Below are 72,089 nucleotides of genomic sequence, written 5' to 3'. Positions count from 1 at the left end.
GGGGCACCTGGTGAGGCCTGTCCTTGAATATTGTGTACAGTATTGGACTCTTCATCTACGAAGAGATGAAGAGATGTGTTGATATCGGAGAGTGTCCAGAGGCGGTTCACAAGGGCGGTCCCGGGAATGACTGGATTATCATACGAAGGACGTTTGACGGCTCTAGGTCTGTACTCGGTGGAATTTAGAGAAAAAAATGAGCGGGGGAGCTCATTGAAACCTTGATAATGTTGAAAGTCCTAGACAGGGTAGATGTGGAAGGAATGTTTCCCAAAGTAGGGGAGTCTAGGACAGGAAGGCACAGCCTTAGGATAGACGGGCGTCTATTTACAACACAAGTACAAGGAAATTGCTTTAGCTACCACATGCCGCTGCGGAGGCCAGGTTGGGTGTTTTTTTTTTTTTTTAACGCAGAAATTGATAGGTTCCTGATTGGACAGCATCAAAAGTCGTGGCCAAAAGGCCGGGATTGGGAGGGGGTGGGGTGGTTGTGGAAGAAGTATTATCCAGACGCAATGGGCCAAATGACCCAATTTTGCTCCTATGTCTTATTGTCTTATGGTCTTAATTGTCAGTCAGAAGAAAGGCTTATGTTCAGTGACCCGTTAGTGATCTCTCCCACCTGCAAGACATTCTGGGATTTCAATGAGGCCATTGAAATGTCCTCTGAAACAGCCAGCCCTTTCCATCTGAGTCACCCCTCTGATGCAACCCACTCTTTCGAAACCCATATCAGGATCTTCCTCCCCAATCCATCTTCGCAACCATCACCCTCTCTTCCGCTTTCCACATCCACCATCTCTATGACCAACTCCCTCACCTCCTCGAACTGACTCTCACTCCCTCTTTCTCTTCGACTCTTCGCAGAGATCCACTGCCTGCGCACTGCGGCCTCCCTAGCGCTTCTCGGACGGGACGGGACCGAAAAGGTTCTCAACATCCTGCCTGGCCTTTCGGACCTGCCGCATGGGTCTCGAGTCTGCCCCCTTCGGGCCCAGCAGAGGCAGAGTCAAAGGTAGACATTTACCTCAGCCTCAGATTCTCGGGTGGTAACGGACGCTTTTGCAGGAGGGCCGGGACATTCTCCCACTTCCAGTCCGCTGGAACCGGAGCCGGTGGGCTTTCGCTCCCCCGAGAGAAAGGTGCTGATGCTCTCTTGCGAGGCGTTTCGAGTCGATAGGGTCTTGAGACCGAAGGGGCTGTGGGATAGTGGGGGTAAGTTGGAGACTTACCTCGCCTCCATGGGGCTGATCCATGGAGGAGCGGCGAAATGGTAGGTGAGAGCCCCCTAGTCCCGGCACTGGTGGATTTGTTCGTGCTTCTAGGATCAAGGATTCCATGGACTTGAGGTCAAAGGAAGGGTGGCGTCAGAGCGCGGAAATGCGGGGTTAGGCCGTTAGGTGGAGATCTTCGATGGTTTTAATTTACTATAGTTCTGAAGATCAATTTAACTATTTATGCAACAATACAGAAAAAAGACTTTGGAAAAAATATAATAAAACTTATATTTTATTGTGCTTCACTCTGAAATGAATTGACTTTATTTCTTACATCCTTCACATAAATGAGGAGTAAAAATCTTCACGTCACGTCTCTATCTAAATGTGCAATCATAGTAATTTATAATAATTTATAACGAATAAAACAGGCAATGTAATAATGTACACTCAAATTAGCGTAAGTTCATCAGTCTGTTGGTCTGGTGGAAGGAGCTGTCCCGGAGCCTGTAGGTCCTGGCTTTAATGCTGCGGTACCGATTGCCAGATGGTAACAGCTGGAATAGATTGTGGCTGGGGTGACCAGGGTACCCAATGATCCTTTGGGCCGTTTTTACACACCTGTCCTTGTAAATATCCTGAATCATGGGAATTACACAACTACAGATGCGCTGGCCTGTCCACACCGCTCTCTGCAGAGTCCTGCGATTAAGGGAGGTACAGCTCCCATACCAGTGTCGCAACCAGTCAGAATGCTCTCAATTGAGCCCCTGCAGAACGTTCTTAGGACTTCGGAGCCCATAACAAACTTCCTCAACCGTCTGAGTTGAAAGAGGAGTTCTTGTGACTTTTTCACTTCACAACTGGCGTGTACAGACCACGTGAGGTCCTCGGTGATGTGACAGTAGACGATAGGTGCAGGAGTAGGCCATTCGGCCCATCGAGCCAGCACTGCCATTCACTGTGATCATGGTTGATCATCCACAATCAGTACCCCGTTCCTGCCTTCTCCCAATATCCCTTGACTCCACTATCTTTAAGAGCTCTATCTAACTTTTTCTTGAAAGCACTCAGAGAATTGGCCTCCACTGCCTTCTGAGGCAGTGCATTCCACAGATCTGCAGCTCTCTGTGGATGCCGAGGAACTTAAAGATGTTTACCCTCTCAACCCCAGATCTATTCATGTTAATAGGTGTTAGCCCGTCTCCATTTCTCCTGTAATCCAGAACCAGCTCCTTTGTTTTTGCGGCATTGAGGGAGAGGTTGCTTACTTGATACCACTGTGTCAGAGCGATAACTGCTTCCCTGTAAGCCACTTCGTTATTTTTTTTTTTGAGATTAGGCCAATCAATGTAGTGTCGTCGGCAATTCTAATTAACAGATTAGAACTGTGGGTGGCGATATAGTCATGGGCATACAGGGAGTAAAGGAGGGGACTCAGTGCATGGCCCTGAGGGGCTTCTGTTGAAATTCAGTGGGGTGGAGCTGAGAGAGTCCACGCTAACATCCAGCTGGCGATCTGATAGGCAGGGTCAAAGACGAGATCTCTGAGCTTCCTGTCGATACTGGAGGAAATGATGGTGTTGAATGCTGAACTGTAGTCCAAGAATAGCATTCTCACATAAGCATACTTCTTCTCCAGATGTGTAAGGACGGTGTGTAGAGCAGTGGCTGTTGTGCCGTCTGTCGATCGATTGTGTCGGTAGGCAAATTATAAGGGGTCCAGCACACTCCTTTCGTAAACGTGGTACACACACTAATCTCACCGACCCGCGTCAATCACAAAGATATCTCAATGCCCCACTGTGTCCCCACAACCTCGTGTCATTCCCCATCCCATCCCATTGCGCCACTCTCTGCCCACTGACACGTGTCAGTTCCCAAAGTTATTAACAGTGTAAGTGGAATTATGATGATAGTAGGCTGGAAAATCCTGCCTAACTATAATGGTATTAGGCTGGATGTGTCCTGGAAAATGCACAACTGAAGTGTGACGGTATTTTAGGCTCCACTTACATGAGGCTCTGGATAGGTTTGCCCCATTCATGCAGGGGAAGGGTGGCAGGGTGAAAGAACCATGGTCGACAAGCGATGTGAAACATCTGGTCAAGAGGAAGAAAGAAGCTTTAGGAAGCTGACCTCAGGATTAGAAAGCAAGGATCAGACATGACTGTAGATTTACAAAGTAGCCGGGGACACACTGAAGAATGGAATTAGGATAACTAGAAACGTCTACAGAAGGTCTGCAGTAGATTTAAGGAAAACCCCTAGCCATTGTGGATGAATGTGAAAAAAAGATGACTGGAATGAGTGCAGGACCGGTCAGGGATAGAAGATGAAACAAGTCTCTGAAGTCGGGGGAAGAAGGGGAGGTCCTGAATGAAGACTTTAGTATTCACCAGTCGGAGGGACATTTGTGAGGAGAGCGTTAAAAGGGCCGATGTGGGATCGATAAGTCGTTTTGTGCGGTCGGGAGAAACGCTGAGTGACTGCGGGAAGCGGTGAGTCCTACTTCAATAATGGGCAACTTGGCTGGTGGATTCAGGACTGACGCCCAAGAAGGCAGAGGATAGTTGTGGATGGAGCGTTTTCTCTCTGTATGCTGCCAGTGGTGTCCTGAGATCTGTTTCGAAACCCCCGGGATTTGTGTGCTTTAGAAATGATGTAAGTAAGGAAGTGGAATGGTGGGTTATTTTATTTACAATGATGTAGAAGTTGGTGAAATTATGGATAGTGTAGAAGGTTGTCACAGGTTACAACAGCACAGTGACGGGACGCAGAGCAGCGCTGAGAAGTTACAGATGCAGTTCAACCCGGAAAGTTACGAAGTGATTCACTTTGTAAGAATGAATTCGAATGCAGAATTGATACTTTCTCGGGTCAACCGAGGGCCGCATGTTATTAGGAGTTCCACAATGGAAACAGAGTGATGAGACTTTCCCCAGTAAGCCGAGGGCCGCTCATCGGTGCGAGAACCACAATAGGCTGGGACCGGTGCACTGCAAGAACAGAAGGAAGTGTGGTTGAGAGGTGAGATTGAACGCATCCGCTGTTCTGCACATACTTATATTGATGATCGAAAGGCAATATACCTGAAGGAAAATCAGGAGAAAAAAATACAAACTTCGTGGTAAAAAATAGAACAGCCTGGGAACCTGCGGATAGTTCACAGATTTCACTTGTTACTTTTATTCAAAGAGCGAATGGATGGAGAAATAGTCGTAGAACTGTGGCACGTTTGAGAAAATCTTTAAAGTTAAGTAGACTGCATAGCAAGTCACGGGTATGAGGTGTTCAAGTCATTCACTAACAGAGGTCAGGGTCCTGCCAATCAATGTGTGCGCTGGAAAACATCGTTCTTCAAACTGTCCACAGCCCTCGCTAATTTCCCCAAGACACGTACCCTTTTTGATCACAGGTCTCTGGAATATCGCTGTGGATCTTTTAAAGCGTTTGGAGGAATATGTGCAGTGTATTTTATTGTAACACCTGTCAGCTGTCACTGTAATTTCCAACACTCAAAGCTCCCGAAATGACTGGAACGAACGAAAGAAAAGAATAAAAGAATGTTCCCCTTTAATAAAGAAGTGTTCTACATTTTCCCTGCCAGAAGACACTCCTTCCTTCAATTTCAGAAGCGAATGTGCTCCCTCAAATGTTACAAAATAAATCGACTTCAAGATTAAATGCCTACTTTAAAAGCAACCCAGATACATATATAAAAAAAAAATCCTATTTAAAAAACTGAAGCCGGGTAGCATGAAAGACTAACATGGAAAATTCACATTGTATTTTGTTTCAAAGTAAATAGATTGCAATATCCCCTGAGGAGTCACATTCATGACACGGGGACAGTGAGTAAACATAGATTAACGTCAGCGTTTGTGCAGTTGGTTGTCAATAATGTCCCTGACGTGATAGCCACGCTAATTGCCTCAGTAGAATTGCTCTCACGTCAATAATAGTCTGCTTAACCGATCCATCTGAGCAGCTGAAACTGCTCAGATCAGTCCATCTGAGCAGCTGAGCAGCTGAAACTGCTCAGATCAGTCCATCTGAGCAGCTGAGCAGCTGAAACTTTCCGTACAACTGAACGCTGCTTCTGACGGAATATGGGATATCCGGCGATTTACTACATCGCGGCCATTTTCTATCCTGCACTTGTAGCGGTTGGTGTCCCCGGTAAGGTGCCGGAGCTGGTTACTTTATGTACAGTGCCGTCGTTACTCTGCTGCGGAATCCGCACTGTTACTGAGCGCAGATGCTACCATCGGCTGAAACGTATTTCCCGGATGGAGAATTCAGGCATCTGATTGTTTTATTTTCATTTTCCTTACTTTGATCGAAGTGATTTTCCTTTTGTCATTTATGTCCGTGCCGATATTGGCATTGTTTCATAATTTCACCTGGCTAGGCATTCTGAAGTGATGCTGGTCTATACTTTTCTAGGTCCGAGTTTCTATCAGAGTAGATCTTATAACAACGTGGCAGCTTATTTAAATGATTGTCCAGTCTATTTTCGACACGTAGGTCTGTTCTAACATAAATCAGTAAATGATAACTTGAGCTCTGTATCTCTTGATTCCACTTTGTCATCGCTGCAAACAATCCCTTCAACTCTTTCACCTCTAATAATGGAAATGGTGTTGTTTACTGGGACGATCGTCCGTTCACCGGTACGTGAGTCCCGGAACTTGGATGCCTCGCTCTAAACTGTGGGAAGGTCGCCAATCCACTGACACTCACATCCGTCAGTGTCCTCCAGCCGGAGCTCAGCGACGGAGACCGCACACACTGGACTCCCGCTTTCCACTTCCAAACAGACCATATCCATGGGGGCATTCAGAGATTTGCTGCTGAACATAGATATATTTTGCTTTCTCATTTCTTGAGGTTAATTTATGATCCTATCTCGGGGAAAATGCGGAGTCTCCACATGCATCACCCGTTACCTGGTCGGAGTGGCCTCAGCGGATCTGATGGTGGTTGTCGTTATTGCTTTAGTGGAACAGGCAAACAATATCTACATTTATTCTAGTTATAATTCCATTTTTTTTTTCAATTTATTGCAGTTAATTTAACGGCGATTGTGATCCTATTTCGTGGAAAATGTGGACTCTCCAAATGCATCACCCGTTACCTGGTTGGAATGGCAGCAGCGGATCTGATGGTGGTTATCCTTGTTGTTTTAGTGGAACAGACGAACAATATCTACATTTATTCCAGATTCCTGCTCATCACTCCTGTATGCGCTCTGACAGTTGTAATTGGGAGGGTAGCGACGGACTGTTCTATTTGGTTTACGGTCAGTTTTACCTTCGATCGCTTCATCGCAATATGTTGCCGAAAGCTGCGGGAACGATACTGCACCGAGAGAACAGCAACGGTGGTTATCATGACCGTGGTTATTGTGAGCTGTGGAAGAAGTGTCCCGATTTACTTTGCGCTTGAACCTTACGTCATCATTGACAACACGCCGTGGCGGTGCATCGGCAGATATGAATTCGTTACTTCACCCGTGTGGAGAGGATACGAATTGCTGAACAGTATTTTAACACCATTACTACCAATCGGCTTACTCGTGGTGTTTAACGGGTTAACTGTAAGACATATCGTTGTGGCAAATAGAGTCCGCAGAAGGCTCCTGCACAGCAGCGACAATCAGAAAGATGCCGAGGTGGAAAACCGCAGAAAATCGATGATTTTGTTGTTTTCTATATCAGCTAATTTCATATTATTCTGGATGCCCTACGTAGCCTTTTCCCTGAAGTGGCAAGTGCAAAACTATTTTTACCAGGACAGATATTTGAGTTCCCCGGTATACATTCTCCAGCAATTTGGGTTCATGTTGCAGTTTCTCAGCATGTGCACCAATACTAGTATCTATACACTGACACAGAGGAAATTCAGAGAAGAGCTGAGGAATGGAATGACATATGTGTTTACATTAAATGGCCATTTGTGTAGATAACGCCCGCGTCTAATGATAATACCGCGGAGTTTTCAAATAAAGCTGTTTTACAATGAACTGCATTGGCAAATACCTCTTGAATTCAAACAATCATTGGCCTGGTAATCCGGAAAATGCAGAATTGATGGAAGTTTGCTGACTTCATACAGTTCAGGTAGGTAACAATACAAACGTTGAATGCTGCTGGCGTGATTGTTACAACGGTTGAAGTATGATCCAAACTATCACAGACATTCGACTGTCACAAGGGCAGGAATGGCTTCAGGACTTTCCGTGTTTTAGATTTTGAAAAATGGACCGGGTTGTGAAGGGATTGCGATGGCAGACCAGAGATAGTATCACAGCTGCAGAAAGGGAGGACGACGTGGAGCGTTCGTTTGTTAATAGACTGTGAGACGAACGCGGAACCATGATCAGCTCATTTGGAGTATTCTATACAGTCGCCCACCAGATTAACAAAACAAACATTCAAGAAGAACAGTGAGGAAACGATCGGGAGCGGAACTTGGACATGTTATTAGCACTGACAATTGAAACGTCCCTAATATTCTTCGGCACCTCCCCCAGGGTAAAAGTTTTTAGTATGGCATAATTTATCAGTTGTGTCCAGGATGGATTCATGTCACTATGAGGCGGGCTAGTGAACAGTCCATACGAGATCTAATAGTAGAAAAGCAAACGGATCAGGTGGCAGATCTCTCCGCGGGTCAGCATTTCAGAATGATAGAGCAGAACCCCCCGACATTTACCTTGCACAGGGACAGGACCGGAGTGCATGGACTGTGTTTAATCGGGGGTCTGCGATTTATGGTGCTACCTGGCAAGAACTTGGGAAGGACAATGGGAAATGGTGTTCTCAGGGAAATGCGAAAGAGATGTTGTTCAGGGAGCACTTACATAGGGTTCAATATAGGTTTGCCTCATTGAGGCAGGGAAATGATGATAGCTAAAGTAACCCCGGGTTACAAGAAATGTGGAGCAACCCATCAAGAGAAAAGAAAGAAAGATATTTACGGTTTAGGAAGAAAGGATCAGATAGGGCTATGGCGAGTCAGAAGGGGAGAAGAGAAGGCCTTGGCGAGTTGCTCTAACGTAAGTGAAGAACAGGAGGAGAGTGGAGATTGTGTGGGCAGATCAGAGGTGAAAGAGGAAAATTTGTGTCTGGAGTCCAAGGAGACATTGAAGCACCTCACTGAAGACCTTTGAATCGTGGCTTTATCATATCGGGTGTAGATACGTTCATATTTTGATCCCTTGAGCCCTGAATCCACATGGCCGGTGTGGAATCCGTGTCTCCCTCTGAAATCAATAATAAATGAAACATACAAAATGACACAAACTGACAACGCAGCGCGAGCAAAGTAAACATCCATACTCACACTTGTCTTCCTTCAAAACTATCACAAGCAATTGCAGAATACAGAATAAACAACTTGTGAAGCAAAAGGCCTCAGCACGTATTCTACAGAACTTAGGAGAGTAAGATGTGGGGAGCTGAGGCTCCCATACACTAACACTTCATAGAATTTTGAAAAGTCTTGCAGGCTCCGAATTTCACATCCGTTCCTGGAAATCACTTCTGGCAAGGAGACACACAATTTCTGCCACATGTATGGTGAAAAAGATGATGAATTCAATCATCCACGCAACACAAACTAAAGAAACACACGACTCCCAAAAAGTATTTCATTACCATAATCTTCCTCTTTCTCTTTCAATTGAACTCACTTATGATCCACACATTGTGGAATATTTTAAAACCACAATGCAACCATATTTTAAAAATATCACAGAAAATGGCATGCTCTTATTTGTTCAACAGTTATCAAACATCTGTAATGGCAATCAGACAATATTTAATAGAGCCTTTCGATTCCAAGACAAAGAGACACAGAAATTAATATTCAGCACAATTAAAATATGACGTCTCCACAACTCCAAACATTCAACGACTGCCAGGATTTCCCACCTCCAATTTCTGATCAGGAATGGCTGATCCCCAGCTGGGCTCCACCAGGAGCTGCTCTAAAAAGCCATCTTGTGGGCATTCTAGGAAATCACCCTCTTGGTATACAGCAACTACCTGATCTTCCCATTATATCTGCATGACTATCTCCCAGGAATACGGCAATATTGCTGTTTTGACATGCCTTTTCCCTCTCTCGTTGCAATTTGTGGAAGATATACATACTACTGATGGGGGGGTCTCTATAAAAATCCCATCAGTGTCTTTTCACTCTTGCTATTCCTCTGTTCTACCCACAGTGACTCAACACCTTCCGACTCTAATGATTTGATTTTATTTTTTTACCAACAGAACCATACAACCTTCTCTGCCTACCTGTGTGTCCTATTCAAGAAACATGCAAGTATATGGGACACAAGAGACCCTGCAGGTGCTGGGAATCTACAGCAATACACACAATGTGCTGGAGGAGATCAGCAGGTCAGGCAGTGTCTATGGTTGGGAATCAACATCTTGGGCCAAGACCCTTCATCAGAACTCTTGATACACAGGTATCTGGAATATCAACAAGCAGAGAAAATAGAAAGTAGTGTGAAAAAGCAAAAACATGTTTCAAAATTTACTTCAAGGCTTAAGAACATTTGCCAACCATATTTCCATGGTATAGCAAATACAACAAAGGCAATAAACTCTTTCACTATTCCCATATTAATATATTCCTTGGCAAAATATCTTGGTTCCATTCCAATCTGGAAACTTTACAAAAAAAAATAAGAACTGAAATGACAAATTCAGAAAAGACTATTTACACTCAAACGCACTTAGATTAACACTACCAAGGACAGAAGGAGGAAGAGCTATAACAGACATTTAAAAAAAATCACTCAACAGTCTGGTAAGATTTCTAAAGTATATATTTTCATCAAAAATACAGGATTCAGCACTCCATGCGAGTATATACAATTCTGATAAGAAATACAGACCAGAAAACTTAAATGAGAGGCCAACCCAGAAAAATGAATCATCACTATGGAAGAAAACATTAACCAGTGGAATGAGTATGACCCTCCATGGGAGACATCCCAATGATCTGAGCAGACTAGCTGGTGACAGGGAAGCATCGAGCACCTGACTGAGAGTTGGAGACCTCTTCACAGAAATAGGGGTTTCTTGGGGAAATACAGAACAAGGTAGTTAACATTTTAAAATATCAAAATTACATTAAAGACAAACAAACCAGGCAATAAATGCAGAAAATGCCAAGGGAAACCAGACACAGTCCAAAACATTCTGGGATCCTGCAGGAATTTAACTCAATCTGATTACTTATATAGGTACAATCAAGTGACAAATATCATTCACCAAAATCTTGCTTTAAAATACAAACTTATGAATGACCACCGTAACATCATAAAGGCACAATAAATTCAAGCCTTATCCAGTTTTAGAGTAAAAATCTTACAAAGTATATGATAATCAATACATAACCACTAATAGGACAATCCGTAATAACCATCCGGATATAATATTACAGGATAAACAAGCAGGAACAACTCCCTCAATAGATAAAAACATTCCCCACACACACATGTTCCTCAACCAGAGGAGCACCTCACAACAGGCAGTGATTGTGTCATCAGTCAGACAAACAAATTATTTTCTCTGTCAATCAGCTTCCAAATGTTGCTACTCTGACATATGTTGCCACGCCCTGCTGCTGATACCCTTCTCCTCATTTTACATTCTTACCCCGACCATCGTCCAGAGCCCCAAACTCTGCCCTGTGCCCGCCTCTGGTTTCTGACTCTTCTCCGTTGAACATCCAACTGATGGTTTTCCATTCTGTTTTCAGTCTTTAGAGGACAGTGGTGTTTTCTAACAACCCTTTAGAAGCAGAAAAAATGACCCATAATGTGAAAAAGAGTCATGATTAAGGAGGTTAACTCCCAATGTCATTCTCCCTCAGCCCAGAGATTGGAGGGGCAAAGAATATCTCAGACAGAACTGCAGTCAGCTCGACTTCTTCAGTCTGCAGAGAATTCAGAGGAAACCTCTTAATTCACAGAGTGGTGACTGTTTGGAAGCCATCACCACAGGGAGAGCGAGAGGGGAACAACAGGGGAGGATTTAAAAGGACTGTCATGGAACTGAATCACTGGCAGGGTCGAGATGGCCTGAGTTGACTCTCTACTGTACACTAGTTGTGTTGTAAATTCACTAAGTACTGGAGACAGAGTTTAAAATAGAACTGAATTATTTGTCTAGGATCCAGAATATTAAACTCCAGTCCCATTAAAGGTGAATGTGCAGCAGAAGAAACTCCTCCCATACCCAGTGACCAGGGTGCAGAACTGGGTGTGGTGAGCAGCAGCAATAATTGCAGAGTTCAGCACCGACAGTCACTACTGAAATTGCATTGAGAAACAATGATGGACAAATACCAGCATGCAGCTTATTGAAACTTTCTCTCCAGTGTGAACCCGGTAGTGTGACACAAGTGTAACATGCTGTAGGTTTCACTGCTAACATAATAGCCTCTCTGTAATATTTCACTGCTGAGGTAATGGTTTCTCTGCAGCAGCAATGTTTGGGTTACGACTAGAGATAACAGGGTTTTGGAGTGTGGGTGATCCAACAAGAGAAACGTTCTTTCTTGTGCATCTGGAAGAGAGATTTTCGTGGTCTTTTGCCAGGGAGAGATGAGAAGACGCGAATGGAGAGAGTGGGCCCTTTTTCTTATTTCTTCACGAACCATATAGTCAAAGTAAGAATTATAAAGCGCAATCCTTTAATCACAGATTGTGTACTGTTTGTTATTTCAGGGTACTGATTTGTAACAGGGGACACATCGTGCAGTATCCACCCAAATGAGATTTCTCAAGTTTTGCTGGGCTGGGGGGCTATCACTCCCTATATTATACTGCTAGCCAAAACAAGAGTTACATAAGGTCAGATGACTGAGTGAATCACTTCCCACATTCACAGCAGATGAATGGCCTCTCCCCAATGTGAACTCGCTCATGTAACTTCAGTTGAGATGAATGAGTGAATCCCTTCCCACAGACTGAGCAGGTGAACAGTCATCTCCCTGTGTGGGTTGACTGGTGTTTCTGTAGGCGATATGATGAAGTGAATCCCTTCTCACAAACTGAGCACGTGAATGGCCACTCTCCGGTGTGAACTGACTAGTGTCTCAGTAGGTGATATGACGAAGTGAATCCCTTTCCACAGTCTGAGCAGGCAAATGGCCTCTCTCCATTGTGAACTCTCTGATGTACCTTCAGTTGGGATGACAAAATGAAGCCCTTCCCACAGTCTGAGCACGTATAAGGCCTCTCCCCAGTGTGAACTTGCTGATGTATCTTCAGTAGAGATGACTGAGTGAATCCCCTCCCACAGTTTGAGCAGGTGAATGGCCCTTTCCCTGTGTGGGCTGACTGGTGTCTTAGTAGATGAGATGACCGATTGAATCCCTTCCCACAGTCTGAGCAGGTGAACCGCCACTTCCCAGTGTGAACTGACTGGTGTCTCTGTAGGGAGGATGATTCAGTGAATCCTTTCCCACACTCTGAGCAGGTGAATGACCACGCCCCAGTGTGAACTCACTGATGTACCTTCAGTTGAGATGACTGAGTGAATCCCTTCCCACAGTCTGAGCAGGTGAATGGCCACTCTCCAGTGTGAACTGACTGGTGTCTCAGTAGATGAGATGACTGAGTGAATCCCTTCCCACAGTCTGAGCAGGTGAACGGCCACTCCCCAGTGCGAACTCGCTGGTGAGCCATTAGGTCAGATGACTGAGTGAATCCTTCCCCACAATTTCAGCAGATGACCAGTCTCTGCCCAGTGTGAACTGACTGGTGTGTCCACAGGTGGGAAGACGGACTGAATCCCTTCTCACACACAGAACAGGTGAATGGCCTTGTCCCAGTGTGAACTTGCTGATGTACCTTCATGAATTGACCTTGAATCCCCACAGTCTGAAAAGGTGAATGGCCTCTCCCCTGTGTAAACCGACAGGCATGCCAGTTAGTCAGATGATTGAGTGAATCCCTCACCACAATCTGAGCAGGAAGGAAGATCGAGTGAATCCCTTGCTCCACTTCTTAAATATCTGTACAGATACAGCAAAACTGGTGTGTTGTGTTCAAGATTCCTGTAGATATATTCCTTGTCGTTTTTAACCTGAAAAAAGATTTATAAAATCCATCAATGAGTGGAGGACAACACTTAAGAAGAGATCACTCGAGTTGTCAAGGTGTGATCTGGCATCACACTGTTACAGTGAAGTTCAACACAAGTTGGAGAGAGAAATCATCTTCTAACTGGGCACAGTACTGGTATCTGGAATGACCATTAAACTCTCTGAAGCACTTCCTGTCTCTATAAGAATTGGGCATTTCTGCATCTCCAATCTGTGACTTGGCTCAGTTTAACACTCTCCATTGGTATTATTCCCTGTTCCCACTGAGCTGCATGGGTGCCTGGCCCCACCGTAACTGAAACGCTCTCAGACAAATCACCTTTGTTGACGTGCAGCTGGGATTTTCTATTATCTACTGTCAATGTGAAGTGCCACAGTTTTAAAGCCATGTAAACATTTCCTGCCCCGGTGAATGGCTGGTCCGCACAGCTGTTAAAAGGAATTACATTGATATTAGTATTATTTCATGTCACAGAGTCATAGAAAAGTACAACATAGAAACAGGCCCTTTGGGCCTTCTAGTTTGTGCTGAACTATTTAGACTGCCTACACCCACACCCATACCATCCAGGTACCTATACAAACCTCCTAAATGCTGAAATTGAGCTTGCATGCAACAGTTGGACTGTCTGCTCATTCCACACCTGGATGACCATCTGTGTGAAGAAGTTTCCCCCCATTTTCCCCTTAATGTTTCACCTTTCACCCTTAACCCATGACCCTGGTTGTAGTCCCAACCAATCTCAGTGGAAAAAGCCAGCTTGCATTTACTCCATCTATAACTCTCATAATTTTTTCACACCTCCATCAAATCTCCCCTCAATCTCTACATTCCAAGGAATAAAGCCCAGACCCATTCAATCTCTCCTTATAACCCAAGACCTCCAGACCTGGCAAAATCCTTGTGAATTTTCTCTGAACTCTTTCAAACTCTTTTACATCTTTTCTGTAGGTTGGTGACCAAAACTGCACATAATACTCCAAATTATGCCTCACCAATATCTTGTACAATGTCAACATAACATCCATCTCCTCTACTTACCACTTTCGTTTATGAAAGCCAATGTGCCAAAATCTTTATTTCCATCCTGTTGAACTGTGCCACCAGTTTCAGTGAAATATAGACCTGTATTCCCATGTCCCTTTCTTCTACAACATTCCTCAGTGCCCTACCAGTCACGGTGTAAGAACTACCCTGGCAGCTCCTACCAAAGCACAACACCTCACACTTGTCTGCATTAAATTCCATTTTCCATTTCTCAAACCATTTTTTTTCCAGCAGTCCAGATCGCACTGCAAGCCATGATAGTCTTCCTCACTGTCCACTGCACCACCAGTCCTGGTGTCATCCTCAAATTTGCTGATCCAGTTAACCACACTATCATCCAGGTTACTGATAGAGATGACAAACAACAACAGATCCAGCTCTGATCCATGTGGCGCTCCACTAGTCACAGGTTTTCAGTCAGAAAGGCAACTATCTGCTACAACACTCTGGTGATGAAGTTTTAAGGGTATTGGGGGATGTAAGAAATGATTCTTGGATTCTGTAAATAACAGGTTAAAACTAAGTCCAAACTTATGTGTGCTCTGTTCCGGATAGTGTGCAAATTTCTGTTCTGTCCTTCACTGAGGAATCTGCTTGCAGCTTGTTTAGATTAACGACTCACAGATGTCTCTTGGGAATGTTATGTAGAGCTGAGTTCTCATGAGACACGAATTGAACAAAGTGTCTAACGAAAGAGAATAACTGATAAGGATTGGACAGAACATTCATTTGTAATTAAAACCCTGATTTAGTGGACTCTCTTATCTAAGAAATGAAGTTTTGCTCCAACAGCCTTGGTGGGAATACCAGTTGAACTAAAGTGCTCTTTGTTTCGCTAGTTCTGTAACTGTAACGTTTCTGCATGTTAGACAGAGATTCATCATGAGCAGCCAGAGGGAGAGGAGTTGTGTCCCTCTGATGCTTGGCCCCGAGCTTCTCGCCGGCTGAGTTCGAACAAATAAACTGGGGAAAAGGATAAAGTAAAGAACTGTTTGTAGTGTTGCTATTCATCTAGCAAATTTAAGTTTACACCATAAAAAAGTATCCCATCCGGATACTTCACACCTTTGTACGGCTACTTTCTTCTTTTGACTTCAAGAAATAGAAGAGAACTGTGGACACATCATGGACACAAGTCTCCCCTCCATGGACTCTCTCTATACCTCCTGCAGCCTCAGTAAATCAGGCAACATAGTTAAAGATTCCCAAGCCTAGGGACATTTTCCATTCTGCTGTTATAAGCAAACTGAAAATTCCTCAGCATTGTTAGATGGACTCTTGATTTCATAATGTAACTCGATGTGACCTTGCACCATATGTCCACCTGCAGTGGATTTTCTCTGTAACCATAATGCTTTGTTACACTCTGTTAATGAATTACCATAACCTACTGTTGTAATGTGTTGATCTGAGAGGATGGTATGCAGGACAAAATTTTCATTAAACCTTGGTACATGACAATAATAAACAATTTCCTACTTTAATTGCGTGGAAATATTAGACAGACTGAGCTTCTCCTCTGGAACTTCCGGAGGGATATTTAACCGAAGTGTACAAATGTTTGAGAAGCCCAGAAAAACAGAAAAGGCTTCCTTCTTGCATTAATTGGGTTATATACCTCGAAACATTGGCTGCACTTCGGCAAGTTGTAACAGTGGAATAGAGTCAATGAAAAAAAAAGTGCCCACCCACAATGAGAGAACGTGACAGATCTGGATCTCACTCCCTTGTCTGAATGGAAGAAAGATTAAACTGCACAACCACGAGAAACAAACCTGCACACATGAAGTCAGACCCCAGTGTAGCAAAACCATGCATGACATCAGGCATGTGGAGGGGGAGGGAAAAAGAGGGGATAAGATTTTTGGTTCCATGGCTCTCTTCCAGGGAAGGTGGGACCTGTACAGAAGGGACCACAACAAGAGAGAAGGTTCTTTGGAAACTGAAGATCTGAAGGCAGGTAAGTCACTTGGACTAGATGGTTTGCACCCACTGTTCTGAAAGAGGTAGCCGGAGAGATTGTGGAGGCATTAGTAATGATCCTTCAAGAACCACTAAATTAAGGAATGGTTCTGAAAGACTGGAAAGTTGCAAATGTCACTCCACTCTTCAAGAACGGAGAGAGGCAATGAAAGGAAACTATACACCACTCAGTCTGACAGTGGTTTGAACGGTGTTGGAGACGATTGGTAAGGATGTGAATTCAGACACTTGAAGGCACAAGATAAAATAGGCCGGAGTCAGCATTGTTTCCTCAAGGGAAAATCTTGTCTGGTAAATTTGTTGGAATGCTTTGAAGAAATAATAAGCAGGGTAGACAAAGGAGAATTGGTTGATGTTGTGTGCTTGGATTTTCAGGCCTTTGACAAGGTGCCACACGTGAGACTCCTTAACGAGCTCTGAGCCTATGTTATTACAGGGAAAAGGTAGTGACTGATTGGCAGGAGGAAACGAGTGGGAATAGAGACAGCCTTTTCTGGCTGGCTACTGGTTTCTAGTGGAGTTCCACAGGGGTCTATGTTGGGAACGATTCTTTTTATGTTATATGCCAATGATTTGGATGATGGAATTGATGGCTTTGTTGCAAAGTTTGCAGGAGATGTAAAAATAGGTGGAGGGGCAGGTCGTTTTGGAGGAGTAGGGATGCTACAGAAAGATCAGGAAAATGGGCAAAGAAATGGCAGATGGAATACTGTGTCGGGAGGTGCATGATTATACACTTTGCTAGAAGAAATGAAAGGGTTGGCTATTCTCTAAATGGAGAGAATGTACAAAAAAAATCTGAGGTGCAAATGGACTTGGGAGCCCTTGTGCAGGATTCCCTAAAGGTTAATTTGTGCATTCAGTCTTTAGTGAGGACGGCAAGTATGATATTTGCATTCAGTTCAAGAATATAAAATATAAATACAAAACTAAATATAAAAGTGAGGATGTAATGTTGAGACTTCACAAAGCTCCTGGATTATTCTCAGCAGTTTTGGGCCCCTTATCTCAGAACGGATGTGCTAATACTGGAGAGAGTTCAAAGGAGGTTTACGAAAATGAGTACAGAATTGAATGGCCTGTCACATGAGAATATTTGATGGCTCTGGACCTGTATTCAGAGGAATAAAGGATGATTTCTTTGAATCCTATCAAATGGTGAGTGGCCTTGATGGAGTGGATGTGGAGAGGATGTTTCCTGTGTTGGGAGAGTCCAGGACCAGAGGACACAACCTCAGATTAAAGGGGATAGGCGGGCATTCTTTTAGAAAGGATATGGGGGGAATTTCTTCAGCCAAAGAGTGGTGAATCTATGGAATTCTTTGTCATGAGATGCTGTGAATGCCAAGTACTTATGGATATCAAAGGCAGAGGTTCCTAGATTCTTGATTGATGACGGTTTATGGGGAGAAGGAAGGAGACTGGGAATGAGGAAAATTGGAACAGGCATGAATAAATGGCAAAACAGGAGCAATGGGCCAAATGGCCTAATTTTGCTCCTATGTTTTATGGTTTTATGTGGGGGCATCAGAATGACGTCACATATGGGTGAAAGTTTGTACTGAAAAGCTGTTTAATGGAGTTTTTTAATGATTTTGGGGAGTGAGCGAAGGAAACCTAATGGGTTTCATCAGTGAACCAACATTGTGTGATTTAAAGTCCCCTGCAAGATACCCTGCTCTGCCATGTTGTCCGTAGAGTGGGCAGTGTGGTGCTTGTCTCGAGTGGGGTCACAAAGCTCCAATGTTTCTGAGGAGGACTTCCCAGAGTGATCTGGTCTGGGGTGGTTCAGTCAGTGCAGTGTCTCCTTGTTTTGTATTTTCAGAAACAACAGTTTTACTGATATAAACCGGAATTGCCAGCAGGGTAAAGACAGGTTCATATCAGTTAACTGAAGACCTCTCGTCCCTGTGGTCCTTGTCTCCCGGCAATCTAAACACCCCAACAGTGTAGGTACCCATTCATCTAAAAGTGAGTGAATCATTCCGATAGTTGATCACTGAGAGGAATTATATTTGTTGGGAACAGCTAGACGATAGGAAGCAGATGATGATGATAGGAAGCTGTTTATTGGAGTCGAGGCCCTGTGCCTCGTGGAGTTCTCCAGAGTTTGGGTAGTGAGTTTGCAGCAAGTAATTTCAAAGAATTACCTCTTTTTGCAAGATAGTAAATATAAGCACCCCTCTTTCCCTCTCCACACTTAGAACTGGCCAAAAGCTACTTCAGAAGATGCAAGTTCTTCAAATGAGCAAACACTGAGAGAATGTGCGTGAGTTTAAAGAGCTGGGATACTGACAGAATATTACCAGACCTGGAGTGATTGCAACTGGGTCTGACAAAGGCATAACTGATATTTCTGGGCACATTCATTCTCACCTCAACTATTCCCTACCTTGCTTTGTACAGATATGTAATGTCTAAAGGACCAGTGTCTGAGTAAATGAGACTCACCAAACTTTCTCCTGGTGAAACAATGGAAACCCTGAGTCAGATGGGTTCTCTCCAGTTTGTGCTCTCAGCCCTCGGGCTGGTTCACTTGCTGCTGTTCCCTCGTCTTCAGTCGTGGTTCACTTCCAGTTGTGGGTTTTTCTTCCAATAAAACTCTCACCGCAGGTTTAACTTTAACATGAAAGATAATGAAGCATGTCAACAATACAAAGGAGAACAAAATATTTCTGCTCACTGAAATCTAAACATTGAAGACAAATATAATGATCTCAGTGAACAAATCTGTAATTGTCCCTGACAAGTCACAAGACTTGATTTGGGATAGGAAGGACTCATCGTTCAGTCATGGTAAGATATGAGATGGAGGAACAGAATTAGGTGATTTGATCCATCGAGTCTGCTTCAGCACTCAAACAATGCTGAGATTTATTCCAACACCATATTCCTGCCTTCCTCCTGTAACCCTGAAGCTACTTAGCAATCATGAATATATTAATCTTTGCCCTAAATATACACAAATGACAGCCTCAACCACACTCAGTGGCAACAAATTCCACGCATCAGCCATCTTTTGGCTGAAGAAATTTTTCTCATCTCAGTTTCTTTATTCTGAGACTGTGCTGTCAAATCAGACTCTCTGTGTAATGGAAACGTCCTCTCCATGTCCACTGTATCCAGGCTTTTCAGCATTCAGTCAGTTTATTTAACCACACACCTGCTTTCACCACCCCGTTAAATGCTCCTCATTCATAAAGCCGATCATTTCTGAGATTACTCATGTGAACCTTGTTAGCAACAACCACACTGAACACATTTTCACGTATAACAGACAATCAGGAAATGTAAACCATTCCAGAGTGAACGTAATAAAAAGAAACTGGAATCACCGGAATCGCCCAACAGGAGAGGAACTGCTGTGGGCAGAGCATCAAATTTAACGATTCAGGTTCACAATCTTCTGTCAGAATGCATTCACAATTTTCCATTTTTAGTGCAGACCACCAGCAACGTAAGTTCCTGTTTGATTTCCACTGCCTGACAGACAGGTGACAGTGAGGAGGAATTTCCATACACAGTTCGAACACTGAACCCCCAGGTCTATTTCTACTGGTGTAAACACAGAACAGCCCATTTGATCACAGCCTCTCCTTGTGAGGGATCGAATACAAACTCATTCGCTCCTCAGATTAACAGCCATTTCTTCCAAAGGAACTCCAGATATGAACATTTGATCCCAGACCAGAAATATTCGCTCAACACCTCATAAACCTGGGTCCATTTTACTTGGATCTAAAACTGTGATATCCCAGGACCCAACCTCACACAGCCACACAGCTGGACGTGCCACTTACCCACACTGAGAGTCTCACACATCATCCCTACATCTCTCACTGGGTGGTGCAGTCAGGGATTCCCCCACAACCAATGTCCAGCTGCTTGAAATTTCTGCTTCATTGCAGAAGGACGACCACCCAGCCCCATCTGTAGAAGCAGTGACCAATGTGAAAGCCAAAACACCAACAGTTCCATATTCCTGGAATGTCAATCACAGGATTATAGCCCAAGCACCAACTCTCCCAGTACTCTTGGCTGCCAGTAAAATGCTGCAGTGTGTCAGCCAGTCACAGTTCAATAACTAGCACCTCCACACCAATGCACAACAGAACTGGAACCTGATGACCCTTTGGCATTCCAGCTCACAAAAACTGATTCCAGAAATAACTCAGCGAGGCCAAAGCTGTAAAAGAACACTCGCAATGAAGACAAGTGTTAGAAGAAAGATTGCTGATATATATCATTGAAGAGGTGTAATGCAGGGTGGACCAAGGTTGACCCAGATGGTTGATATACATCACTGAAGTTGGGGGAGAGAGAGACTGGACAGAGGTTGAACAAGATGGGCAGAGAATGAGCAAATGGAACCAGGTGGAGAAGAGTTCAAGAAGAATCAATGATGGTTGTCCAGCAATACACAGATACAGAATTAATAGTAAACACTACCATATAAAAGATCTTAAAATGACGAAGTTAGAACAAACAATAAGAACTTTGGCATTTACAATTTGACCCTCACCAAATTTTTATCAGCACACCATAGAAAGATTCTCATCTGGACACTTCAACCCCTTGCATGGTAACTACTCTGCCCGTGACTGTGAGGAACTGCAGAGACCTTTGGATACAGATCAGCACATCACAGAAACCATTCTCTCCCCTAGACTTCCCAGTCCCTCGATAAGCAGGCAGTGAAATCAAACATCCCCTCAACCTGGGACGTTCTTTCTCACCCACCCCAGTCAGGGAGAAGACACAACAGCCATAATGCTCAAGGACAAATGCGAGGAGCCTCAGGAATCGAGGCGAGTTGGGAGAAGTTAACGGGACTCAGTGGCCGACATCAGATTTCCCAACACAATATGGACGAAGCATCACCACACATCCTGGGTCTTTGAGACAATAACACGTGATCTTGCGTCGCACAGCGGAGGGCGGGGCAAATCTGCGGGAAGCACCCTCACGTGACCTGTTGGCGGGACTGCCATTTCAATTCTGCGGAAATAGACAGCCTGGGCTGCTGGTTTGAATTGTTCAATGCAGATTCAGTGAAGTCTGCGCATTTTTGACGAGCCCAGATAACTGGGTACTAAATGAGTAATCGGCCCTCAGTTCCGGGCTCACGGCCAACATCGGATCTCCCCGCTCGGGATCGGTCTCTATACTCACAGATGGGAAAGTGACATCTTCAGCCCGCAAACAGTGATCCCGACGCCCGGGTCTCCGACTGAGAAAGCGAGGACGCTTTCCCAAATCCGCAGACGATCCGCTTCGGCACTGAGCAGGAAAGAAAACAGTGCCCACTCAGCATTGTGAGCATGCGCGAAGTGATTATTGCATCTTCCGGAGGGCGGGGCCTCGGAAACAGACGCGCAGATACTGCCCATCTGTGGTTAATAGGGAGGGGCGAACGGGATCACGTGACCGGTGTGTGTGTGTATGTGTGTGTGTGTGTGTGTGTGTCTCTCTCTCTCTCTATCTCTCTCTCTCTCTCTCTCTCTATCTATCTCTCTCTCTCTTCCTTCTCCTCCTCCTCCTCCTACCCTCCAACCCCACCCCAGGCAAAGCATTCCAGCTACCCATCACTCTGTGGAAATAAACAAACTTGCCCCTCACATCTCCTCTCACATTCAACCCTCAGGAAAAATATATTGTCTGTCCACTCTATCTATTCCTCTCATCATCTTATAAACGTCATTCCAGTCTCGCCTCAGCTTGCGCCGCCCTGGGTGTCCAACCTCTCGTTACAGCTCATGCGCTCTAATCCAGGCAGTATCCTGGTAAACTTCTTCTGCGCCCTCTCCAAAGTCCCGACATCCTTCCGAGAATGGGGGCGACCAGAACTGTATGAGATACTCCAGATGTGGTCTAACTAGTTTTATAAAGCTGTGTTATGAACTGTAACGATTTAGAAACGAACCAGCAGCAATACAGTTCACACTGGAATCTGGTTTTGATGTTAAATCCACTATCTTTACTAGTATCTACTTATAATGTAGTAACTTAACGAAATAAAGGAAAGTTTACAGTGTTATGTGTATATATGTGTAAATATAACTCCCAAACTATCGAGTCTGAGGGAACAAAGCTTAGAGTCTTCAGATGGTAAAGTAGGAAAATTCAGTAATCCACGGAATAAATGATGGGAGAGAGATATTTGTAATCCAGGGTGAAACGTAGAGAAAAGGCCGTTACATCAAAATAGCCGTCTTCGAAGTTCTTATCCGTTGAATCCGTCCACATACAAGTTATCAGCGAAAGTGACCTGTCACAGGAATACCGTCTTCCAGGGGTTACCACACAACACACCCAGGCAAGGGTTAACACAAGCGGTCCCCCAAAATATTCCAAAAAATCACTCCTATGGATTATACGAAGTGATAGTCACACACATTCGTTGTGGTTCCCTGTACCGATGATCAAGAGCATAGGAGAGTTCCAAGCCTCAGCTGCGACAAACTGAATCTATCAGCTTTTCCAGTCCCTCTCTCTCTCTCTCTCTCTTTAGACTGGCCGACTGCCTGTCTGCAGATCGCTCTGTCTCTCTTATGGTTAAATCCACAGTTCGCGCCGTCAGCCTGTGACTGACGTCATAGTCCCGCCTCCTCACTCCGGCGCTCTTAAAGACACAGTCACAGTCCGACCGCAGGCTCGCAACAGCCGCAACACAACTTCCCGACTTTTCAACTCAGTGCTTCAACTAATAAAGACAACCACGCCATTTGCCTTCTTAACCACCCGATCAATCTGTGCAGTCTCTTTCAGGGAGCGATGAGCTTGGACTCTAAGATCCCTCTGATCATCACCACTGTTCAGTGTTTTGAGTTTAACAGTGTACTGTCTCATACATTCGACCTACCGAGCTGCCAACATGATCATCACAAATCAAATCTCACTGAGATTTCTCAGGTCCCATTGAATTTATTGCCAAGTGCACAAGTACGGGAAGGTACAGGTACAGAGAAACACTGACTTGTGGCAGCATCACAGGCAAGTACATTCAGATAACAGACGGAACATAAATTATACGATTCGCTGTCAGTAGCAATATATAAATATGGTTTATGTCATTAACAATATATAAAATACAGTACATTCTGTCATGATCAAAATTAAAATGTGCGATAACAGACTTGGAAGTGTTGAATTTGATCCCTGTCTCCATTCCTCCTGTAGTCCACTACCAGCTCCTTTGTTTTTGTCACCATGAGGGAGAGATTGTTTTCTTGACACCGCTGTGTCCGGGTGATGACTTCTTCTCTGCAGGCTGCCTCGTTATTATTTGAGATTAGGCCAATTAATGTAGTGTCCTCAGCCAACTTAATTGGCAGATTGGAGCTGTGGGTGGCGACACAATTCATGGGTGCACAGAGAGGGCCAAGGAGAGAACGCTGTGGGGTATGTGTGCTGAGGGTCAGAGAGACAGAGGTGAGGGAGCACACTCTTACCACCTGCCGGCGATCTGACAGGAAGTCCAGGATCCAGCTACACAAGGCAGGGTGAAGGCCGAGGTCTCTGAGCTTCTTGTCGATACTTCACGACTTCGTATGGCTACTGCTCTGCCCATGACTGCAAGGAACTGCAGAGAACTTTGGAGAGCAGAGAACATCAGAGAAACAAGCCTCCCCTCCATGGACTCTTCCTACACTTCCCCTGCCTCGGAAAAGCAGGCTATGTACACAAAGATCCTCACAACCTGGACATTCTTGCTGCAAACCCGCTCCCCCATCGGGGAAGAGATACAAAAGCCTTAAAGCGCGAACCACCAGGCTTAAGGACGGCTTCCTGTCTGCGGTTATAAACCAAATGAATGGTCTCCAGTTCGATAAAATGGACTCGACCTCACAATGTAACTCGACGTGACCCTGCACCATATATCTATCTGCATTGCACTTTCTCTGCAGCTATAATGCTTTGTTACAGTTATTGTTTTGACATATATCAGCTCAATGTACTTTTATAATGCACAGATCTGGTGACTGAAGGCAGCTGCAGGTTCATGAGGGACTGTTACTGTCAGATTCTGCAGTTCTTGCGGCTGCTCATCGCACCCAGTACTGAACCCTGGTCACTGAGCATTGGAGGAGTCCGTTCTGCTGATGTTAGCCTTAAACTGGACTGATGGTTAATATTGTGAATCTGTGAAAGATAAATCAGTTCTGTATCAAATCCCGTGTCTCAGGTACTTACTGTCTTTACCACACTCACAATGTACACTAGGGAGGCCACTCCTCCCATCTGGTCCCTGCTCATGTGTCTGTTCCATATCAGTATATCAAAATCTATCCCTGCCGTTCCCCTCTCACTCTCCCTGTGATGACAGGTTGCAACTAGTCACCACTCCGTGGGATAGGAGATTTCCCTTGAATTTCAGAGGATCATAGAAATATGCAGCACATTACAGACCCTTTGGCCCACAATGTTGTGACGACGTGCAATTTACTCCAGAAACTGCGTAGAATTTACCTACCGCACAGCCCTCTATTTTCCTAATCTCCACGTACCTATCTAAGAGTCTCTTAAAAGACCCTATTGTATCAGACTCTACCACCGTCGCTGGCAGTGCATTCCACACACACACACACCACACTTTGTGCCTCAGAGAGCTGGGTTGTTGCAATGCGCCTCTAAAGTCTGACAGCAGATGAGCCAGTGAATCTTCGATGGTGCAGAGTCAGAAACCAAAGAGTTACCAGCCTGAGTCAGGGCTTTGGGGCTCCAGAAAGAGATGGGGTCTAGACGTTACAAGGAGGAGGAGGAGGAAGAGGAATCAGACCAGCAGGACGTGGCCACAAATAAAAGATCAGAAACATACTGAAACTGTTTCATTGAAAAAAAAGGTGGTTAATTTCTTCAAAACACTGGAGGAAATCAACAGATCAGGCAGCAACTGTGGAGAGGAATACGTTTAAGCCGAGCCCCTTCAGCATGCCGAGTCTGTGTACTTTTCTGCTTAGTTGCTGCCTGAACTGCAGAGTTCCTCCAGCATTTTTGTGTGTATGTGTTTATATTTCCAGCAACCGCAGAATTTCTTTTGTTTTATATCTGCATTTCTAAGAAGGTTCTACTTTGGCATTAGACACGTGGAAAGTTTGTTAATATTAAGTGTATTGTTTATGGGAGCTGCTTTGTGCGTTAAAACAGCACTGAGTTTTCCACGCACAAAAAAAGAGGTCTGGACATAGAGCTGGTGCTTGCAGAAACCTTTAATGGAAGCGTGTTTACCCAGAAGGCTCTGCGAACAATATTCTCCGTCGCTGAAGCACCGATCGAACGCATAGGCTGTTCCCGAATATCGCGCATGCGCGCAGTGCACAAAGGCCTCGAGAAGTCTGCTCCAGGTAAGAGATATTCCCCGGCTGCGGGTGGGAATTTTCAACACCGAATTCGGGACAATTGCTGTGAGCTCCGGACACCGTGGCCCGCAAGCCCAGGATAGTCCTGCTCTCTTCCCTCTCTCTCAGCACCACGATCCGCCCGGGGGAGATTCCGGCTGATGAGGGAATGGGAACTGATGGATCTCTCACACAGAGTTGAACTCCAGCTATCTAAATGCAAGGATTAGGAACTCGGAGAAAGGGGACAAAATCTTTTACATCAGCTGTTAAGAAAATCACCTTTGTTCTGCCTCCAATCACAAACAAGGGATAATCTGCAGATATTGAAAATCCAAGCAACACACACAAAATGCTGGAAGAACTCAGCATTAGTACTCTTTTCCATAAATGCTGCCCGGCCTGCTGAGTTCCTCCAGCATTTTGTGTGTGTTGCTTGTTCGACCTCTTCTTGTTCTGGACCTTTTTACCCGTGAGGACATGTTTTGATCCATTCACTCTGTGAAAATAATGATATCAAACACCTTTGTCCTGGGCAACAAATAGCTTTCACATCACGAATGTGCCAGACTCCAATGAGACAGAATACTGCCCTTCATTTCATATGCATTGGCCGTCAGTCACCTGGGGGAGGGTTCAGGGGAAATATTTATGTACAATATAGAAACTGGTGTTACCTGTGTGTATTGTGGCGATGCAAAAGTTGCTGGAGAATTTGCAAGTGGGAGGAAGTGGAGTGATATTTGGACATCTGACTTTTTAAAGCATAATTTAGCAAGCAAATCAGATATGGACGATGTGCAATAGCTGGAGTGAGAAAATCCTTCATAACCCTTTACGGGCCTGCTACATAGATTGTGTGAGAGTGCAGATGAACTTGATCAAACCCAGAGGATGTCTTATTAACAGTGATTTGCTAACTGTTAAAATAAATAACTCTGTATTTAAAATTCAGTGTGCACATATTGTTGTTACTGGGTAAAAATTGCACAGCACACGATTTTTTGGCACACCTATCATTACAAATGAGGGGACGTTGGTGGGAAGGTGGGGAGACTTCCAGTGTCCTTGACACCCTCACGTACAAGATGTGCATCCGGCTGCAGCTTGTAACCCTGCACGTTAGGGAGTTGGAGCTGGAAATGGATGAATTCCAGATCATCTGGGATAGATATGACATGAAGAGCGGTGAGTTACATCCAAGGTGCAGGACACAGGAAACTGGGTGAGAGTCAGGAAGGGGAATGAGGTTAAATAGCCATCGCAGAGTACTCATGCGGCCATTCCACACTACAACAGGTAGACCACTGTAGAAACTGTTGTGGGGTGGGGGTGATTACCAAGCAGAGCAATGTCAAAGGGCTGATAGAGGATTTGTTAGTTCAGGAATTAAAACTAGCAGAGATCAAATATCCTAGTGGTAAGTCTTGCTAGTGCTAGTGTGTGGTGGGGGGAGGTGGAATTAAAGTTCCAGAGGGGATTAGAGTCAGACTACCAGAACAGATAGTGGAGAGGGCGAATTGAAATAACTTGTATCCTTAATATACATGAGGAGTAGAAATCTTTACATTATTTCTCCATCTAAATGTGCAATGTGTAATTTATAGTAATTTATAATAAATAGTTTGTACATAAGACAGTCATTATAACATAGAAATACAGCTGCATCAGCGTGAATTAATCAGTCTGATGTCCTGGTGGAAGTAGCTGTCCAGGAGCCTGTTGGTCCTGGCTTTTATGCTATGGTAACATTTCCTGGATGGTAGCAGCTGCAACAGTTTGTGGTTGGGGTGATTCAGGTCCCCAATGATCCTTCGGGCCTTTTTACACACCTGTCTTTGTAGATGTCCTGAACAGTGGGAAGTTCACATCTACAGATGCGCTGGGCTATCCACACCACTCTCTGCAGGTTCCTGCGATTGTGGGAAGTACAGTTCCCATACCAGGCAGTGATGCAGCCAGTCAGGATGCTCTCAATTGTGCCCCTGTAGAAAGTTCTTAGGATTTGGGACCGATACTAGACTTCCTCAAGCATCTGAGGTGAATGGGGTGCACAGCCACATACCACACAGCTGGTATGTACGGACCAAATGAGATCCTCGGTGATGTTTATGCCGAGTAATTTAAAGCTGTTCACTCTCTCAACCCCAGATCCATTGATGTCAATAGTGATCAGCCTGTCTCCATTCCTTCTGCTGTACAGCCGTCCCCAACCACCGGGCCGCAAAGCATGTGCTACCGGGCCGCGAGGAAACGATATGAGTCAGCTGCTCCTTTCCTCATTCCCTGTCACGCACTGTTGAACTTGAACATTGGGTTGTTAACTGTCCCTTATTTGCTGGGACATCTCGTATATTGGGCTGAATTGGTTTGTCCCATATGGATTGTCCCGTATTTCCCCCGCTAAGGTAGAGTGTTCCTATGAAACCATTCATGCCGGAATGGCGTGAAGCAAAGAAGCAATTACCATTAATGGGAAAAATTTATGAACATTCCCAGACCCAAAAAATAACCTACCAAATCATACCAAGTAACATATAAAACCTAAAATAACACTAACATATAAAAACGTAGTAAAAGCAGGAATGATATAATAAATACACAGCCTATATAAGATAGAAATAATGTATGTACAGTGCAGTCGGGAAGATTAAGCCAAAGCCGATTTGTGGTAAAAAAAAATGGCACGTACGCACATGCACACACAGTGTCCGTGCAAGTCTTCATGGTCATTGTAGTCTTTCTTGGGGTAAACACAAGTGTCCCATATTTGACTGCTACTTTTGTCCCTTATTTGGGAGTGAGAGAGTCGGCAACCCTAACTGTAAAAGACATGTTGAGGTGAGTTTAACCCTACTTGAACACTGCCCACCCCCCGCCCCCAATGTTGGCCGGTCCACAAGAATATTGTCAATTTTTCACCGGTCTGCGGTGCAAAAAAGGTTGGGGACCCCTGCTGTAGTGCACAACCAGTTCCTTTGTTTTTGTGACATTGAGGGAGAGGTTGCTTTCTTGACACCCAGACAGATGTTGCTCAGACAAAGTCATCAATCAAAAGGTTGAGCATGGTGTGATGATTGTGCTGAGCTGTGTATATCACAATGCAGGAAGCATCATAGGAAAGCCAGATGAGCTCAGGGCATGGAAACATGATATTATAGCCATTTCTGGGACTTGGTTGCACCCAACAGTCTGAGGGATTTTGAGGAACGAATTTGTAGAGAGATCGCAGACCATGCCAAGAAACAAAGGTTGATTCAGTCAGTGATTATAACTTTCCATATATTGACTGGGACTCCCATACTTAAAAAGGACTAGATGGGGTAGAGTTTGTCAAATGTGCCCTTAATCAGTACATAGAACTCCTGACGTCGAAGTATGCAATAGGCTGTTAGGGAATGATCCAGGGCTGGTGACAGAAATTAGTGATCATAATACTATGAGATTCAAAGTATATATGGAAAAAGAGAGGTTTGGACCATGAGTTGTGTTCTAAATTGGAGAAAGATTAATTTTGATGGTATCGGAAAGGATCTAGAGGAACAGATTTGTAGAGAGATTGTAGACTATGCTAAGAAACAAATGTTGATGTAGTAAGTGATTATAACTTTCCAAATGTTGACTGTGTCTCCCATACTGTAAAAGGTCTAGCTGGGGTAGAGTTTTTCAAATGTGTCCTTAATCAACATGTAGAATTCCCAATGTAGAAGTGTGCAATAAGATATTGGGAAATGATCCAGGGCTAGTGATGGAAATTACTGTATGGGAACACCTTGTATCTACTGATCATAATGCCATGAGATTCCAAGTAAATATGGAAAAGAGAGATCTGGACCACGGGTTGAGATTCTAAATTGGAGAAAGGTCAATTTTGATGGTATCAGAAAGGATCTGACAAGTGTGGATTGGGACAGGCTGTTTTCTGGCAAAGGAGTACTTGGTAAGTGGGCATCCTTCAGAAGTGGAATTTTGATGTGTAGAGTTTGTATGAGCCTGCCAAATTAAAAGTTGAAAGGTAACTGGTTCAGGGAACCTTGGCTTTCCAGAGATATTGAGGCGCCAGACATCTTGTTCCTCTGAATGCCTCAGACTGTTGGATGCTACCAAGTCTCATTAATGACTGCAAATCATAATTCAATGCCCTGAGCATATCTGATTTTTTTGTAGTTGTCTTCTGTTAGTTTTAAAAACTTTCCAATAGTTTTTGTTCTATTATTTGCCATCTCTTTGGCTTTTATGTTGGCTTTGGCTTCTCATTTCAGCCACGGTTGTATCCTCCTGCCTTTCCAATGCTTCCACTTCTTTGGAATGTATCTATCACTCACCTCCTGAAATTCTCCCAGAATCTCCAGAAATTGCTGCTCCATCATTAATCCTACCAGTCTCCCCTTCCAATCAAGTTCAGCCGGCTCCTCTGTCATAGGGAGATGGAGAAGTTCTGTTAGACAGGCCATTCAGCTCATCGAGACAATGCCTAAAATATTTAAACTCTCTGATGCAACGTCCCACACTGGGACCACAGCCCTCCATACCCCTACCATCCAGGTACCCATCCAAACTTCTCTTAACTAGTCAAATTCAGCTGGCACGAGCCACTTGTGCTGGCATCTCATTCCACACTGTCACAACCATTTCAGTGAAGAGTTTTTCTACATGTTCCTCTTAAATTTTCACCTTCCCCATTTGCCCATGACCTCTGGTTGTCATCGCACCCAACCTCAGTGGAAAAATCCTGCTTGCATTTACCCTATCTAAACCCTCATAATTGTGTATACTTCCTACAGTTTCTATCTTTAACTTTTATTCTGACAAGCACATATCCAAGATTTTTCAAAATTTTGCTTTGAAGGCCTCCCATTTACCATAAAGCAGCCTGTCCCAGTCCACAGTTGCCAGATCTGAGTGTCATAATTCCAGGTGTTGATCCATGCCCTGAACACATCTGCCTTTCCTACGATGCTCCTGGTATTGAAATATACAGGGTTCAGCATATTCACTGCACCATGCTCAACTTTTTCATTCCTGACTTTGTCTGAGATCTGAACAACATCAGTCTCCACAACCCCTCCACTTTCTGCTCTGTTGTTCAGGCTCCCATTCCACCTTCAAAATTAGTTTAACACCCCCGCCACATCCCACCTCCCACCATGCAGCTCTATCACCCCTTTGGCTTTCATCTCCCAGATCAATAAAAAGCAGGTGCATACCAGGTACAGACAGATAGGAACAAATGGGGTGCTTATGAAGTACAAGAAATTCAAGTGAACACTTATGAAAGAAATAAAAGAAGGTATGAGGTTGCCCCAGCAGACAAGGTGAAGGAGAATCTTCATGGATTCTGCAGATATGTTAAGAGCAAAAAGATTGCAAGGGAAAAAATTAATCTTCAGCAAGATCAAAATGATAATCCATATGAGGAGACAAAATAGATGTGGGAGATATTTTTTGCATCCGTATTTACTCAGGAGATGGACACAGAGTCTATGGAAGTGAGGCAAAGCAGTATCAACTTCATGGACCTGTACAGATTACAGAGGTGGGCGTGTTTGCTGTCTTATGGCAAATTAGCGTTGATAAATCCCCAGGGCTTGACAAGTTGTTCCCTGGGACCCTGCAGAAGACAGGTGCAGAAATTGTCGAGGCCCAAGCACAGATATATAATTCACCCTTCGTGACAGGTGACAGACTGGAGGATTGGAGGACAGCCAATGTTGTTCTGCTGTTCAAGAAAGTCTCTAAAAATAAATGAGGAAATCTTATGTTGGTGAGCTTGACATCAGTAGGGGGAAAGTTATTGCAACACATGTGCAGGAACCAGATGTATAAGTATTTGGATGGATGTGGACTGATTAAGGATAGGCAGCATGGCTTTGTGCATGGCAGGTCACGTCTAGCCAATCTTACAGATTTTCTCGAGGAAGTTATAAGGAAAGTGGATGAGGGCAAAGCAGTGGATGTAGTCTACATGGACTTTTGCAAAGCACTTGACTAGGTCTCATATGGGTGATTGGTCAAGAACGTTCAGTCACTCAGCAATTAAGATTAGACATTAAATTGGATGACGCACTGAAGCCAGAGTGTGTTGCAGATGTTTGTCTCTCTGACTGCAACCTGTGACTGGTGGTGTGCCATAGAGATCAGTGCTGGGTCTGTTATTGTTTGTCATCTATATCAGTAATCTGCAGTGAGGAAGGTTTTCAAAGCTTGCAGAGGGATTTGGACCAGCTGGAAAAATGGGCTGAAAAATGACAGATGGAGTTTAATACAGACAAGTGTGAGGTATTGCATTTTGGAAGGACAAACCAAGGTAGAACATACAAGGTAAATGATAAGGCACTAAAGAGTGCAGTAGAACAGAGTGATCTGTGAATGCAGATACAAAATTCCCTAAAAGTGTCATCACAGGTAGATAGGGTCATAAAGAGAGCTTTTGGTACATTGGCTTTTATAAATCAAAGTATTGAGTATAAGAGTTGGAATGTTATGGTGAGGTTGTATAAGGCATTGACAAGGCTGAATTTGGAGTATTGTGTACAGTTTTGGTCACCTAATTACAGAAAGGATATTAATAAGATTGAAAGAGTGCAGAGAAGGTTTACAAGGATGTTGCCGGGACTTGAGAAACTGAGTTACAGAGAAAGGTTGAATAGGTTAGGACTTTATTCCCTGAAGCGTAGAAGGATGAGGGGAGAATTGATAGAGGTATGTACAATTATGATGGATATAGATAGAGTGAATGCAATCAGGCATTTTCCACTGAGGCTAGGGGAGAAAAAAAAAACAGAGGACATGGGTTAAAGGTGAGGGGGGAAAAGTTTAAAGGGAACATTAGGCTTCTTCGCACAGAGAGTGGTGGGATTATGGAATGAGCTGCCAGACAAGGTGGGAAAAGCGGGTTCTTTTTTAACATTTAAGAATAAATTGGACAGATACATGGATGAGAGGTGCATGGAGGGATATGGTCCAGGTGCAGGTCAGTGGGACGAGGCAGAAAATGGTTCGGCACAGCCAAGAAGGGCCAAAAGGCCTGTTGCTCTAATGTTCTATGATAACATGGTTAGCTGGAGCAGCAAATTTGTGGATGAAACCGAGACTGGGGGTTTAGCAGACTGTGTGAGGACTATCATGGCTTTGCAGTGCAAACTGGAGCAGCTGGAAAAATGGCCTGAGAATTGGAAAATAGAATTTAATGCAGACAAATGTGAGGTGTTGAACTTTGGTAGGACCTACAAATGTAGATCTTTCTCAGTGGCTGGTAGGGCATGGAGGAGTGTTGTTGAAGAAAGGGATCTGGGAATACAGGTGTATATTTTAGTGGAAGTGGTGTCACAGTTCGATAGGGACAGAAGGAAAGATTTTGGCACATTGGTCTTCATAAATCAAAGTACCGAGTACAGGAGGTGGATGCTATGTTGACTTTGTACAAGACATCGGTGAGGCCTAATCTGGAGTATTGTGTGCAGTTTTGGTGACCTACTTACAGGAAAGATGTTAAAGAAGTTGAAAAAGTTCAGAGAAAATTTGCAAGGAAGTTGCCAGGTCTGGAGGATTTAGGTTATGAGGAGAGATTGAACAGGCCAGGGCTTTATTCCTTGGAATGTAGAAGATTAAGGGGAGATTTGATGGAGGTGTACCAAAATAATGAGGGTTATAGATAGGGTAAATGCAAGCTGGGATTGGGTGGGACTACAACCAGAGGCCATGGGTTAAGGGTGAAAGGTGAAATGTTAAGGGGAACATGAGGGGAAATTTCCTCACACAGAGGGTCATCCAGGTGTGGAATGAGCATCCAGCACAACTGGTGTATGTGAGCTCAATTTCAACATTTATGAAGTTTGTATAGGTACTGGGATTGTAGGGGTATGGGAGTGGAAAGTTTAAATAGTTCAACACCAACTATATGGGCCAAAGGGCCTGTTTCTGTGTTGTACTTTTCTATGACTGTGACAAGAACCTTCAGTAATACTAATATTCACTCGAATTCCTTTTAACAGCTGTGCAGACCAACCATACATCTGAGTAGGAGATATTTACATGGCATTAAAACTGTGGCACTTTCAGTTAACAGTACATAAAGAAAATCCGAGCTGCACATTAACAAAGGCTATTTGTGTGAGAGTGCTTCAGTTACTGTGAGGCCAGGCAATGCCGCTCAGGCAGAACAGGGAATAACACCAATGGACAGAGTCAAACCGAACCAGGTCACAGATTGGAGTTGGCAGAAATGCCCCATTCTTATAGAGACAGGAAGAGCATCAGAGAATTTGATGGTCATTCCAGTCACCAGCACTGTGACCAGCTAGAAGATGATTTCTCTCTCCAACTTGGGTTGAACTTCACATTAATAGTGCGATGTCACACCTTGGCAACTAAAGTGATCTTATCTGAAATGTTATCCTTCACCCATTGATGGATTTTGTAAATCTCTTTTCAGGTTTAAAAAGGACAGGGAATTTGTCTTTGGGAATCTCGAACACGGCACGCCAATTTTGCTGTCTCTGTCTCGATATTTAAGAAGTGGAGCAAGGGATTCACTCGATCATCTTTCCTGCTCAGTCTGTGGGGAGGGATTCACTCGATCATCTGACTGACTGGCATGCCCGTCATTTTACACAGGGAGGAACCCATTCGTCTGCTCAGACAGTGGGAATGGATTCAGTCATCTGAACTGAAGGTACATTAGCAAGTTTACACTGGGCAAGGCCATTCATCTGTTCTGTGTGTGAGAAGGGATTCAGTCGGTCTTCCCACCTGTGGACACACCGGTCAGTTCACACTGGGCAGAGGCTGGTCATCTGCTGAATTTGTGGGGAAGGATTCACTCGGTCATCTGACCTGATGGCTCACCAGTCAGTTCACACCGGGGAGTGGACGTTCTCTTGCTCGGATTGTGGGAAGAGATTCACTTGCTCATCTAAACTGAAGGTACATCAGAGAGTTCACGCTGGAGAGAGGCCGTTCACCTGCTTGGTCTGTGGGGAGGGATTCACTCAGTCATCCAACCTACAGAGTCACCAACGAGTTCACACTGGGGAGAAGTCATTCACCTGCAAAGACTGTGGAAAGGGATTCGCTAAGTCATCCACCCTATTGGCACACCAGTCAGTTCACACTGGGGAGTGGCCATTCACCTGCTCAGAATGTGGGAAAGGATGCACTCAGTCATCTGATCTGCTGGTACACCAGCGAGTTCATACTTGGGAGAGGCCATTCACCTGCTCAGACTGTGGGAAGGGATTCAATCAGTCATCTCACCTACTGACACACCAGTCAGTTCACACTGGGGAGAGGCCATTCACCTGCTCAGAATGTGGGAAAGGATGCACTCAGTCATCTGATCTGCTGGTACACCAGCGAGTTCATACTGGGGAGAGGCCATTCACCTGCTCAGACTGTGGGAAAAGATTCAGTCATTCATCCAACCTAATGGCGCACCAGCGAGTTCACACTGGGGAGAGGCTGTTTACCTGCTCAGTCTGTGGGAAGAGATTCACTCGGTCATCCAACCTAATGGTGCACCAGCGAGTTCACACTGGAGACAGGCCGTTCACCTGCTCAGACTGTGGAAAGGGATTCACTCGGGCATCTCACTTACTGACACACCAGTCAGTTCACACTGGGGAGAGGCCATTCACCTGCTCGGTCTGTGGGAAGAGATTCCGTCGGTCATCCAACCTCAAGACACACCAGCAAGTTCACACTGGGGAGAGGCCAATCACCTGCTCAGACTGTGGGAAGGAATTCACTCGGGCATCTCACCTACTGAGACACCAGTCAATTCACACTGGAGAGAGGCCGTTCACCTGCTCAGAATGTGGGAGAGGATTCATTCAGTCATCCGAACTATTGGCACACAAGTCAGCTCACAGTGGGGAGTGGCCATTCACTTGCTCAGAATGTGACAAGGGATTCACTCGGTCATCTAATCTGCTGGCACACCAGCGAGTTCACACTGGGGAGAGGCCATTCACTTGCTCAGACTGTGGGAAGGCATTCACACATTCATCCAACCTACAGAGACACCAGCGAGTTCACACTGGAGAGAGGCCATTCACCTGCTCAGACTGTGGGAAGGGATTCACTCGGGCATCTCACCTACTGAGACACCAGTCAGTTCACACTGGGGAGAGGCCGTTCACCCGCTCAGAATGTGGGAGAGGATTCATTCAGTCATCTGAACTATTGGCACACCAGTCAGTTCACACTGGGTAGAGGCTGTTCACCTGCTCAGACTTTGGGAAGAGATTCTCTCAGTCACCTCAACTGTATGTGCATCATTCAGTTCACACTGGGGAGAGGCCGGTCAAGTGCTGTGAATGTGGGAAGAGATTCACTTAGTAATCTAACCTTGTGACATATTACCGGGTTCACACTTGGGAGAAAGTTTCAATAAGCTGTATGCTGGATATTTGTCTATCACTGTTGCTGATGCAATTTCGAGAGTGACTGTCAGTGCTGAACTCTGCAATTATTGCTGCTGCTCACCACACCCAGTCCTGCACCCTGGCCACTGGGCAAGGGAGGAGTTTCTTCTGCTGCATATTCACCTTTAATGGGACTGGAGTTTAATATTCTGTGTAGTGTTCTTAGTAATATTAGTTGGACTGTTAACTGTTAATTGCTAATTACAAAATGGCTTCTCTGAAGTGTTATACTAAAACGGCTTCCCGTACTGTTTGCTGCTGAGTAAGGGGTTCTCTGTAACAGCATGTTTGGGTTATAATTAGTGATAATGGAAATTGTATTCATTTGCCAGCCAATGGAAGTCATGATATGCTATCTTGCATGTGTGTGCTGAGCTGAGGATCGGGGGCTTTTTCAGGAGGCAAGCGGAGAGAATGGATGTGTGGGGAACGGACAGCGGTTCCAGGGCGGCAGATACCAGACCTCGGGGGTTCGGATGGTGGCCAGAGTCTTGGAAGGACATTGTGGATGGAATCGGAGGCGTGAGCTCCAACGTATTAAAATATTAGGTGCACAAGACTGATAAGTTACTTATGTGGCGCCTTTTCTTTTAGTTGTTTCTACAACCCATCATTATGAATTGCTATAAAGTATGTTCCGGTGGGATGAAAGACGTTACATTGTGGGGGCTCGTCCAGGATTTGAATTCTGTCAGATACAGAGTAGGTCACCGGGTTTAAATTAGGGGAGATGGACTCGGATAAGATTGAACTTTGGTGTGAGATCGATGATGTCCCAGTTAATCATGCCTGCGTACTAAGGGGGTGGACATACGTACTCCGGACGATGTGTTAATTCGATGTTTGACTATGGTCAGAGCTATCGGTAAGGTTGAGATCGTAAGCAGAAATATTGGTAAAATGTGGGACTCAGCCTTTGTGCTGGTACAGACGGGCGCTGACGTCAAGGAATTGGGACTGCAGCCGTGTATCAGTGACGTAGGTGAGGCGGGTCTATGGGGCGTGCACACTGTCATGGAGGAAGGGTTTGAAGGGACACCAGTAGCGTTGCCCGCAGCTTGGGGTGCAGATTTTAGAGAGCGGGTCATTTGTTTTTGAAGAATGAAGGAAGGGAGTGGTCAGATTTGGAGAATGTAATTGGTTCTCATTCCCCACGGAAGGGGAAGGCTCTGAGTTGGCCTCAGCTATTAACTCCCCGGTGAACAGGGCGATGGGTCCGTGTCAGAAGTTAAGAATTTTCTCAGGGAGGACCCACATCCCCGAAGGGAAAGATGATGATGAAACGTGGGCAGAACATACCTCTCAGCTGCTCGGTGAGTGGCAGTGTCCTGAGGAGGAGAAGCGGCAAAGATTGGGAGAAAGTTTGAGAAGGGCGGCAGCTGAGGTGGTAAAAGGCGTGGAAGTTAACCAGCCCTTGGCTTCCTGGAAGGAGTATCTGGAAGCATTCGTCGTCTGAACCCTCAGTGCCTAGGTGGCACATGGGGTCTCCACAAGGGTCTAGAAGCATTAGAGGAGGCTTTTGGGCTAACTGGGGGCAGGGTCGAGCTTTTAGAGGGAATTCAGAATTTGTGTCAGGATAAAGGGGAAAAACTTTCTGAGTATCTTTTCCGGCTGGAGCGAAGGCTAAATTGCTTGAGACTCCAGGGATCATTTCAGGGAATGAGGTGGATTAGATAAGGATCGACCAGGTAGCCAGGGGCATGCAGAGACATGATGCAGTCGCTATGAGCCTCCGGCAGCCTCGTAGAATGCGTCTTTTGTTCGGTTGCTCAGAGAGGTAAAGGAGGAGGAGGACCCATTGGAAGCGGAAGAGGGCCTCGTTAGTACGGTGCCGTCCTCGGTAGCAGCTCCTTGTGGTGAAATGGCCGGGGCCAGATCCATGCGGGAGATAGCAAAAGTGATCGCGGCAGGCGGAGTCTCTCCGCGTGGGGGGACTAGTGGGAAAGGCCCCTCCCTGAAGGGACGGACAGCACTGGGGCCAGGCAGAGGCTAGGGTCTCGCGAGACGAGGCATGTGCCATAACTGTGGGGAAGAGGGGAACTTCAGGTGGGAATGTGAATGGCAGGGAGCCCCTTGGAGGGAGAGACCCCGGGTGTCCCAGCCGGAGAGGAGGGGGGTGTTGGGAAACTTAGAAGAGACTCAGTGAGAGTACGGACTGGAGTCTTCGGGAAAAATATGTTCCCAACAATGTGCCACGGGGCCCTCGAGAGGAAAAGACCCTATCCCAGAAGTATTGGTGGGACCCCGAGAGAGGGGACAGATGCAAAAGCCATACTCGACACGGGGTCGCAGGTCACATTACTGTACCGGTCATTGTACAATCAGTATCTGGCGCATTTACCCCTGACACCTTTCAGTGCACTGGAAATGTGGGGTATCAGTGATGGTGATTACCCGTACGATGGCTATTTGTCTGTGAAACTGGAGTTCCTGGAAGCTGAGGTGAGGGTGTCTGAGGCTCATGAGACCCTGGTACTGGTTTACCCCGACACCGGTGAGACTGAGGGTGTGTCCATTCTGGTGGGGACCAACACCCCTATTGTGCAGAGACTCTTCGGAACCTGTAAGGAGAAGTTGAGAAAGACTCTGGGGACCCTGTCAGTGCACCCAGTGTTCTGAGCTGCTTTTGAGGAAGCGTGGGGTCACCCGGGGCTGGATGCGACATGTGAATGAGTCACTGTGTTGTGTGCACAGTCGAAGCCCAGGGTGGTACGGCCCGGTGAAGTAGCAAGTGTGATGGGGATCCCTAGATTCCCGGGAGTGCCTGAGGGTGAAGCCCTTTTAGTGGACACCTCGGAAGACCTTGAGGGGGCGTCAAGATTCCCTGCTGGGGTGCTGGTGAGACCCGAGTTGCAGAAGCCCTCGGTGGTGCAGGCACGCAGGCTGGTGGTGACCGTCAGGAACACGGCTGCGCGAGAGGTCACCTTTAAGCGGGGACTGCCTCTGACGCATTTGTTTCTGCTGATGGTGATGCATAGCGCCCCCGTGAGGCCAGCTGGGGAGAGCTGTCGGGAAAACGGCCTAAGGTGACAGCTGAAGCTTTTAACTTTGAGGCATCCCCTGTGCCGGAGGGTTGGAAGCGGAGGCTGGTGGAGAAGATGTTGACGATGACAGATATTTTTTCCATTGACGAATCTGATGTGGGTTGTTCCAGGAGCACTCGCCTCACCATACGGGTGACTGAGAATTATCTGTTTAGAGAACGATCACGGAGACTGGCCCCTGCAGATGTGGAAGACGTGCGGCAGCATTTGTGTAAGTTGAGGGAGGGTGGGATCATCACAGAGTCCTGAAGCCCTTATGCGTCTCCTATCGTAGTGGCCTGGAAGAAGAATGGGAAGGTTCGTATGTGTGTGGACTATAGAACACTGAACAGGCGCACGGTCCCTGATCAGTACACAGTTCCCCGGGTCGAAGACGCGCTGGCCTGTCTGAGTGGGGCGAAGTGGTTTGGCGTGTTGGATTTGAGGAGTGGATATTACCAGATCCCGATGAGTAAGGCCGATAAGGAGAAGATGGCCTTCATTTGCCCTCTGGGATTTTACCAGTTCGGAAGGATGCCCCAGGGCATATCGGTGGACCCTGCCACTTTCCATAGGGTCATGGTGAAGACAGTGGGGGATATGAACCTGCTCGAAGTGCTCGTATATTTGGACAACCTCATAGTATTTGGATTCACCTTGGAAGAACACGAAGTGAGACTAATGAAGGTGCTCAGCCGTCTGAAGCAGGAAGGGTTAAAACTTTCCCTGGACAGGTGTCAGTTCTGCCAGACGTCTGTTGGCTATGTTGGGCACATAGTCTAGCGAATGGAGTAGTTACAGACCCGGCTAAGATAGAAGCGGTGACCATGTGGCCGAGGTCCCAGACCATGAGCGCTCTGCGTTCGTTCCTGGGGTTCTGTGGGTACTATCGGAGACTCCTGAAGGGCTACGCCGGGGTGAGTCATCAGTTGAACCTGTTCCTGCGTGGCTACCCTTCCCTGCGACAGAGGGGGAAGGCGAGGAAAGGACGGGAGGGTGGAAAATATTTGAACCCATCAGAGCCCTCTGGACAGAGATGGGATGACAAACGTGAAGCGGCTTTCCATTCGCTGAAGGAGATGCTGACTCAGGCGCCGGTACTGGCTTTTGCAGACCCCTGATTGCCCGACGTGCTACACACCAATGCCTGCCGTGAGGGGTTGGGGGCCGTTTTGTATCAGGATCAGGGCGCTGGCCTGAGGCCTGTGGCGATTGTCAGCCGGAGTTTGTCGCCATCGGAGAGAAACTATCCCCCTCCCACAAGTTGGAGCTCCAGGCGTTGAAATGGGCGGTGGTGGATAAGCTGAGTGACTATCTCTACGGGGCCAAGTTTGAGGTGCGGACAGACAACAACCCGCTCACTTACATCCTGACCTCGGCGAAACTGGATGCCACAGGCCATCGGTGGCTGGCAGCTTTGTCTTAATATGATTTCAGCCTGAAGTACCGGCAGGGGAGACAGAATGTCGACGTGGATGTGTTGTCCCGACGGGGCCATGAGGAGCTGGGGAAGGACGAGGACTGGGAGAGGGTTCCTGCATCCGGGGTGAAGGTGATGTGCGAGTTTGCTATCATCGTGCAGGCTGAGGAGAAGGAGAGGCCGTATCGAGCAGTCGACTCATTGGGGACATCCAGTGATGCTCTGCCTCCAGTGTACTGTGACATGACTGCTCTGAAGACCACGCAGTTGCCGGGGTTAAGCCCTGGGGAAGTGGCCACTGCTCAGCGAGATGACCCAGACATAGGCCCGGTCTGGCATGCCGTGGAAGAGGGGGATGTTGCACGGACGGAGAAGGCCAAGCACGGTCCCGCATCCCTGTTACTGAAAGAATGGCTTCGGTTGAGGTTGAAGAACCAAATGTTATACCGGGTAACGTCAGCCCCGACCGAGCTCGGTGTTGGCAGCTGGTCCTGCCAGAGAAGTATCGGAAGGTTGTGTTGAAGTCTCTCCATGATGACCCTGGGCATTTGGGGGTTGAAGAGACCTATGGATTGCTCAAGGATCGGTTTTACTGCCCCAGATTAGGACGGAGGTTGAAGAATACTGCACGTCCTTCATTCGCTGCATACGAGGGAATACGCTGCCCGGGCAGGCTGCTCCTTTGTCCCACTAGCAGAGTGCGGGGCCTTTGGACCTGGTGTGTATGGATTTCCTGTCCATAGAACCCGATTCCACCAACACAGCAAATGTCTTGGTCATCACGGACCACCACACCGGGTATGCTCAAGCTTTCCCTACCAAGGATCAGAGGACGACCACCATGGCGAAAGTGCTATGGGAGAAGTATTTTGTGCATTCTGGTCTTCCCCGGCGGATCCATAGTGGCCAGGGACGGGACTTTGAGAGTAAGCTCATCTATGAGTTGCTGGGCATGCCGGGGGTTGAGAAATCGAGGATCACGTCCTATCATCCGCAGGGGGATCCCCAGCCGGGAAGGTTCAATCGGACACTACTAGACATGCTCAGGACTCTGGAGATCAGCAGAAAGAATTGTTGGAGTCGACATATTGGGCATCTTGTTCACTGTTGCAACTGCACACGCAATGAAGCTACTGGTTACTCGCCCTATTATGTCGTGTTTGGGCGCGAGGCCAGGCTGCCCATTGACCTTTGTTTCGGGGCTGATGCGGGTGAGGTGTCACCGAAGCCTTACTTGAAGTATATGTCTGATATGAGGCAAGAACCGAAAAGAGCTTACGAGTTGGCCGGGGAGGCAGCCGCCCGACAGAATCAGGGAAATAAGAGGAGGTACAACCAGAAAGTGAAGTTCACTCAACTCCTGCCGTGAGACCGAGTCCTCATCAGGAATCTGGGATTACCGGGAAAACAGAAACTGACTGATCGCTGGGCAGGCACGCCCTATGTGATGGAGAGTTAAATGCCAAACTTGCCGGTTTTCCGGGTATGGCCTGAGGATGGAAAGGGGCCTGTCAAGATTCTCCATCGGAATCACCTGTTGCCGCTGGGGCAAGATGTGCAGGTAGAGCAGGAGCCTGAAGAGGTGGCTGCACACCGTGCCAGGACTCTGCGTCCCCGCAGGGTGGAGAACGTGCCCACCCCTGGAGAGACGGGCCCAGGCCCAGCCCCTGTGAGGGATACTGATTTGGAAGATGATGACTGGGATGGTTGGTACATTCTGCTGTTCGCTGATGCTCCCGGGATGGAGAAAGAGACTCCTGGCCTTTCCCCCACTGGGTTAGAGTGGGCTAGTGAGGGGCAGTCCGTGGCACCACAGGACTCTGGAGGAGAGAATATAGGGCCTGGAAAAGAGATAGAGGGTTCCGAGGTGCAGAGGGGCTTTGGTGACCGCTCGGGGGAGGATTTGCCTCGTAGTTTAAAAGGGTCCCCTGTAGTGTCCGAGGCAGAAGGGGTAGGCAAGAGGGTGCGTAGGCCTTAGAGGAGTCAGAAACCCCCAGAGAGGTTGGCTTATGTAGCACCCGGGCAACAAGGTCTGATCTTCACTGTGTTGGGGAGTCAGATCACTGCTTTCTGCACGTGGATTGGGCTGTGCGTTCTGCAGGAAGGGATGGCGAATTATCTAAATGTGATGAGGGCATGACTTATTTCGGTGGGGCGGGGTGGAATGTTGGTCTTTCAATATGCTCGGTGGACGGTTAACTGTTGATCGCTTATTACCAAAATGGCTTCTCTGAAGTGTCATATCAAAATGGTTTCTCGTAATGTTAACTGCTGAGCAAGGGGTTCTCTGTAACAGCAATGTTTGGGTTATACAGGGAGATAATGAAAATTGTATTCATTTGTTAGCCAATGGAAGTCATGTTCTGTCATCTTATATGTGTGTGCTGAGTTGAGGAGCGCCGGATTTTCGAGAGGCGAGCAGAGAGGACGGACGTGTGTGGAATGGACAGCGGTTCCAGGGTGGCGGACACCGGACCTTGGGGGTTCGGAGGGTGGCCGAAGTCTCGGAAGGACGTGTGGAGGGAATCGAAGGCATGAGCTCCAACATATTAAAATCCTATGTGCACAAGACTGATAAGTTACTTATGTGGCGCCTATTCTTTTTTTTTTGTAGTTATTTCTACACAGAGGAGCTGAAAGACACCAGGAGGGTTCAAGAGACAGGAGAACAGATCAGCAGATGTCTGATGTCTGTTGATAAGTGTGGCTTTCCTGGCAAGTTGAAGTTGTGGTGCTTGCAGTACGGACTGATGCCGTGGATAATGTGGCCACTAACTGTTTATGAAGTGGCAATGTCACACGTTGAGGCAATGGAACAGAAGATCAACAAGTATGTGAAGAAGTGGCTTGGAGCACTGAGCGGCCTCACCAATGTTGCAATCCACAGTAGCCAGACAAAGCTTACCATCCCAGTGCAATCCCTTGTGGAAGAGGTCAAGGTAGTCAAGGTAAGATCATTCTGGATGCTTCGAGACTCAAAAGACCCTGTCATCAGGAAAACCCAGCCGGATGTGCGATCAGGCAGGAAGTGGTCAGCCCGTGTAGCAGTTGATGAGGTAGAGTCTAGATTGAAGCACAAGGAAACGGTTGGGGCTACCCAGCTAGGCCGCCAGGGACTTGGATGGACAACCCACAAGTGGTGGTTATCTTCTGCAGGTAAGGAGCGCCATGAACTTGTAACAGAAGAAATACGAGAGGTAGAAGAGGAGAAGAGGTTAGCTAAAACAGCTGGCCTGGCCAAACAAGGGGCTTGGACCCGGAGGGAAAGTGTTGAACAACGACATCTATCTTGGAATGTTCTGCGGCAGATGGAACCGCTCCGCATTCCTGTTCTATGCAGAGCAGCGTACGATCTGCTCCCAGTACCTGCCAACCTCAGCACCTGGTTTGAAGATAAGACAGACAGGTGTGCTGCTTTTTTAAAAATATAATTTTTATTGAGTTTTCGAAGTGATTGCATAGAATGATAATATATACCCTCCCCATCCCCTTAACCCTTCCCCCCGATATATACCCCTACCTGAAAAAAAAAAGAAAGAAGAACTGCCTGGATAGTGGAAGGTTTCCACATGCTCCATGGGATTCAAAATAAATTTAGTATATTTATTTATTACTTTCCCCAAGGGACCAACATCTTTATCATCGGAGCAATTAAATATGCCATCCTATCTTTTGTAAATAAGGGCGCCAAATATCCAAAAATGTATCATATTTATCTCTTAAAAGTAATTTTTTTCGAGTAGACTACAACTAGAAATTTCATTATTCCAACGATTCATACCTAAATACGAATCCGATTTCCAAGTAACTGCTATAGCCTTCTTGGCTACTGCCAATGCAATTTTTATACATTCTTTCTGATATTTATTCAGTTTAAGTTTCGGTTTTATCCCTTCAATATCACCTAATAGAAACAATATAGGGTTATGTGGAAGTTGAGTTCCAGTAATTTGTTCCAATAAAAATCTTAAATTTATCCAAAAAGGTTGAATTTTGGAACAAGACCAGGTAGAATGTAAGAAAGTAACAATTTCTTGATTAACCGAAAGCATCGATCAGATAAGTTTGAATTTAATCTATTTATACACCCGAAAATACACCCGAAGATTTTATATATAAATGGGAATCTAAATGGATACGGGAAAAGAAAGGATCTCCTATATTAAAACATTTGATTGATCTATGGAAATCTATGGAATAAGATAAACGTTGATAATGAAATAAAGAAATCTTTATTAGCAAGGAGACCTTTGATCCAAAACAGACTTATTCCTTCTACAATGGATAATCAACTTTTATATAATTGGTAGCAAAAAGGGATTAGATCTATAGGAGACTATTATGAACGAGGTATATTGATGGCATTTGAACAACTAAAGAATACATACAAAATATCAAATAACACTTTCTTTTGTTACCTTCAATTAAGGGCTTATTTAAAAGGCAAACTGGGTCAAACAATATTTTTACCAAAAACCCAATGAAATTGAAATTTTAACTCAAAAAGGAAAAATTTAAAAAAAATATTTCTTTTATGTATAATTTGATTAAAAAACAGACAATTAAACAAGGAATCCACAAGTCAAAACAAAAATGGGAAACGGAAACGGATCTGAATATTAATATTGGTGAAACAAATTGGTCAAGACTGCGTCTTGACAATATGACACATACAATAAACGTTCGACTTAGATTAGTACAATAATCTTTTACACCAATTATATATTACACCGCAAAAAAATAAATAGATTACAGGTGTGCTGCTTGTGGCGAGAAGGGAACACTTCAACATATTTTGAGTGCATGCAGAGTCAATCTCTCCAGCGCCATGTTCACTTGGAGACATGACAACGTTCTCAAAGTTGTAACAGAAGTGGTTGAGCAGAGAGTACTGCAGCACAACTTATCTCATGCCCCATGCTGCACAGAAAATCGCATGTCATTTGTGAAAGAAGGCTCCAAGTCCAGGGTGTGCAGCGCAGGCTCACGATCAGGCATAATTTCTTCAGCCAATGATTGGTGTGTCAAGGCCCACCTGGACGGGAAAGGCAGTTTCCCGGAGCAAATAGCTTTCACCACATTGCGCCCAGATATAATCGCATGGTCTGACACCAGTAGAGATGTGGTTATTGGTGAAATCACAGTCCCCTGGGAAGACAACATCGATGAAGCCCATGAGCGCAAGTTAACCAAGCATGCAGAATTAAGATCAGAGTGCAGAAGGTCTCACGCTATCCATTCAAAGTAGGTTGCAGTGTGTTGATTGCGTTCACTTTCCAGAAGCGGCTGCGTGACCTCGGCTTCACTAGAAGAGAGATCAAGTCAACCAGCAGGGCTGTAGCTGAAGCAGCAGAGAAAGGATCAACATGGGTGTTGACCAAATATGTCCAGAGGGGCAGATAGTCAGACAGTGTATACATATTTTGCAAACCCTTCAGTAGTTGCTCAGACACCTGAAGTGACCACCAACAACTCTGATAGAGGCAGATGCCAAGTTTTTAAGCTCACCAGTGGGAGGTGGTGCTTTAGCACTGCTGGCCCACCACCTCGAGGGAGTCTTGATCATAAGCGGGCCGAAACTTCTGAAGACAGGTGTCATATCAACTGATGAACCCACTGGTGACAGCACAAGACAGTTAACATCTTCGTCCACGTGGATTTTTAACTCTACTAACCCATCACCAAAAATTTGCTATGAAGTATAATTCTTTACTCGCACTTGGTATATTGTTTCATATTTGTGTTCTGGCTGTTCATTGGGCGACTCACACCTTACCCGCACCAAAGCAATTGCACTGTTTGGCAGAGTCGACGGCTATTCACCCTAGTCAACGGTGGGTCGGTGGGGGCAAAGACCGTTACATGTGAAAAACTTACCCCTGGTTTCCCCTCTGTACCTATTTCTCAGCACTTTAAAAGCTATGCCCCTTGTGTTAGCCATTTCGGTCCTGGGAGGAAAAATCTCTGACTATCAACACGATCAATGACTCTCTTCATCTTATAAACAAGTCACATGTCAGTAAGATCTTTTTTAACGCCGAGAGTGGTGAGTGCGTGGAATGGGCTGCAGGCGGCGGTGCCGGAGGCGGATACAATAGGGTCTTTTAAGACACTCCTGGATGGGTACTGTTACGTACCCCGTAACTGGGTTGCCAAACCAGCAGAAATGGATCACTCGGTTGGAGTCTGGATTACTAGAACTAAGCAAGTTTTATTAAAGAAACAAGCAACACAGTACTCTAATCAAAAGGATAATAAATGCAACAGTTCAGCAATGATAAACACACATGTACACAGAATTAAGATAACAGGATTAATCAAGCTCTATCGTCGTCTAGGGGTAAATGACCAGTTTCAAAGTGACGCAAAGTTCAGTTCAATTTAGTTCAGTTCCCGCCTTCTGTTACTCTCTCTCCCGTCCCTTCATTACACATCCCCAAATGCTGCTCCGTTGTTTTCCTTATCTCTTTCTCTCCCGAAGACAGGTGGCAGATCAACCGCTGATCACGCAGGACAGCTAACATCTTAATCTATGTGTATTCTTGTCACAGTACATGGAGCTTAGAAAAATAGAGGGCTATGGGTAAGCCTAGGTAGTTCGATAGTAAGGACGTGTTCGGCACAGCTTTGTGGGCCGAAGGGCCTATATTGTGCTGTAGGTTTTCTATGTTTCTATTTCATCCTCCGTCACTACAAGGGAAAAAGGCCAAGTCCACTCAAGCTGTTCTCCTAAGGTACGGCCTCCATTCCAGGCAACACCCTTGTAAATCTCCTCTGCACTCTCTGTCTAGTATCCACGCACCCTCTCTATAGTCTCTGTAGTATACACGCAGGATGGGGAAAATCTGCGTGCATTCACCCTGTTCATTTCCCCAACTCTTCCTTTCAAATTATCGCTGGATATGTTGAAACTTATTGATATTTCAAAACTGTAAGTATGTGGCCAGAACAGATAAACGATGAAAACGTCACAACTCGTGTGCTCCGTGATCTGATTGTGAAGGTCAATGTCATCAGAGCTCAATACGAGTCGATCTGCCCGTGACGCCACTTTCCCGGAATTATCGACCTGTATCTCCAGGTCTCCTTTTAATTACTGCGCACTGAAGTCCACATATTCAATATGTGCACCGAAACCTGCTGTATCTTTTCTCCAAATGCAGACCATCTCACACTTGTCTGTATTAAATGCCATCTACCATGTTTCAGCCCATTTCCTAGCCAGTCAACAGCAAGCTACAAGTTTGGATAGAGTTTCTGACTGGAACAACGCCCCTAACTTCGGAGTCGGCCGCAATTCTTCGAATCCTGTTATCTACATCGACATCTGATTCATTAAATACGTGATAAATAGCAACGGGCCTAACACTAATCCCTGAACTAGACTTGTCTGAATCATGTTACTGCTCATCCTGCAGAGACCAGTTCATTCTGTTCCTTGCCATGTTTTATCTTATTCGAGCAATATTTTCAAATTATTTCAAAATCTTTAAAACCTGTCTCAATTTTACTGTACACAAGCATATAACTGAACGCATCTCGTAATTCTGAATTGACGAACTATAATGAGTTAACTACTTCTCACCTTGACTGTAATTAATCTGACTAGTGATGTAGAATAATTCTCTCGTGTTGTTTGTTCTACACCATCTGCTTGAAACTACAGAAAGTTTACACATTTATTTGCAGCGTACAGCACCATTTTTTTCAAAGGTTAAGAATACCTCACATATGCTTATACGTACACAGGGTATTTTAACAATTATATTCACTATTTTATTGCTGGTATGAGCCATCAGAGGAAATCATATCGGTTGTGTGAAGGTGATGAGTGCTCGGCATTGTCATGTTCCCCCGTGATTTCCATTATCTGAACCTACTGAACACAAGCTGCACCTATTTTCGTCATTCATAGTCATAGTCATTGTCATACTTTATTGATCCCAGGGGGGGAAATTGGTTTTCGTTACAGTTGCACCATAAATAATAAATAGTAATAGAACCATAAATAGTTAAATAGTAATATGTAAATTATGCCAGTAAATTATGAAATAAGTCCAGGACCAGCCTATCGGCACAGGGTGTCTGACCCTCCGAGGGAGGAGTTGTAAAGTTTGATGGCCACCGGTAGGAATGACTTCCTATGACGCTCTGTGCTGCATCTTGGAGGAATGAATCTCTGGCTGAATGTACTCCTGTGCCCACCCAGTACATTATGTAGTGGATGGGAGACATTGACCAAGATGCCATGCAACTTAGACAGCATCCTCTTTTCAGACACCACCGTGAGAGAGTCCAGTTCCATCCCCACAACATCACTGGCCTTACGAATAAGTTTGTTGGTGTCTGCTACCCTCAGCCTGCTGCCCCAGCACACAACAGCAAACATGATAGCACTGGCCACCACAGACTCGTAGAACATCCTCAGCATCATCCAGCAGATGTTAAAGGATGTCAGTCTCCTCAGGAAATAGAGACGGCTCTGACCCTTCTTGTAGACATCCTCAGTGTTCTTTGACCAGTCCAGTTTATTGTCAATTCGTATCCCCAGGTATTTGTAATCCTCCACCATGTCCACACTGACCCCCTGGATGGAAACAGGGGTTACCGGTACCTTAGCTCTCCTCAGGTCTACCACCAGCTCCTTAGTCTTTTTCACATTAAGCTGCAGATAATTCTACTCACACCATGTGACAAAGTTTCCTACCGTAGCCCTGTACTCAGCCTCATCTCCCTTGCTGATGCATCCAACTATGGCAGAGTCATCCGAAAACTTCTGAAGATGACAAGACTCTGTGCAGTAAGGGAGAGAAGACGTTCCGGTTCTTTGTCCGCCAACCCACTGAATATAAGCATGTAACAGAACTTGCGAATAAATAACCTTGAATTTCTTTTAGATATACGAAAATAAAAATGTGCGAGTGCCCGGAAATATGAACACGGCCCCATGTGATGATAGATAAAACAAGGGTGAATATTTCTCCTCAACCGCTGGGCCACAACTGAAATGGATACAAAACTAGCAATAAAAGACCGGGTTGAATGTCTTTCTGTCCACTGATGTTTCGGTCACTGGTTGGTACATTAACCGTACAACTCTCTCCTCTGAACGACAAGTTACACGGAGATTCTGTCCACATCACATAGCCATCTTCTGCTGTGCAGGGTACTATGTATGCCATTAATGATTACACATCTGAGGTGTTGATTCTGCAGATTGTAATTTGCGTTTTTATTTGCTGCAAGGGAGCGGGCATTGACAATCAAATGCATAAACAATATGTTCTGATATCCAGCGACAGTCTGATCATTGATTGCAGGACATCATTGCTAATTGTATGATTCTTCTGAACAGCAATTTTTATATAAATAGAGATAGTGTTAAGGTATATTAGTCATACATCTTATTTTTGCTGTGTCCATCTTGAGGTTGCACAAACAATGGATTTACCAGTATACTTGGAGATGGTTCTGAATAAGCAGTGATACGCTTTGTGTGGAGAGATCCTGGGACCAAATGAGATGTGATAATAACATTGCACAATCGAGGGATCTGGCCAAGCAGAGACATTGTCCACGTGGTCACTGGCATGTCAGAATAACCATTGATAACACCGCGAGGGACAGTTATGTTTCTGTAGACCTGTGACAGTCCTGTTCATTGCAGTAATGGATCCTTTGGAAGGTGGAAAATAACCCCACTGCCCAGAAACGGAATCAGATTTTTTGTCTCATAAATGTAATCCTTCTCAATCTGTCTATCTAGGCACCTATTTACCTACTGTATTTAGATGCGTCCATTGACGATAGAATGAAAACGTCTTTCTTTGAAATAGCCGTGGTGACAATTTCTATGCAATATGCAGAATCATAGCTAGCAAACAAATGTATACCCGAAATAATTGTGAAAAGCGTGCTAGGTAAAAACCTGGAAGAATATCATTGGATTATGTCCTATATGATTTGGTTTGTTGTTTTACTTCTAGTTCCCTTTTAATTATCGTTTATTAGTGTTGATTGTCCGTCGTTTTCGACGGTGGCGTAGCCTGTGAAGGAAGAATTTCACGGTGAAAAATCCGTTGCACCGGGGCAGTTCCACTCTCTCGGCCTCTAAAGTCCTGGTCCAATAGCAGGAAAGAATGTCAAGATTGGAGACTTCCTCGGCCGCGGTGGATGCCGTGACGCCTTCTGTGCCTTGTTTTGCCCTTCGTTGAATTGGACGAGCTGCCTCTGGGTAGAGTACGACAAGCCCGCCACCAGAGGTACAAATAAGTTACTGTTTATAACATTTTAAAATGAAGGGTTTTGGAGATTTTATTTTGGCACGAAACTTGAGCTGCTAGTTTGATAAATATTAATAATTAGTCACTTTCATAGCATGCACTAAAAAGTATCAAATCTGAGCTTTGCAAGAGAACAATGTTTTCCTGTTAACGACAGGGAGATTTTACACTGGTAAAATGAAGGATATGTCTAAGTGTTCCTGAAGGGGAAAGACCCACGTTTCACTGAGCCGTTAGTATTTCATTGCTGGTGGTAGTTGATGATATTTAGCATAATAAATGTTTACGATATTTATTTGACCAGTACAAAATCAACATTTTCAGGATGACAATGAAAGTAGCTGTTTTCACCGGAGAGACACCATCTGGAATTTTGTTGCAGAGTTGGCAGAACAACGCTTTCTAGCAGGTAAATATACCGTCGGTCCGTGTCCTTAGATACCTCTCATTGACCATCCTGAAAAACCATCCTCACACGCCTGACTACAGAAAGCTTACACGTTTATTCGCAGAATACAGATTTTGTTTTCAAAGGTTAAGCATACCTAACGTATGTTTACACGTATATAGGGTATTTTAATAATTATATTGTCTATTTTATTGCTGGTAAGAGACATCAGAGAAAATCATATCGGTTGTGTAAAGGTGATGAAAGCTCGGCGTTCTCATGTTCCCCGGTGGTTTCCATTATCTGAACCTACTGAACACAAGATGCACCTATTTTTGTCATCGCGGTTCTTTATCCACGAACCCACTAAATATAATTCTGTAACAGGACTTGAAAATAAACAACACTGAATTTCCTTTAGATATACGAAAATACAAATATGCGGGTGCCCGGAAATATAAACATGGCCCAATGTGATGAATAAAAAACAATGAGTGAATGTTTCTCCTTATTCTCTGGGTGACACCTGATGCGAGTACGAAACTAACAACAAATGTCTTTATGTCCACTGATGTTTCTGTTACTCGTTGGTACATTGACCGTACAACCCTCTCCTCTGAACGATAAGTTGCACGAAGATTCTGTCCAAATCACATAGCCACCTCCTGCTGTGAAGGTACTGTAAATGTTATTAATGATTACACATGTGAGGTATTGATTCTGCAGTATGTTAGGTATGTTATATAGGACAAGATGTCATTAGACGTGAGAAGCACGGAGGAACATCTGGAGAAACTTCTGAAATGCCTGTTTTTAAAGGTGAATCACACGGAGAGACTAGCCCAGTCAGCCTCACAAATCGTGTACAAAGTGTGAAAGTGAAAAGCGTTTTATCAGCACTGTGATATTTTCAAATAAGAAGAAGGCCACGGACCATTAAGAGTTCCACGATGGATACAGAGAGGTAAGTCATCCTCCAGTGAGCCGTGGGCAGCACATCGATACCAGTTCCACGACAGATACAGACGTGAGACTTTCTCCAGGCAACCGAGGGCCACACATTGGTACAAGTTCTACAGTGGATGCAGAGTGGTGAGACTCTGTTTTCACTATAAGCCCAGGAGCCGCTCATCGGTACGAATTCCACAATAGGCACGGAGTAGTTTGTACTACAAAAGCAGAAGGAAATGAGCTTGAAAGGTGCGCTTGAACACGCCCTCTGTTCTGCACATACTGATATTGGTGACGAAGTGGAAAATGAGAAGACACTGACTAGGGAAATGGGACAGAGGTAACCATGAAGTCACAGAATATTACGACAGAGGAATAGGCTCCATCTAGGTCATCCCTCTGTGATCCTCTGCCCGCCCCATTTATCTGCACCCTCTGTCCCTCTCTCATCCACGTACCCACACAACCTCCACTGAAATGATCCAATTGAATCTACATCTGCCAGTTACGCTTTCAGTTCCTTTCACACTCGCTCGACCCTCTAGGTGAATATCTTCTTCTACATACATTTCTTGCATATTCCAACTTTCTCCCCAAGCCTAAGATCTGTAGTTGTAAATTCATTCAAAGGATAGAACATAAAAGATAGAAATCTACAGCGTATTTCAGACACTTCAGTCCACAATGCTGTGCCGAATATGTAACCTACTCTCGATATTCCCTAGACTTTCCCGACGCCATAGCCCTCTGTTTGTCTGAGCTCCATGTACCTGTCCAAAAGGCTCTTAAAACACCGTACTGTATCCGCTTTCACCACCGCCGCCGGCGGTGCATTCCACGTACCACTCTCTGTGTGAAAAACGTACGTCTGATATGCTCTCTGTACCTAGTTCCAAGCACCTTCAAACTATACCATCTTGTGTTCGCCATTTCACCCGTGGGGGAATAAAAGAACCATTTACTATCCACACGATCAATGACTCTCATCATCTTAAACTGTACACCTCTATCAGGTCACCTCTCATCCTCCGTCACTATAGGGAGAGAAGGCCAAGTACACAGAACCTGTTTTCCTCAGGTACGCTCTCCAATCCAGGAAACATCCTTGTAAATCTCTTCTGCACTCTCTCTCTCTGGTATCTACGCACCCTCTCTATAGTGTTTATAATATAGACGCTGGGTGGGGAAAATCTGCATGCATTCATCCTGTTCATTTCCTGAACTCTTCCTTTCTAATTATCGCTGCACTCTTTGAAGCTTATTGGTATTTCAAAACTCTAAGTAAGTGGCCAGAACAGCCCACGATATTCTACCTATGACCTCATCAACGTGTTGTACAGCTTCAACATAACGTCCCAACTCGTGTCCTCCGTGATCTGATTGTGAAGGCCAATGTGACCAGAGCTCAAAACGAGCCGATCTGCCCTTGACGCCACATTCCCGTATCTCCAGTTTTTTTGAATACTGTACACTAAAGACCAGATATTCAATATATGCGACTTAACCTGTTATATATTTCTTCACAACGCATATTTGTCTGTATTAAGTTAAATCTGCCATATTTCAACCCATCTCCCAGCCAGTCAACATCACACTACAAGCTTGGATAGAGTTCCTGGCTGGAACAACGCCCCTAACCCAGGATTCGTCCGCAATGCTTCTGATTCAGTTATCTACATCGACATCTGAATCATTAACTACATGATAAATAACAACGGGCCTAACACCAGTCCCTGCACTACACTTGTCGCAGTCAAAGAATTAAGTATCCACTCTCTGCTAATCCAGAAAAGAACGTACATCAATCCGTCCACAAGACGCTTTTAAATTCGCGTTTTTATTATCACAGCTCCCTGTAATATTGCTCTCGATCTCTTTTATATGCTCACAACATAAGTATAACGTGTTTTATTGTGATACATGTCATCAGGTGATACTGTGACATTCGTCATTCAAATGACTCGAAATGACTGGAACAAGCGACAGAAAAAAAATGAACCTATCTTCCCCCGTCAATAAACTGTGCTCTATTTCACCTGTCGAGCCAATGTCCCGCCCTCAATGTCAGAATCGAACGTGCTCTTCTGAATGGGACAAAATAAATCTGTTTCAAGTTGATTGTCCATATTAATTGCTCAGGACGATTGCCTATGTTAAAAAGAATACTGATCAGAAAATGTCCCACTTCAGCAGCTGACGTCAGATGTCTTGGAAAGTACAATGGCAACGTTCATATTATCTTCTGTTTAAAAGTTAATAACTTGTGACATCCCTTCAGGATACGAATTCATGGCACGGTGATAGAGGAAGAAAAACACCTTAATGTAAGTGTTTGTGTAGCTGGTCGTCCCTAATGCGAAGATGTGATAACCACACTAATTGCCTCAGTGGAATTGCTCTCCCTTGTATATAACTCTGTAAAACCAGTCACCAGTTCATATGAGCAGTTGGATCGTTCCGTGCAACTGAACGCTGCCTCTGACGGAATATGGGCTATGCAGCGATTTACTACATCGCGGGCGTTTTCTATCCTGCAATTGTAGCGATCGGAATCCCTGGTAAGATACTGGAGCTGGTCACTCTGTGCATGGTGCCGTAGTCATCTTGCTTTCGTTCCGCTGCACTGTTTAGACTTTTACTGAGCACAGATGCTACCTTCGTCTGAAATCTGCTTCCAGAATTGAAGATTCAAGCAGATGATAGTTTCTTTATTCAGAATCCATATCTTTTCTATGTTTGTTTTTATTTCTTTTGTCAATTGCGTTGGTGCCGATATTGCCATAGTTCCGTAGTTTCTCCTTGCTCGGCTTTCTGAGCCAACAGTGGTTGCTTTTCCAGATGGGAAGCTGTTTCAACTGCCCTGGCAGCCGAATATCGACGCTCAGGTCTGCTCTTCCATAAAACGTTAAATTATAACTTATGCATTAAATCTCATGATGTCACCACAAATAAACCTTTCAGCTATTTCACCTCAACAATGGAAATGGTGTTTATAGAGCCATCGACCGTCACCGGGACGTGACGTGGGAATCAGATTCCCGGCTCTAATCTGTCGGAAAGTCGCCACCCCATTGCAAATTCTGTCCATTATTGTCCAGTCGGAGTGCACGATTGAATTTCTGCTTTTCACTTCCAAAAAAAAGAACATACCCTGGAAAAATGGTGGGACTTCGGACATTTGCAGCTAACGGTAATTCTGTGTTTTTTTTTCATTCTCCAAATTTCCTGTAGTTAACTTAACAGCGATTGTGATCCTACCACGGGGAAGGTGCGGACTCTCCAAATGCATCACCCGTTACCTGGTTGGAATGGCAACAGCGGATCTGATGGTGGTTATCGTTCATGCTTTAGTGGAACAGACCAACAATATCCACATTTATTCCAGATCCCTGCTCATCACTCCTGTATGCGCTCTGACACTTGTATTATTTGTTGTAACGAGGGACTGTTCTGTTTGGTTTACGGTCAGTTTTACCTTCGATCGTTTCGTCGCCATATGTTGTCGAAAGCTCGGAGAACGATACTGCACTGACAGAACAGCAACGGTGGTTATGGTGACGGTGGTTATAGTGAGTTGCGGAAGAAGTGTCCCGTTTTACTTTGCCTTTGAACCTTACGTCATTATTGACAACATACCGTGGCGTTGCGCCTTCTCACAGGAATACGCTACTTTACCCGTGTGGAAAGGATTAGAATTACTGGATAGCATTTTAACACCGTTGCTACCAATCGGCTTAATTCTAGTGTTCAATGGGTTAACAGTAAGACTTATCATTGTGGCAAATAGAGTCCGCAGAGGGCTTCGGAAGAGCAACGATAATCTGAAAGATACCGAAGTAGAAAACCGCAGAAAATCGATGATATTACTGTTTGCAATTTCTGCTAATTTCGTATTACTTTGGATGCCCTATGTAGCTCATTCCCTGAAATGGCAATTGGAAAATTACTTTTATCAGGACAGATATTTGAGTTCCCCGGTATATATACTACAGCAATTTGGGTTCATGTTGCAGACTCTAAGTGTGTGTACCAATACTTGTATCTATACACTGACACAGAGGAAATTCAGGCAAGAGCTTAAGGGTGGAATGAAGTATGTGTTTACGTTAAATGGCCGTCTGTGTAGATAATGCCCACTCCAATTGGTATTCAGCGCAGTTTTAGATTACATGATTAGGTTTGGCATAATGTCATAAATTCAAACAGTCATGTGCCTGGTTATCCTGAAGTGAATGATTTCCAAACTATCGCAGAGACTTGACAGTCATCCGCGAAAAGGCACCGCAGAATAAAAGTCAGGACTGGCAGACTCCTGGATAACTTCATCGACCAGGCCATCAAACTGATTAACTCATGTTGATTTGACTGTTTTTCTATGTTACATTGACTGTTCTATTTACTATAAATTACTGTGATTGCACATTACACATTTAGACGGAGACGTAACCTAAAGATTTTATTCCTCATGTATGTGGAGGACGTAGGAAATAAAGTCAATTCAATCACTAGGGGAGGGATGACTTCCGGGTTCTTCGGGGTGAGATGTTTCATAGTCAGGTAAAAGAGAATAAAGAGAACGTGTTTTAAATACAGGAAGAGTGCGACAATATCCCAGCTGTGGAAACGGAAGACACTGTGATGGGATTGTTTGGTAATAGACTGTGAGTAGAACTCAGAAGTAGGAAGGGAACAAACGCTCGTTTGAGATTGTTCCGTACAGAGCTCCCATCACCAAAACGTCTAAAATGCTTCCTTCATATGTAGGTAAAAGTCCTGCAGAGAGACCATGCGATATTGGATCTGCTATTGAGGAATGCTACAAGGGCAAGTGACATAGGTTTGACACAGTGCAGCGTAGGGCACTGAGGGAGAGTGTGAGAGGACAAAATGAACTGGGAATACAGATAACTTGTGAAGGTGGTGTCACAGGTGGATAGGGACGTAAATAATGCATATATCGCATGGCTGACATAAATCAAAATATTCAGTCCATAACTGTTTTCTACGTGCTATTAAGTCCCGAAGATGGGAAGTTATACTGATGACCCCTAAGATGGAGCAAGGTTCGCAGTTTTGGTCATCCACTGACAGAAAAGATGTATGCAAGTTTGAACGAGTACAGAGAAACTTGTTCCAAATAATTTTGCTTTCGGGCCTGGAGGAACTGATTTATACAGAACGATTCAATAGGTCAGGACTGTATTCTTGACAATGTAGATGACGGAGAGGAGATTTAATTGAGGTATACAATACAATAAGGGCTACAGGACGTGCAAATGCCAGCAGGCTTGTTCCAGTAAGGGATAGTGCCCGTGGACCAAAGTCATGGGTCAACGGTGGAAACCGAGAAGTTTAAGGGGAACATGAGGTAAATCTTCTTCATTAAGAGGAACGTGGGAGTGTGGAACGAGCCAGCAGCTCAACCAGTGAACTTCAAAGTTTAAGAGAAGTTTGACAGGTACATGGATAGTAGGGGTATCGAGCTTTGTGACCGGTGCAGTTAGATGGCAGCTGGAAGTTTAAATCAACTTTAAATGAAAAGAAGGCCGGAAGCACCTGTTTTTGTGCTGTCATTTTCTATGATTACATGACATGGTGCTGAGCATGAGGCTGCTAAATCTCCATGGGCTCCGTAGAACATTGACTGACTGGCAGGAGGCAAAGACGGAATAAAGGCGGCGTTCCCTGGTGGCATGTAACAAGAGTTCGAAGTTAATGCTGATTTTGCCAACATATCAATGATCTGGTTGGACAGCTTGATCTCTTTGTTTGCCAAGTTTGCAGATGATACAAAGATTGGTGAATAAGCAGCGAGCGTTGATATTGCATGGTGTTTGTACAGAAATTAGACAGAATGGGAAAACGATTAAAGAAATGACAAATGGTATATAATGTAGGAAAGTGCATGGCCATCCACGTTAGTGGAAGGAATAACGGCGTGGACTATATTCTAAATGGGGAAGAGAAACAAAAATAGTAATGCAAACGGAACATCGGAGTGCATTGTTCCCTAAACGTCCCTGAGGACATTGCTAGTGTGGATCTGACGCATGGATCGGTAGGAAAGCCAGATCTTTTTTTGCTCGCCCAGCGCTGTATGGTTAACACGAGTGTCATTGATTTTAGACGCTTGGAGGTAGGTACGGGGGATGTCAGAGGTAGGTTTCTCGTAAAGAAACTGGTGGGTGCGTGGAATGTACTGCCAGCGACGTTGGTGGTCGCAGATACAAATAAGTATTTTAAGAGACTCGTAGATAACTACATGGAGCACAGAAAAATAGCCGGCGGTTCTAGAGTAGTCTGCATGGTCTGCGCAGCCTTTTGGGCCGAAGAGCCAGTAATGTGCTGTAGATATCTATGGTCTATGTTAACTTTCAGGATGAGTCGGTGGTAAGGAAGGCACGAGCCATGTTAGCATTAATTACCAGCGATCGAATAAGGATGTAATGCGGAGTCTTTAGAGGGTAATGGTTAAAGCTCCCTAGAGTATTGTGGGCAGCATCGGGCAGCTGTGTAGTAAAAAAAAAACAATTGATATTGTGGAGAGTCCAGAAGAGATAATTATACAATGAAAGAAACGATTAACATATGTGGATCATTTGATGGTGCTGCGCCTCTACTCGCGAGTGTATAGAATAATGAGGGCGGAGCTCATTGCAACCTATTGATTTTTTTTTTAAACTTAGATAAAATGGATCTGGAGAGGATGTTCTTATCATAAGGTAGTCCAGGACTAGAGGGCACTGCCTCATTATGGCGGGACCTTTACAAGGAATAGAAATCAGAAAAAAAATACCCGCAACGAGAGGGTGGAGTTCATTTTCGGCAGAAGGCTATGCAGGTCATATCGTTTATTATTTTTAAAGCAGAGGATTTTTGATGAATCAGGATATCAAATGTTACGGGGAGAAACAGGAGCATGGGGTTGATATGGATAATCAATCAGCCATGATGGCAAGGCGGAACAGACACAATGGGCAAGAATCTGCTCCGATATCATATGTTTCTGCAGATGTCTGCTGTGGACCTCAAAGCACCGTCATCAAAGACATGCATAATGACCTTCGCGCTAACAGATGACTGTAATATGGTGGTACGAAATGGCATGCAATTCATTACCACAAAATTGATTTCACCAATGAAAAAGTTCAGAGGAGGTAAATCATTGGACAAGGGACCTACTAATGACCAAACAAATAATTAATATAGTAGGCATTAAATATCACATTTTGTTATTTTGCAGTGATATCAAGAATTACTCAAACTTTTAGAGGGATTGTGGATCGGAGCAGGTTTGGGAAGAAATCCGCATACGATTAAATCACATTTAGCAGGTTAAATCTTGGAGTGAACCACCTTTATCGGAAAATTGTTCATTATCATCATTGCTATTATTGTTAATAATAGTAATAATAACAATAATAATTCTGCAAGCTCAAAGGGAAGAATGTTACTTATTCTCTAAATCTGAAATCTGGGCATTGTACAATGGTTTCGTGGATAAGGAACCTCAAGTGTGAAAATAGATGCAGTTTGCAATAAGTAGCTACAGCTATTCATCGCAAATAGGGAATCGTACAAAATCGTGCTTTCATTATTTATACGGTTTGCGCATCTGGTTTGATTTGTCCGACAAGGAATAATTGTCATGAAGATATGTAAGTTAACAGGAAACATTCGGCATGAGCAAACTTACAGTACAGACCAATCCCTCGAATCAGATTGTGTAAATGGAAAATTAGACGTGTTTTTATTAAAAAAAAGAAAGCTATAAAATATTTGTCGTGACGTTGCTATATTAGGAGCAAGCTTTCAATGGAACTGAATAAAGAGAGCAATATAGGTGGAAAGAGAAGAGAGGCCGAATACGATGGACCTTCAGAAACATTGCACTCGACGCAGAAAAAAAAGTAAAGATTGCAAAGCTGTGACGTGAGAACGACACAAGCATATTTTCTTCCTTCAATTGGACACATCTGCACAATAAGGAACATTTTCTCTTTTATATTTATACTAAACATCACAGTGCACACAGATATGTTAAAACACAAAGAAGAGAACATTTGCAGATGTTGGACATCCAAGCAACACGTACAGACAAGGCTGGAGGAACTCAGCAGGCCTGGCAGCATCTATGGAGGGAAAGTAAACAGTCGACGTTTCGGGTCGAGATCTTTCAGCAGAAGTGGTCTGATGAGTTCCCCCATCAGCTTGTGTTTGTTGAGAGGTGCGTAACTCTCGCTTCGGCTCGCGGCTTAATTTAGGGGGTGATAGCCTCCGGCCCAACCAAACTTAAGAAATCTCGTTTGGGTGGATGCTGCGTGATGTGTCCCCTATTACAAATCAGTACCTCGAAATAATGAACAGCACACAATATGCGATTAAACGATAAAGCTTTATAACTCTTACTTTGACTATATGGTTAGAAAAGAAACGAAAAAGAAGGGGAAAAGGGCCCAATCTTATTAAATAGTATGTTGCGCAATGTTGGAGTTCACTGATAAGTCAATCGTCCACCATCGACCTCCTCCGATCGTCACTGCCCTTCGGACCCTCGCTCCGTCCACCTCGTCCGGTGGTCTACCAACTCTCTCCATTAGCGTCTTCTCTCCTCATCTCTCACCCACAAAAGACCGGGAAAATCTCTCTTCCAGCTCAGAAGAAAGAACAACAGCATTGTAACCCCGTTTTCATTAGTCATAACGCAAACATTGCTGCTACAGAGAAACCATTACATTAGCAGTGAAACATTGCAGCATGTTACACAGCAGAGAAACCCTGCAGCCTGTTACAGGTGTATTAACGTTTATTTTTTTCAGAGCAATTATCAAAAAAGAAAAACACTGACAATACCACTGCTGAACACTCTGGCGACGACATAGCTAAATCAGATTCACGACTCACCACACTGATAATGTTTTGTCTGGCCAGGCTGATGACCCTAGACATATGATGGTATTAGAAACTAATGGAAATATGTTTCGATAAAGTGAGATATTCCATAGGATATTGACGGGCAACATTTGCACTCATTGTAGAAATATATGGAAGGAGTTCACCAGGACAGCAGTTTTGGCAAGGACTTAACAACACTTGAAATAAACGTAGACAGCCCATGGATAGGAAATGGAAAGCGTATATAGGCCAATGGTCGGCAAGTGAGGCTCTCTTTTTCGGCGGGACAATTTACCGGTGGGCTTGCGCCCGTGCAGATTTTAAGGCTCGGCTCAACCCTTGAACTATGCCCAGTATCGAACATCCTGCGCATGTAACTTATTTCAGTTGCATTGCAGTATATCCCGTGGAAGATAAATTGAGAAATCCATTGCGATACAGCACAAACAGTTCATATTACGAGTAACTCCAAGGACAGATAGAAAACGAGATATGCTGTATCTGCGTTAAATCGTATCAACTTATCCCACCTTTTTTAACAGCTAAGCAGCATTGACTGCCATGGTATAGAGAAGTTTTGCCAGGTCTGTCAAGGGACGGAATTGAGTGTAGTTGCTATTACTAAGAGACGGTACTTGGAAAGTTGAATGCTTTGACGATGAATCGCTCACGTGGATCGGATGCATTACACAGCAGAATTCCGAAAAAGTTAGATGACGAAAATGTTAAATACATCAGTTGTGATCTTTCAACAATCACTATCTTTTGGAAAGGTTCCGGAGATCTGTGAAATATTCTTTAAGAGGCGACGAAGGCAAAATAAATAAATAGATAGACAGATAGATAGATAGATAGATAGATAGATAGATAGATAGATAGATAGATAGATAGATAGATAAATAAATAAATAGATAAATAAATTAACTAACTAACTAACTAAATAACTAACAGTGAGCCAGCATAATCTCCGTTGTTGTAAAGATATGGGAGCCCATTATTAAGGAGAACTTTCCTGGTACGTGGAAGCACAGGATAAAATAGGCGTAAGTTCGATTTGTTGCCCGCAAGAAATCTGGTCCATGAAATCTGTTAGAATTCCTTCAGAACGTAACAGACAGGATAGACAAAGGGGACTCAGTGGATGTCGATCACTTGGATTTTCAGGAAGCCTTTGACAAGGGACCGTACATGAGGCTGCTAAACAACATAAGGGTGCATGGTATTACGGGACAGACACAAGAATGGAGAGAAATTTAGCTGACTGGCAGGAAGCAAAGAGGGGGAGTAACATTGGCTTATTCTGGGCGGCTGCCTGCGACTGGTGGTGTGCCGTAGGATCGGTGTTGGGACTGCTGACTTTCAGATCACAGTTTAATAAACGAGATGGCAGAATCGATGGCCAGGTTTGCGGACGGTATGAAGACAGTCAGGAATGGGAAAGAAGGGAGTCTTCTGGGATTAAAGGAATTGGCAAAGAAGCAGGTGGAATATCGGGCAGGAAACTGTATGCTCATGCACTTTGGTATAAGAAATAAAAGTTTATATTATTTCCCAAACGAGGGGAATATTCAGAATTCGGAGATACAAAGAGAGTTGGGAGTACTTGTGTAGGGCAACGTAAATGTTAACGCGCAGGTTGTTTCAGTGGTATGGAGAGAAAATGCAACGGTAGCATTCGTTTCCAGAGAGTTGAACTATAAAAGCAGAGGGTGTAACGCGGAGGCATTATAAGATTTCCTTCATACCAGAATTGGAGTATCATGAACACTTTTGGACGGCCTATCTGATAGGAAAAAGTGTACTGGCATTAGAAAAGATCGAGAAAAGATTCATGGGAATCATCGACGGAATGAAAGATTTAACCCTATGAGCAGCCTTTGATGGCTCGGAACCTGTATTCGCTGGAGTTTAGAAGAATCTCGGGCTAACTCTGAAACCTATGAAATATTGAGCCGACTAGAAATGTACTTGGAGATGATTCCTGAAGTGTAGGGGTTCGAGAGAGAGAGGACAGAACCTCTGGATAAAAGGACGTGCCTTAATAACAGAGAGAAGATAGAATTTATTCATCCGGAGTATGTTTAATCAGTGGAATACATTGCCGCAGACGGCAGTGGAGGCTAAATAATTGTGTATATTTACAGTGGGATGTTACAGCTTCTTGATTAGTCAGGGTTTCAAGGGTTATTGGGAGCAGGCAGGAAAATGGTGTTGAGAAGGATAATAAACCAGCCATGATGAAATGGCCGATATTGATGAGCGGAAGGTTCTAATTCAGTCCCTACGTCTTAAGGTCTTGTGGTTACGTTTGAATGAAAGCGCTGTGCGTTCCTCTGCGTGTGCAAGGTACCATAAGAAATAAATTAAGACTTTTTACTTGTTTTTTTGTTGATTTACAGTAAAGCAGCATTCTAAATATGTTCGTCTAAAAAACCCACGAGATTACAAAATCATTCGAAGTTGGCTGAAAAATCACTTTGAAATACAGTAGAGTATAAATTTCAGAAAGCACTCAGCGATCTCACTGTGAATCGGTTTACACAGAACTGGACCGAACCCTTTCCGGTACAAGTATGCTTTTCATAAACATTTACAAGTCCGTGAAATGGTATCTGACTTTCTCAAACCATTCCCACATTCCTAACTAGTGCTACCCCGTCGTACGGCCACCATATTTCTCACACGTTTATACGCACGGATGGTACGTTAAATGATTTTTGACATATAGTACATAACTCTTTCCTTACACGGGTCAATGTGAAGAAACAACATAATTTATTGTTAATTTACAATTTGTCTCTCTGCTCTGGATATAGTTAACTGTACAGAATTTTAACCTCTCAATTATCACTGTCCACATCTGGAACGCATCTGGCCGTTCAACAATCCTGCATGGCCAATATCGAAGGCGCTTTACGTCCAGCTCACTGCTTTACATCCCGCCAGCAACAGTGCAGTTTCCTGTCGTCCACAAACAGACAATGTGTCCACACCATGACACGGTAGTTTAGTGGTTTGCATAAAACTACTAAAGCTGCCGCTGCAAGATCGGGATTCAAATCCCACAGCTAACTGCAAAGAGTTGTTCGTTCTACCCCTGACCGCGTGGGTTTCCTCCGGGTGATCCGGTTTCCACCAGCAGTCGAAAGTCGTACGGTTTCGGGTTAATGAGTTGCTGGAATGCTATGTTGGTTGCGGACACTTGTGGGCTGCCCTGGCACAACGTTCGCTGATTTGACTTGTCGCGAACAGCGAAATTCACCTGATGTTTAGATGTACATGCAACACAATGAATCTAATATTGAAATACTGCACTTCAGCTTCAAAGTTCTCACCGTACACTGCAAAATGCTATGCTGGGTACGGAACTCCACGAAAGCAAACTTGTCACTTCTTTCTATCCAACAGAATGCCCTCATTTCCCTTTTCCCTGCTTCGGTTCAATCATCTAACAATGACACCTGTAGGTTGGTATTCATGCAGACTAAATTTATGGAAACTTTCCAAAATACTTTTGAATACCACCCTTTGGGTAACAAGGTCCCCCTTAACCATTTCACATTTCGCCCATAAACTATGACTTCTGGCTTCAACTTCAATGGAAAAGGCCTGTTTGCATTAACGCTGTCTATACCCCTCATAATTTCGTTTAGCTGGTTTGCTCTAATTCGCTGGTTTTCTCAGTTCCTTTGTGAAACTACGAGGTTACGTTTGCCACACTCTGCTCGGCAAGAATGTCTCCAGACGTGAAAAAAAAAATTGGAAGGTGGTCATCTACTTAAACTCAATTATCCATGCTCACTTTCTGTATCCCACTTCGATGTTACTATTGAAAGAGCTGAATTTCAATAATACAAAAAACAAAAGATTGTAGGAGCAGGGATTTGCCAGTCAGCTTATCAACACTCCCTATCGAGTCCAATCCAATCTATATGTTCACCAAACCAAATCTTTCACCGTCCGCTCTAAAGCTGTGATCTCTAGTTGTCGTCTCGCCTAACCTGAGGTGGGATAGATTGCAGGCAGTGACCTGTATATATATAGCCCTCATAATTTTCTATACATCTAAATATCTTCCCTCATCTTCTGAGCTCCAATGTCTGAAGTTCTAAAAATATATCAATCAGGGGGCTCGTCCGGGATTTGAACCCGGGACCTCTCGCATGTTCGCAAATTCAGGCCCAAAGCGAGAATCATACCACTAGACCAACGAGCCCGTTCTATATTGATGACATAAAAGAGCTGCCTTTCATTTTCTCAAACCTCTTCGTCAACTCATCTGATGGTAACTTTACGACCAAAGCAGATCAAAGAGCAAAGCTCAGTACGACGCACTGCAGGCCCTTCGGCCGACGAAACTCTGTCACCTATGTAGCCCAACTCTGTCGTCAATATAACTATTCCCTTCCACAGAGCCCATAATCTGCTATTATCACGACAGACACCAAGTATCTTTTCAATGTCCCTATTGTTTCAACCACGACGGGCAGTGCGTTCCCAGATCCCACCACATTGTGTACAAAAAAAAACCTCTGACCTAACCTTTCCACCACTGATCTTCAACGTATGTACTCTCCTATTGGCCGTTGTCACCCTGAGGAAAAGATGCTGTTGTCCAGCATGCCTGTATCTCTTGTAATCTTACACACCTCCATCACGATCCTTAACTTCGAACAGAAAAAATCCAGCTCCTTCAATCTTCGCTTACAAGACATGCTCTAATCGCGGCAACGCTCTGCTGAACCTCCTGTGCACCTTCTCCAGCGGACTTTTTCCAACCCTCCCCCCAGACAGATGTTCCGATCAACCATTCCATTTAGCAACACCACACCTCCCGCCAAGCCACTTCTATCTAACACCCCAGTCACTGCACCACAATATAATCAAATCAAACCACATTTCTCTCAAAGTGTTGACATTGTGAATACACGCTGGTTTCACAGAAACATAGAACATAGAATAGTACACTACAGTACAGTCCCTTCGGCCCCCAATGTTGTGCCGACCCTCAAACCCTGCCTTCCATATAACTCCCCACATTAAATTCCTCCATATACCTGTCTAGGAGTGTCTTAAATTTCACTAGTGTATCTGTCTCCACCACTGACTCAGGCAGTGCATTCCTCGCACCAACCACTCTCTGAGTAAAGAACTCCAATAACCCCCTTGAACATCCCTCCCCTTACCTTAAAGCCATGTCCTCTGGTATTGAGCAGTGGTGCTCTGGGGAAGAGGCACTGACGATCCACTCTGTCTATTAATCTTAATATATGGTATACAAATATCATGTGTCCTCTCATCTTCCTTCTCTTCAAAGAGTAAAGCCCTAGCTCCCTTAACATCTGATCATAATCCATACTCCAAACCAGGCAGCGTCCTGGTAAATCTCCTCTGTACCCTTTCCAATGTTTCCACATCCTTCCAATAGTGAGGCGACCAGAACTGGACACAGTATGCCAATTGTGGCCTAACCAGATTTTTATAGAGCTGCATCATTACCTCGCGACTCTGAACTCCATCACTCGACTTATGAAAGCCAAAACCCCATAAGCTTTGTTAACTATCCTATCTAACTGTGAGGCAACATTCAGGGATCTGTGGACATGTACCGCAGTACTCTAACCAGGAACTTTACTTTATATATAGTTTTTTTAAAATGATTTATCATCGGTAGATGTTGTTTCTGTTGCATGTTGTCCCAACAGTCGACGTCAATTCCAGAATGCACGTATCGGCGAAATTGTTAATCATTGATCCTTCATCCCTGATGCTTCCTATTCTGAGACGAGCTGAACTAGACACAATATTCCAAGCCTGGTCTCACCAGAGTCTGACAGTGTGACATTACCTCGCTGCACTTGAACTCAATGAAGGTCAGCGCACCACGTGACTTCAGGACCACCCACTCTACTTGCTCCGAGATATGAGTCTTATGTCGATCCTCGAGGTTATCTCTCTAAAGAAGTCTAACAGCTTTGTGAAATCCGATTTACTGCTAACACGAAGATGCTGACAATATTAACCCCTCCAGTAACCTATCCACCACTAATTCCGGGCTCACTGGCTTGAATTTCCTTGGTGTGCCTGTGCTACGTGTAAATAATGGTGCGACATGAGCCACTTTGCAGTCCTCTGGAACATAATCTTAGCTTAAAGGTGAAGCAGATGTGGCCGCGAGGGCCTCCGGTTTCTTTTCCTTGTCTTCTCACTAGATCAGAAGATGCATCGGGTCAGGACATGCGAGTTTCTAACACAATGTAGGGTTTATTATCGGAAACATGTAGAAGTTTTATGGAGGAGATGTATCGGAATGCTGCCCGGATTATGAGGAATAGCTATGCGAGCTATTGCTTTTCTGTTTGGAGAGAAAGAGGATATGAGGCGATGATAAGATAGTACAAGACGATAAGATGCATAGATCTCTGGATAGCCTGGTAGTTTTCCCAGGGCGATAAATGAGATCGTTTCCAGGTGACCTGCGACCCTCTTAACTGGTCCATCCTCTTCGTCACCTTTCTCGAACAACCAACGAAATTCTCGAGAGACTTTATTCCCGCCCGAAATTTATGCTGAGCATTTTCAACCGGAGTTTGCCCTTCCAAATGCAGCTAGATTGTGTCTCTGAGAATGAGGTGTAGGTAGTTTCCCATCAGTAAAGTTAGGATTAATGACTTACTGCAATTGGCACATGTTTCAGGGCAGGGCCGTCTCCTTCCCTGAAGTTCCCCGCTTCCATGTTATCCTCCACGCAAAATTCGGGTACAAAGTACTCATTTGACACCAAGCCCATCCTCTCTGGCTGCACATTAATGGCGGCACGGATCTACTCAAACCCGGATCATGCACTTCCTGCAATACATTTGTATAATCCCGGAGGATTTTCCTCTGCCTTTCCAGATAGATCAATGCCATGCCCTCTTTTTGCCCTCCTGTTTTCCTGTTCAGTGTTTTCACAGGATTTACTTGGTTCTGAATACCTCAACCTGAGCTATGTCTCCTTTTAAACACACGGGACTCTGAACTATCAGACGGAAACGTCGACTGTGTTTCCCCCCCCCCCACCCCCCTTTCCCGACATGCCGTCAGATCTGATGAGTTTCTCCAGCATTTGGTATTTGTTACTCATCCTATTTTTATCCAGACCAGGGTCTCAATATCTTTCGTCAACCAATGTTCCGTACTCTTGACAGCTTTGCCCATCACGCTGATTGTAACACGCAATACCTGAACTCCGGATATCTCACTTTGAAAAACAGAAGTCTATTTACCAGAAAATAAAATCAGCCTCTTCTCAACCATCAATTCTTGCAAATCCCAGGCTAATCAATGTCTGTGATGTTTCTGATCGCGTCCAAGATATCCTGAAGTGGGAGGGAGAGGAGCCAGAGGTCGTGGTACATTTTGATACCAATGACATATGTAGCAAAAGGGAAGAGGTCATGAAAGGAGAATACAGGGAGTTAGGAAGGGAGTTGAGAAAAAGGACCGCAAAGGTAGTAATCTCGGGATTACTGCCTGTGCCACGCGACAGTGAGAGTAGGAATGCGATGAGGTGGAGGATAAACGCGTGGCTGAGGGATTGGAGCAGGGGGCAGGGATTCAAGTTTTTGGATCATCGGGACCTCTTTTGGCGCAGGTGTGACCTGTACTAAAAGGACGGATTGCACTTGAATCCTAGGGGGACCAATATCCTGGCGGGAAGATTTGCGAAGGCTACTGAGGTGACTTTCAACTAGAATGGTTTGAGCGGGGGAGGGGGGTGATCAAATTGAAGAGAGTAGGAGAGAGGAGGTTAGTTCACAGATAGAGAAAGTTAGTAGAGGGGATAGGCAGGGGACAGCGATCGTGACTACTCAGACCAAAGATGTAGGGGAGAAGGAAGAAAAGGATAGCAAGGTTGTTTGCTACATTAAGGACAAAAAGAGAGTAAGAGCTGGAGAGTTTCTTAAGTGCATCTATTTTAATGCTAAGAGAATTTAAAGAAAGGTAGATGAGCTCAGAGCATGGATTGATACCTGGAAATATGATGCTGTAGCTGTTACTGAAACATGGTTGCAGGAGGGGTATGATTGGCAATTAAATATTCCTGGATTTCGTTGCTTCAGGTGTGATAGAATAAGAGGGGCAAGAGGTGGAGGTGTTGCATTGCTTGTCCGAGAAAATAGGACAACGGTCCTCTGGCAGGAGAGATTAGTGGACTCGTGTAGGGAGGCCATTTGGGTGGAATTGAGGAATGGGAAATGTGTAGTGACACTTATAGGCGTGTATTATAGACCAGCTAATGGGGAGAGAGAATTGGAGGTGCAAATTTGTAAGGAGATAGCAGATATTTGTAGTAAGCACAAAGCTGCCATTGTGGGAGATTTTAATTTTCCACATATAGACTGGGAAGTCCATACTGTAAAAGGGTTGGATGACTTGCAGTTTGTAAAATGTGTGCAGGACAGTTTTTGCAGCAATACATAGAGGTACCAACTAGAGAAGTGACAGTGTTGGATGTCCTGTTAGGGAATGAGGTAGTGCAGGTGACGGAGGTAAGTGTTAGGGAGCACTTCGGGTCCACTGATTACAATGCCGTTAGTTTCAATATAATTATGGAAAAAGACAGGTCTGGGCTCAGGGTTGAGATTTTTGATGGGAGAAAGGCTAACTTTCAAAAGATGCGTAAAGATTTAGAAGGAGTAGATTGGGACAAATTGTTTTATGGGAAGGATGTAACAGAGAAATGGAGGTCATTTAAAGGTGAAATTTTGAGGGTACTGTTACGTAACCGGCAACAATGAACATCAATCGAGACAGGTTATATAAAAAACAACCAAACATTTATTAAACACTGATAAATGATAAGGAAAAAAAAAACGAAAACTTTAACCGGAAGTTAACCGGTAGGCAGCCGTTCAACAAATCATCACTCGGCACTAGTTCTTAAAGAGTTAAATGCGAAAACAGTTCTTAAAGCTACAAAGTTAGATATAGATCTTAAAATGGTAAATTCGAAGTCCAACAGTTTTATACGTTCAATTGGGAGAGACTTCTCTGGAGAAGGATTTCTTCACAGACGCAACTTTCCTGTTGGTTCTGTCCACAGGATTCAAGATGCCGAAAATAAACAGTTTAAAACAACTGACCTTAAATTCTTTTAGAGAGAGAGCAAACCTTTGCAGGAACTCTTTGCTCTTTTTGGCAAGAGTTATCCGCGATGCAGGTCGCTACTCCTCCAACGACGACTCAATAAGGTCGATCATTTATTAAACTGCCAAACGATGCCGACTCCTCTCGATCCTTCGAGTCCTGTACTTCGATAAAGTCTTCGCTCTCCCTTCTACTGTTCGGATTGAGTAAATCAGCACATCTAGACAAAAAGTCCAATAATATTGTATTTTGCAATAGAACGCAATACTCCGTTTTAAAAATGAAACTGCGTCACAAAAACAAACACACAACAGCAGCGGACACACAGCACGTTCTACCTGGAAATCTACAAACTTAAAACTAACTGCGTCATTTGGAGTCGACCCTTATATACCCATGGTGCATATATCATCACGTGACCTCACATCGGCGGGAAAATCACATCAGGTGACCTCCAAAAGACCATTACATCATTCTCACAAAAAAAACAGATCTCCTTGAGCATGTAACAGTACAGAATCTTTATGTTCCTGTTAGGTTGGAAAGAAAGGTTAAAAGTTTGAGGGAGCCATGGTTTTCAAGGGATATTGGAAACTTGGTTCGGAAAAAGAGAGTTATCTATAATAAATGTCGGCAATATGGAGTCAATGAGGTGCTCGAGGAATATAAAGAATGTAAAAATAATCTTAAGAAAGAAATTACAAAAGCTGAAAGAAGATACGGGGATGCTTTGGCAAGTAAGGAGAAAATAAAACCAATGGGGTTCTACAGTTATATATTAATAGCAAAAGGATAGTCAGGGATAAAATTGGTCCCTTGGAGAATAGGAGAGGACAGCTATGTATGGAGCCAAAATATACGGTGGGAGATTTTGACCTAATTTTTTGTCTTCGGTATTCACTAAGGAGCGGGATATTGAATTGTGTAAGGTAAGGGAAACAGGTAGGGAAGATATGGAAACTATGATGATTAGAGAAGAGGAAGTATTGACGCTTTTAAGGAATATAAAAGTGGATAAGTCTCCGGGTCCTGATAGAATATTCCCTAGGACCTTGAGGGAAGTTAGTGCAGAAATAGCAGGGGCTCTGACAGAAATATTTCAAATGTCATTATAAACGGGGAAGGTGCCCGAGGTTTGGCGCATTGCTCATGTTTTTCCATTGTTTAAAAAGGGTTCTACGAGTAAACCTAGCAATTATTGGCCTGTAAGTATGATGTCAGTTGTGGGTAAATTAATGGAAAGTATTCTCAGAAATGGTATATGTCATTAGATGGATAGACAAGGTCCGATTAGGAACAATCAACATGGATTTGTGCGTGGAAGGTCATGTTTGACAAATCTTATCGATTTTTTTGAGAAGTTGCTTGTAAAGTTGACGAGAGTAAAGCGGTGGATGTTGTCTATATGGACTTCAATAAGGCCTTTGGCAAGGTTCCATACGGAAGGTTAGTTAGGAAGGATCATTCGTTAGGTATTAATATTGAAGCAGTAAAATCAATTCCACACTGGCTGGATGGGAGACGCCAGAGAGCAGTGGTGGATAACTGTTTGTCATATTGGAGGCCGGTGACTAGTGGTGTGCCTCAGGGATCTGTACGGAATCCAATGCTGTTTGTCATATACATTAATGATCTGGATGATGGGGTGGTAAATTGGACTAGTAAGTATGCAGCTGGTACAAAGATAGGTGGTTTTGTGGATAATGAAATCGGCTTTAAAGCTTGCAGAAAGATTTAGGCCAGTTGGAAGAGTGGGCTGAAAGATGACAAATGGATTTTAATGCTGATAAATGTGAGGTGCTACATTTTGGAAGGACTAATCAAAATAGGACATACACGGTAAATG

At 44.5% G+C, this 72,089-nt stretch overlaps 1 protein-coding gene, 1 long non-coding RNA gene and 1 other non-coding gene across 3 annotated transcripts; 1 reads left to right on the top strand and 2 right to left on the bottom strand.

The window, feature by feature from the left end:
* Nucleotides 1–10,076: 10,076 nt before the first annotated feature.
* LOC140207609 (uncharacterized) lies at nt 10,077–21,700 on the bottom strand. The gene is made up of 3 exons (XR_011888601.1): nt 21,562–21,700; nt 18,841–19,008; nt 10,077–13,339 (listed from the first exon to the last, which is right to left on the bottom strand). It is a non-coding gene; the product is annotated as an uncharacterized lncRNA (long non-coding RNA).
* Nucleotides 21,701–25,703: 4,003 nt separating this feature from the next.
* LOC140206839 (uncharacterized) lies at nt 25,704–36,217 on the top strand. The gene is made up of 2 exons (XM_072275082.1): nt 25,704–25,733; nt 34,162–36,217. Exon 2 carries the CDS (start codon nt 34,566–34,568, stop codon nt 35,937–35,939), a length of 1,374 nt encoding a protein of 457 aa, XP_072131183.1. The 5' UTR covers nt 25,704–25,733; nt 34,162–34,565; the 3' UTR covers nt 35,940–36,217.
* A 29,022-nt stretch (nt 36,218–65,239) lies between these two features.
* Nucleotides 65,240–65,327, bottom strand: trnap-ugg (transfer RNA proline (anticodon UGG)). The gene is given in 2 exon segments: nt 65,240–65,275; nt 65,292–65,327. It is a non-coding gene; the product is annotated as a tRNA-Pro (tRNA).
* Nucleotides 65,328–72,089: the final 6,762 nt, after the last annotated feature.

This window comes from Mobula birostris, chromosome 13, assembly GCF_030028105.1.
Source record: "Mobula birostris isolate sMobBir1 chromosome 13, sMobBir1.hap1, whole genome shotgun sequence".
NCBI lineage: Eukaryota > Metazoa > Chordata > Chondrichthyes > Myliobatiformes > Myliobatidae > Mobula > Mobula birostris.
The sequence above is the reverse complement of the archived record's forward strand: the minus strand, read 5'-3'. Positions and strand labels throughout refer to the sequence as shown.

Bases quoted from the DNA above. Each gene is read 5' to 3' on its own strand.
- LOC140206839 (XM_072275082.1), top strand. From the start codon at position 34,566: ATGGCTCACCAGTCAGTTCACACCGGGGAGTGGACGTTCTCTTGCTCG.